Consider the following 66,813-nt stretch of genomic DNA (forward strand, 5'->3'; position numbering starts at 1 on the left):
GAAAGGGACAGAGAGAGTGGTAAGGAAGAATAGAGTGACAATCAAGTAAGATGTTCGGACATCGTCAGAAAGAGAAAGATGAAATAGAAGGGAAGAATCTTCCTCTTCCCTTCTATTTCATCTTAAGGACTACATACACAATGGTGTCACCGCAAATCTTTCTCCCTCATTTACTTCACCATGCAAACCTTCAAACAACACATAATTTATGTTGGTGAAACATCAAGGATCCAAGATGGAGATGATAAGCCATATTTATTTCAATTAATTGTTTCATTTTTTTAACACATATGTTTGAAATGTGTGAACAGAAGTTCGGATTAAAAACAGGTAGAGAAGCCCTCTTTTGTATCTTGAAAATCCTATCAATGCATAACATTCGTAGCTGACCCCAAGCAAGCAGCTCATAGTTAAAATATAACATTATCAATGTATTATAAAGCATAATGGTACTGTATGGGATTAAAGACATAGAGTTCGTGAATAATAAATTGTACCAGGATTCCTAGATAATAACTTTGCTACGATATCTGTGTGTGTCTTCCGGTACAAATTCTTATCAATAGGCCCTAATACTTACTCCAAGAACTTTGGAAGAATCAACCATGGTTATTTCGATAACATCAATATTTACAAAAGGTAAATTGGTGCCGCATTGACCATGTTGACTGAAAAAAAAAACAATTCTGCATAATAACACATAGAAATATTTTGTGGCATTTTTTTTTTTAGCTTATGCACATTCCAAACACATTGTATATGTCAGTTCAGAATGCAAAGTATTTAGAAGTGCACAACAATTCTGGTAACAAGTAAATACTTTGTCTATAGCACCATCAGCAAGAACAATAGAGGAATAAGGAGTGATCCCTGTGGTGCACCACATAATTGTGAAAGGCTTTATGTAAGATTCGTGGCCGTTCTAGTATTGGTTGAGGTGAGGATTCAGCTTTAAACTTTTTGTGAAATACTTAGAAACCATTTTGTGAAATGTTAAAAAGCACACAATTCTAGAGGAATTCAAAGTTTATTTGATGAGAATCGGTTTTGAAATGGCTGAAATATCCAAAAACAAAGTTAAACAAAGAGATCCTAATGTGACCCATAGTGAGAAGTGTACTCACAATATCAGGACGCTACAGTCTGTACACTACTTCCAGACGTAGGCCGATCATGCTGATAGCTAGCTGTGCAGGGGGTACAACCACAATAGAAACCTGTCCCGTGATCCGGAAACCAATTGTGCTTTAAAGGACCAACAGTAGCCTGCAATGTTGCAAGTACATTGTATGTGCCTCTCATTCCTGCACCTTCACCAACATACTGTAGTACATGAATATAATGGCGTCCGGCAGGACCCGGGAGTTCCAATCTATAGTGTTCGTATACTGGCAGTCTTGCTCGTTTGTTGGAGGAAAGGCGACAGCACCAGGCATGTATCATGTATCATTCCATGTCGGGTGTCCGGTCTGACATATGCCAGTGTCATGTACTGCTACAAATTCTCTGAAAATTTATCGCTACGCAGTATAGGCGTGTAAGTTAACTAACTAACACACACATACACACACACACACACACACACACACACACACACACACACACACACACACACACACACACACACACACACATATATATATATATATATATATATATATATATATATATATATAGATATAGATATATAAGATATAGATATAGATATATAAGATATAGATATATATAATACTACATATCTCTGTACAGTATGTCCAAAAAAAAAAAATACAACGGGGCCCTCCGCAATGATATCTTAAAAAAATATTGCATCAATCTAAATACAAATTCAGGGTATGAAACTGTAACTCATTGCCCACATCTTACAGAAAACCCCATTCGATTTGCTTCAGTGGTCAAAGAGAAATACGGAATTTTGTAGAGGATGTCGAGATTGTCGAGAATCTCTTCCCTCCAAGTTCTGTCGATTATTCACACGCAAGATCATCGAAGTGCTAAACTTGGAAGAATAAAATATTATATTTTGAAACCCTGAAAAATCATTTTGATTTGCCACACTGGCATAATGCGACGGTTTCGTCATCTTCTCGAGTTGTCAAAAGTTTCCATTTCGATATTATAAGGCTTAATTTGATGGAACTCAATGCAATACTTCTACTCACCATACAATGCACATACAATGGTATGAAACATATAAAATATAGATATATCATTTACGATATTAGAAGCATATTATACAAAATAAGATGTAGTGACAACAGACAAGGGCTCCAGTAAACATTTCTTATATGTGTAGAGATTTATTGTGGGCGATTACTTAGTATAGGAAACTATACACCACTCCAGACACACATTCAAGTCAATACACAAAAACTATCGTAGATAATATGAATAATAATATGTACAGACGCGGGAGTGTTGAGAAAGTATGGGAAGAGGATGGGGAAGAAACAAATAGCAGGAAGGGAAAATGCAGTTAGGATTCAAAGAGATTAGACGTTTAAGAAACAATAAATAGGACTCAATTACAGGAGTGAAAATATAGACATCATTACATTAAATCACATTCTTAATGATACATACCACTTTGGATTTCCGGGACGTCACATATTTTCACAAAACAGTTATAAAGCAGTCGCAGTTAATTATCTTGTTACTAGAAACTTTAGCATGCGATGATCATCATGATATCCCCTCTCATGTTTTTCCTTTGATGTTTATTTTAATCCCCCTCGGATCGTCCCAATTTTCATACATGAAATCAGTAATAGTTGGTCGTGTCAGTCGCGTAAGGCCATACTGTATATAGTCTTGTATTAGCATCGTAACCATGTTATTTAGGGCTTTAGGGATTATAGTTGTAATCATGTATTAAACATAACTTTTGTGATTTTTTTTTGTCGGTGGGTTTAGAATTGTAAGTTAATGACATCTCTCCTAATTAGCATGTGGTTTGATATGGACGATATTACCATTTGGGGAAATCATGTGAAATTTTCTTACATCAGGTCCGATAATGATGGAACTTACATTCTACAATATTATCCAATTTACAGTATTTATTGTAGTTAACCTTAACATGACGGTGAGCTATAGTACTCAAATACTGTCTACAAATGTGCAATGCCCTTGTATTGACAAGTTAGGAGAAGAAGAAGCGAGGGTGTCGAAATCTATGGCGATTCCACTGTGGTCCATACCCTGGACGAATACAACAGCACGAAAAGTCTTGCTTACCTCCGTACCACTAATGCTATGACGTCAGAGATGGTTGATAATATTTTGCCGTTGAGAAAATAATATATTTTTACCTTTAATCATTTCATTTTGTAGATACATTGGGAAATACGGATTATCGCCTATAGAATATTTAACGCAATCAAACGCATTGCCGTTAGTCCTGCATGGCATCATCAACGCATCACCAATGCGTATATACGATATATCGTGTTGAAGGAAGGCCATACCATTCTAATTCGTGCTATATAGACGTCTGGTTAGATCAATGGATTTGACAGCGTAATTCACCCAGAAATTCCAGGGAGCTGACCACCAAGTACAGAGGTACCAACGGCGAGGTTCGTTGGGATCAGTTTGGGCGCTTGATCTGTTGCCACGGGCAACGTGCCACGCCCAACTTGCGAGAGAAACCTGGATCCCGCGACAAAACATTGTGAACATCCCGCTACGAGCTATGAACTCCAGCAAAAACGCTGCTATCACAGGAGCTGTGACATCTTGCACCCTATTAAGTGAAACAGCAAGACGCTCCATACTTTGTATAGTTACTGATGATTAGAATGCGCCTCCAACTGTTGTTGTTGTTGTTGGTGGTGGTGGTGCTGCTGTCCTTATTGACGAAGCAGTGGTGGTAGTGGTAGCAGTTGGCGTAATTTCAAGTGTCGATATTGATCGGTGTCTTTGTCCACTTTCTGCAAATTAGGCTGAAATGTAAAAGGATGTGACACATAGTCCTGTTTATGAATAGGGGAGATGGGTATTGCTAGCTCATGCGACTAAATGGAGGTCTAGTGAGTCATACGCTTAAGTGTTTTTCAACATTCGTCGTCTTTCTTTTTCTTTTTGTTGCATTTCTTATCAAGGTAGGCCTGACAACATTTTATGGGAAAGGTCAAGTTGGTAATATCACTCACCAGCATAATTGTGCGCAGTGCCTTCAGAATCGACATCTTGTTCTTTAAGGTTGCATAAAAAGAGATCTGTATACAGTACATGTACTTAAAACAAAAAGAAGTTTCAGTGAAAGTGCAACGAAGCATTATACCTATGGATATTTATCTTATCGTGAAATTCTAACCTCCAAAATGCACTACATCATGTATACCATTACCGTATAATTGTAGAAGAGAGATTTTTTTTTTCATCGACAAAAAGGATGTGTAGGCCTATATCTTGAGGTCTTTCACAGTGGTGCCATGTTCCGCCAGCGTTTATGAGCAAGATTAATCAGGAAAGATATCGACCGAACGTGAGATGAGAAAAATAAGGATTCTGTTTAGGGGGAACAGAAACATTTCTTTGGAAAGAAACTGTAAATGAAAATCAGATGAAAATTACTACTTTTGATTGAGGTTCCACAAATCGCTAAACAAAATGGAACACAATGGAACACAATGGAACACAATGGAACACCATTACCTGAGTGAGGAATGCAGCGCCCCCGTGCAGGAACCGTTCTTCTATATATTTGTTTATTTGATGGCTTCTTTGTTCCGCTGTTTTGTATTTCAACAGAGTTGCATATGAGAACACCTGACACATTGTACACCGGATTGCACACAGGCTAAGAAGTCATAGAGGAGGAAGATACAGGTGTTGAGTATGTACGTAGAAATAATACTACAATCTACCGTAATCTGCTATCTACATGTTCTTTCATGTTATTTAAGAAAAAAAAACCGATACTAACAGACATGTTCTAGCATGTTACTTGTCTCGGCTTTCAATGTACCCTAATGTTCATGTTATCTTACTTGGTCAAATTCCGATCTCAAGTTTCTCAGCAGATTTAAAGAGGAATTAATGTCTGTCTACACGCTGGTAGAAGATGTGATGACGGCCGGGTCAGATAGGGAGGAACCCTACCTATTAGATAACTCTAGAATTTGACTCAATGGACAATGCACTCGCGATCTCCGACAGCTTCTTATGGTTCCGTTAAGATGTCTATGATCATTACCTTTGCGTCTTTGTCCCCATAGACTGTTGCACTATTGGAGATTTTAATAATCACCATCATCAGTTTTTATTTCCCTTATTTCTTTTTTTTACTGATCCAAGTTGTAAGAAAAAAAAATCAAAGGTCAGTTTTCACCTCAAACTTTTTAACAAGATTTGACATGAGCTAGAAGGCTTTATTCCAATCGATAGACATTGCAGCGAAGAGCTGTTTGCGATTCTTACAGAATACACTTGAATATCGACAATCGATATACATGGATATTGATTTAACAGTATAACATACATGCATAAATACTCACAAACAGACTCAGACCCTTTTTGAAAATTCAATACTACGCGTTGTGGAACAATGATTATGCTCATAGTATGCATTCGAAGTAATACATGATATATCAGAAAGGGTATGTACATTGATGATTGTCACGATATTTGAAAGACAAAACGCTTCTTGCAATGTACTTGACACTTGGACACTGTGCACTTTGTTCCCACATCAATTTACTTAGTGTGGCAAAGTTCTGATAATGCATATCTACTATATCAAAAATAACCTACTAATGAATAAAAGGGTTTCAAGGAAATTTACCCTGGGCAGGAATTGATTTAGTGCCATTGTATCAAAGTCTAGCGTTATTACAGATCAGACGATATGCATCAGTATTATATGATCGTCTATACTTTGCATTGCCATAAACAGAATGAGTCCAGTGTTGACGTTCTTTATCTAAAATTGATAAAACCAAACAAAATAAAAACATATACGTGCCTAGTGCGTATGTTTCGTATTTCAATACTATTTTATACACTGTTATACAGTCATTCCCAGTATTTCAAAATGTTCTCTTCCCTTTGAGCCGTTTTCTGGTCTTACACCATTTATTTTGGATGCGGAAAAATATCTAAATTGCTTAATCTATGAATAATTCTTCAAATCAGCTACACATTCTAAACGATAGAAGCCATAGCTGCGCTGATCCCTAACCTCTATCTGGGTAAAGATTTATGTTCTTGCTGAAAATTTGCAAATACATTATATCAAATCAATAAATTTGACCAGTTCTATCTAAACATTCTCCAATATGAAGGACATGGAGTGAAATTCAGAGGTGCCAAAACGACAACAAAAGTCTGATTTCTGCAGCAAATAATGCAGCAACTTCCCCTGCACTTGTTAGCTTCCCTCAAAGGAAACGTACATGTCGAAATACATTGTATGCAGTAATGTTTCCCCTGCCATGCACGTAACCACCAAAAAAATATATATATTCTATAGGCATGGGTTAAATAAATTTGACAAAACTTCAGAGAAAACGATGCTGACAAACTTTTGCAGCTCTAATTCTATCACTTACTCCTCCATATCATCCCCTTCTCTTCCTCTCATCATTTGTAGCAGTGGCGGATCCAGAGGGGGCGCAACCGGCGCACGCCCCCCCCCTTATTTTTCCTTAAAAAGAAAAGAAATAAAAAGAAAAAAATGAAATGAAACCCGGAAGTGCATGGCACCAGAAATTATAGTTGCACCCCCCCCCCTTTACAGAATTCCTGGATCCGCCCCTGTTTGTAGTAATCGTATGTGCATATTCTATATGAATATATTCATAAATATGTTTACATACATATACCACGCATAAAATTATGTATATTATATAAAGTTGTCTGCAATATTATCTCTACTCCTGATAATTTTTTTTATTCAATATGCCAATTTCTATTGAATGATTGATTTGCGGTGGCACGCAGACATGGGTTTGATACCCATGTCATATAAATTAATTATTAAATTTCCAGTTTTATCTCATTAGAATCATTATTAAAAGATATACATGTACAACGATATCTATTTTCAAGGCTTTCTAGACTTTATATGAACTCGGACATCAGTCATCAATATTAATTACAAGCCATTTGTTTGTAATGACAGCATTCAGTGCACTGGATTTCTTCTGATGTTCCCAGCGAGAATTCTAACCACCAACAAAATAATCAAATAATTAAGGACAGCCCAAAATCAAAAAATCTCACTGTTTCTATTGTTATGCCAAATCAATGAAGTCAAAACCATTCCACTTTAATATGTAGATGTCAACTAAATACATCAAAGTCACACCAAAGTATACCATCATTTTAAGTTCAAGTTCAAGTTTGTAAAACATTTATTTTCCATCTTTTTCATGTTGTAAGTCACATACATAAGGTAATTGTACAAGGCAGAGCCTCAAAAAAAGTAGAGCTTGTGGTGAGCTGCCTAAAATATTCCATCATTCACTTATCAGAATATCATTAAAATGTTCAATGGTTCAACATTTTCCATATTGCATACATACGACATGCCTAAAGCCTATAATAAAATACAGTCTCGAATAACAAGTTCCGTATAATAGTTTAAAACAATGACAGTACATATTATTTCCACATGCATATGTATATCAGACAAAACAAATCAGCAGAAGCAAGCAATTTATGGTGAATTTCAGTATAAGTGTCCCACCTTTCTGCATATGAATTATACATATTTTGTTTGTGTTTGTGTGTGTTCGTGTCGTCCCTCAAAAACGTCATTTAAGACGTCCTCCATAACAGAGAAACCAATATTCATCACTTCTAAACGATATTTCACTTTTCATCAGAACATAGATTAACAAGGAATGTAACTGAGATGATAATAGTGAAATCAATGGGCAATAATTATTCTTTTTCAAACATGTATAATAAAACCAATATATTTGCCATTACAATGAACTGGAAATTCAAGACATGTTCATTAAAAGCAGGGAAAAAAAGAGAGACGAAGAGTTGACAATTTCTTGAAAAAAAGGAGGGAAAATATATTTCTACAGCACACCAAGCCCATGACTTCAGTTTATGGGTAGAGAAAGTATTCAAGCTCATTGGAATTATTATCATAAATTTCCGTATCTAACTACCTCGTGTTTAACTTTAATAAAACATTCCAATTCTGTTGATTGAATTTCATCTGAAAGGCCATTTCAATACGGTATAGGATTACATAATGTTCATTCTCCCACTTTATGGGCTTTCTATACGCAAATTATCTTTCCATGAAAGAATCAGCTTGCTTGCTCCCATGTTCTTTGCCAGAGCAAGTTTGACAAACAATGCATTTTATTTCATTCTCCTTGTAGGCACCTCTATAAAATGTCTCAACTTCAGAATAAAAAGTAATAAACATTAATGAGAGTCGTTGAAGTCTTATAAAATCTTTCTATAAAATCAAAAAGTCATGGAATTATAAAGATTTACGTTGTTTTATCAAACAACCATACTGGTCGTAACCATAAAGCATAAGCCGAGGTAATGATTGCACTACTTGAAACTCTACACTGCTTTCAAAATATACTTTATATAAAATTTATGACTTATAGGTCAATAATTTGAAAATTACAACCATTCCTACCCTGCCCTCCTAAACGAGTCATAATTGCTTTAAGCTATGACAAATCAACAAAACATAATCGACACACCCTATATTTGTCTTTGATTTCATGTCAGAAAGGGATATGATTATTAATAGAGTGAAGTAGACTTGTGACTCTATAATGATCCTACAGCGTCATCTCATCTAATAACTTGCATAAAACCAGCACTACATTGTTCTATGCCATGACTTTCTTGCCTTATATCAATATAAAAAATATCTACTATCGTATTCATTTCACAGTTCAATGAACTCTTATCATAGCCAACTTGAACATAGAGTGAAATTGTACCTTAAACTCGATTACAAGTTGATAAAGTATGGTGACATTACCCCAAAATGGTTTCTAGCAGAAAGATCCTGTAATTCTGAGATATTACAAACAAATTAATGATGCACACATTGGGTGACAAAAAAAAATTAAAAACTTCAGCGTCCTTCTTGTAGCGTAATTCTTTTTAGGGAATAGACAGTGCCAGAGAAATGACAGAAGGTCAATCTATTTGGTTTTCTAGCTTCGTAAATTATTCCTGAATTATAACTGAATTACAAATATTTTATTTACGGCCTCACAAAATAATGGCAATATTTCATAAATTACCTTAAATAATATCTTAACACAATTACACACACACACACACACACTCACACAAATTACCTCTTCATGTACTAGATTGAAACATGATAACTTAAGTTTACATTTTGTTTTGGCCCCCAAAGGCTGTACCCTACGGCCCCATGGGAAAATCACATATATTCATTTTGAATACCTTTTATACATTTATCATTTCCAAGAATGATTCCTGCCAAATCTTATCAGAATACATTTTTTTTTTACATTTTGTTTTGGCCCCCAAAGGCTGTACCCTACGGCCCCATGGGAAAATCACATATTCATTTTGAATACCTTTAATGCATTTATCATTTCCAAGAATGATTCCTGCCAAATCTTATCAGAATACATTTTGAAGAAAATGATGATGAAGTTCTCTTTGTAATGTGCCCTGCTCCAAAAGTGTGATCTCAGTCTTAGGTTAAATCACAAATGAGAGAAGTAAAACAGAGAAAAAACCGTCAGCCCTTGGTATAAATGAGATAAAAGCAAACAGACAAAAACACCACAGACTGCACATTGAAAATGTGCTAGAAGAAAATATCTCTACACACTCTCAGTTCCATATAAATGCCACACACAGAAAACCCTTAGTACTAGTAGTCTATCACCTACATCTCCGTGAATGCATGACTGTTCCTCGAGTTTTTTCCCCCGATGTTTAAATTGCTATACGTATTGTCTGACTCCAGTTGGGTCAAATTATATATACAAATATATTATATATTTATATATCTATATATATAAATGATAACAATAAATTTATTATGGCATGCTTCCCAACTCAATATCAAAAGGTGTCTTGCCTAACATAGAAACTTCCTCCTAGCATGTAGCTCTTTACAATAAGGATGATCCATACTCACTTTCATATTCTTGAAAAAGAAAAGTAAAGGGTATAACCTCTTATTAGTAGAACTTACAGGTACATATGTAAATCAAGAGCAATTATGTGTACAGTTTGCAATGTAATGACAGCAGAGTAGCACGCGCAACATCAATATTTTCACGACAAAAACAGAAAAAGTATTTTATCAATGATCGCTTTTCTTCTTGCTCTGAAAGCCATCTTATCAAACGGATCGGTTTTGGGCTATTTTGGTATTAACAGTAAACACAATACTTTAGGCACAACCCCATATTCTATTCTACAAAGCTGCCCAGCACATCGAGGTACTAACACACTGAAATAAAGCAGGCAAAACTCAGCATTAATACAAGCAAGTTGTTGGCACAACTAATTCCAAATTATTAGGAAGAGCTGACACAGGCACGACAGGTAATTCACAGGAAAATGGCTATTTTACTGTATGATCTATGGTGATGCTCATTATCTCACAAAAAGAGACTCTCTTAATCCATTCCATACTGAATTCTGAAATACCCATAGACTTAATACACAGGCCACCAGCTTCCCATGTGGAACAGGTTAACACAATTCTATCTAGAAAACTTGAAGAAAACAGAGCAACGTATCACCGGAATCGCATTAAGGATTAATCTTTACTGATTTGATGATCTGAAATGCTTTCTGTTATGAAAATATATGCAGCATACCGCAAAAAAAGGAACAGATCAGTTAAGATGATTTTTAAAGTCACATCTGAGGAATACACAATAATTATCATATCATTGCAACCTTTAAAGTATCCGTTTTGATTATGAGGCCAAATGTTAACATTTTGTGAGTTGCTATTTGATCTGATCACTGCCATAAATTATGTTATTATTCTGAACGCATTCGTAAGAAGTTTGTATTCTTAAGATATCCTTTGTCTTGGCGAAATTTTCCTACTTCGCTGATAAGGACCCTTCCAATATCACAGCTTGTAAATATACTGACAAAAGCTGCTTGAAATTTTTGCATTTTTCACTTAAGGGAGGTACGAATCCATTGTAACTTTATAAAAGTAATTATACATGTATATTACATAGACGTAGAACCACATTTAACGAAGTGTGTTTTTGTTTGCCCATTCATTGTTAAGGGTTTCTTTAGCCCACAAGAAAACCCCAAAACACTGCCTTTCTGCAGCAATACTAATTTGTTCAGTCATCAATTCAATCGTCATTCAACAGTTCAACAGACTGCTTCACTATTCAAGAGTGGCGACATTCCATTATCATTAAGAAGGTTGTGAAATCACTGCTGACTATAATCAAGAGACATGAGCAGCTCCTATAATCATTGTCCCTCTGCTGCTCACGCCTATCCCCATACCACCAATGCTGCAGGTAGTTACAGATAACGATTATAGAATGCCGAGAGAAACTGAACGGAGCTTTCCAAAATGGCACTATGTACCAAGGCCCTGGGCTGCCGTCAGCACTCTTGCCGATCAAAACTTTTGCCTTAGCTCTGTGACCTCGAATCTCATGCCAAATCCATCCCACCCAGGACAGAAGAGCTACAGGTATGACAAGGTAAGACAATGTAATACAAATGACCTTCATGCCATTCCTAGTCAAAAGAACCACTGTAGTAAGGCAGGTAGAGCCGGCAACTCTAACAAGATACCACGATCGCTGAAAGGACGTTTGCTTATAATGCCGGAAGAAACTGTATGGAGCTTTCCAGAATGGCACAGTATACCAAGGACCTGGGCTGTCTTCTGCTTTTGTGCTGAGCATAGCTATTGCATGAGCTCTGTCACCTCGGTACTCATGCAAGATCCATCTTACCCAGGACAGACACGACAGAAGAGCCACAGGTATAAGAAGGAGAGATGTACCACAAGTGGAAATGGCCCTCAACAGCAAATTCATGGTGCTGATGCCAAACCTAGCCAAAACGCCCACCAAGCTGATGCAGAAAGAGACAGGTGCTGCGAGAAGATACGATGGCTGCAAGAAAGAGGTTTGCTTCAATGGGGTCACGTTGGTAACAAACAACACCAAGCTCTCCCAGTCCTCAGGATCCATCTCCCAGTTTGCATCAAGTCTTCCACACACCATGGCCAGAGATGAGCAATCAAAGGCCGTAGGCTGCTAGATCTCAAAAGCTGCCATTTGGTTCCTCTTCTTCTGACTGTGGCTGATACCTGACTGAGCATCCTCCTTGGAGAGAGGCCAAGAGAAGTCGTGCCCAATCACTGCCACGTTTTGTTTGCCTTCACAGGTATAGGAAAAAGAGAAAAATGAAACAATTCTGATATTAGCTTAAAGAGTGAAATTACATATAGGAGAGGGAAAACATTATCAATAGTGATGAAGCGCCTACCATCTTCCTAAAACATAGATTGTTTCTATTAACCAGAAACTTGCTTTTGTTTGGAACAATTTGTGCATTCAAACTGGATTCTGGTCGATGAATGCTATGGTTTCTAAAAAAAAAAAAAAAAAAAAAAAAGGTGAAATGAACAGTGGTAGGTTAAATATGTCATTAGGGAAAATCTACATACGTGAATAACTGATTTCTCATATCTGATAGGTCTAATAAGCAATGATGAACAGTGATAATCAATAATTATTACTCAGTAATGCTTCCTATTAGTCCAAAATAATTAAAACATTCAAAAAGGCAAAGAAGCACCTTTTCTCTATAAGTTTGAATCATGTCAATACAGCATAAAACCATCTTAAAATTTTCTTAGGTTTGCCGTTGTTTTGCCAGTTTTATTCTTCAGTACTTGACATGGAGTAAGGAAAACATATAGGTCAACTTTTGAGAGTAATTAGCTTGAAATCAGCTCTGTACGATGCCATTCTGTTAGATAGCCTATATAGATGTTAAAAATGTACGTGGCAGCAGCTGTTGTTTTGTTTTACTTTGTGCTCTGTATACAATATAAAAGAAATATACCGCAATCATTGCACAAATAAGATTCACTCCCATTTCAAATCACTTTTTAATGGGCATATTTCAATGTTTACAGTAGCATTGCCATGAACTTTCGAAGTGAGAAAAAGACCTCTGAACTATAATCACCCTTCTTTGCACTATCCATAACATTTCCCTGTAGTTTGCTGAATTTTGAATTGAAAGCTTGAGTAATTTTCTGATGACTGCAATACATATCAATAAAATATTGTCTCTTTCAAAGTGGTGGGACAATCAATATCACAGAGGTATAATTTAACTATTATTGAATTATTATTATCTGCATTATTCCCTTCATGTGTAGGCATTGATATGATTACCAAAGTCTACACATTCTAAAATAGAAAACAAACAAAAAGAAAGATCTTATTCCAGCTAATCTCACACTTTTATTTCACTGCTGGTTGTTTTTTTTTTTTTTGAAGCTATGGTCAAAAGAAGCACAAATTTCCTTATTATTCTCTTAATTTTTCTTGACCTTTAATCGCAAATATCTCCATTTGGCAAATATGGACTTATCGGTTTTTGCGAACAAACTCTTCATATATATATATATATATATATATATATATATATATTATATTATATATATATATAACACTGTGAATTCATGTACCAATTCAAAATCCTGGATTGAGAGAGATCTAGGCATGGTGGGTAAAAACATCTCGTCCAATGGCGTATAAGCATTGGACTGGATCAGGAGTCTCATCCACTATGCTTCAGTGCAAATTGAGATTCTATCACTTTGTGAATGATATGGAAACAAAGACTGCGCTAACATGAACCGTGTTTTACTGTGGATGGAAATTGTAATAATCAATGCAAGGACTAACCAAGGGTATGTTTGGCATGTCGCAGGAACTTGTTGTAGAGAGCATCTGTGACATCTGTTATTGCGAAACGACGATTGTGGATGGAGTGACAGAGGATGATTCCATGCAGGCGCCCTTTTGGCAGTCGGAACCCGTCCAGGTCATTGTAAGGCAGCTCAACAAATTGAGCTTCTACATTAGGAATTCTGTTCAGCCTTGAGAGCAACCCACTGACATTATCCTGCCTGGCAGATGAGCACACTCCAATTATTGTTGACATCCTTTAGACGGTGACTGGAGCTTCTGTAGAAGATGAGTATCACTTCATGTGAAATATATAGACATAGACGAATCTATGCTGATTCAACGCCCAAGTCACAATATCAACTCACGTTTATTCTATTATTCAGTGAGCCATCATTCATTCATGGTGCTACATCAAATATAATCAATGTTTTGTATTTCGATGACTGCACTTTTTTTTTTTCTGTAGCAAGTGTTAGAATTTGGCCTTTAGTTGTTTGTGATCTAAAATCATAATGCGAAGTGGGAAAAAAACCGAGAGTAGTTTTAGGTTTTGATTTTTTGGAGAGAGGTAATGCGGAAGGTTTTTTTTTTTCAATTTGATATCTCATTTAATTTCTAGGCTGAAGTAGCCGCATATAATATGAGAATGGGCAAATGCATGCCAGCTTAAGACGCGCTATATAGTATAGTTTCGCACCAACTCCTTATATCAACTCGCAGCATTTATACACTTGCATCTGTGTCTCCGTATGTGCAATCATTAAGTTAGATCTTGGCACAATCTCACAAGTTATATCACTCATTACCGTAATATTGAGATAGATCGATTATTCTATTTACATGATGAATTCCATGACAAGGCTTCTAAACATTTCCCGAGTTGTAAAGAAAAAAATGTTCTATTATGCATGTTAATTGTCGAAGTATTAAGGTATTTTGATGATATGAATGTTCATCTTATTGCAAAGTTCGAAACACTATATTTCTCTTTCTTTCTTTCTTTTTTCTTGTCCTGGGAGTCACAGAATCTTGGCTGAAGAATGACACTCGCACGTGTTATACAATGTATTCAGTGTTACAATTTTGCGAATATAGAAATGGTAAAAGAGGTGTTAGTGTAATAGATGTTTTTGTATTGGGTCAAGTAAAATATACATATAGAATATTTGAAGGAAAATAATGAATTTTGTGAAAGATGTGTTATTGAGATAGAAAATGTTTCGAATAAGAATGCATAATAGTGTTCGTTGTTACAGGTTATACCTAATAAATCTTTGCACTCTTTTGATATATACAGGTTCTTCTTCTCTTTTTGAATATTTATAAATAGGGGGAAAATACACTCAGCAAAAAAGGAAAGTAAACAATTTTTACAGTTTATATTTCTCATAGAATATTTGGCTAAAAGTTAATGTATTATACACCATATTGAAGGTAATTTAATTGGTTATCAGTCTAGTAGGTCAATATAAAGGGAAACTTTACGCATGAGTGAACACCTGTTTTTCTCTTCCACGGCACAAAAGCAAAAATTGCAAAATGAACAAGTTGTCATTCATCTGCAAGTGCTCTTCCATATTTCAAAAATAACAAGACAAATTTAACACGATACATTAATTAAGTTGCAAAAATAAACCTTTGATCTTTATGATACCTTTGAAGCCCAAAATATCAACAAAGGCCAAAACTAAAGGAAAAAAACGAAGAATCTTTGGTCAAACCTAAATTCAAATGAAATAAGAGAAGCAATATTAACAAAAATGATAGAAATTTCAATTTGTTTTCAAACGAGGAAAATTGTAAATAATATTTGGTTCTTAAATTTATCTAATGAACCTTAAATTACTATATAACAAGAGTAAAGTAAAGAAATTTTGTTTATTTAATCACCTTTATGCCATTACTCCTTATGTCGTTTGAAGTTCAAGCTGACAGAAAATTCTGACTTTCCCCCTTTAGTTTCCCATTTTGTTTTTGTTTGATGTTATACAGAGATAAAGAGAACAAAATTTTCTTTTTGCTATTTCATTCATGTCTCTCATTGTGCTAAACTGGCTTTTGTTGTCATTATTATCTTGAAGGACAAATGAAAGACAACTTGTCAAATTTTGCAATTTTTACTTTTGTGCCTTGGCGGGCAAGAATGAATTGTGTTCACTCATACGTAAATTTCCCTTTTAAATTAACCTACTAACATGATAGCCGATTAAATTACCTTTGATATGGTATATAATACATTGATTTTCATCAAAATCTTCTATGAAAAATATGACCTTGAAAAGTGCTTACTTTCTTTTTTTGCTGAGTGTATTTTATTTCTTATGATTGGTGATTATTTTGTTGATGTAGTGAAAAGAGTGATTTATGTAATTTGTTCTTCTTTTTGTTTAATTCATGTATTTCTGATGGTGTATTCCCGGATCAGTTCAACATTGCGAAAGTAAATCCTGGGTTTTTTTTTAAAGTGATAATATTTCTTATTTGACCATCCAATTTACCGTCAAGTAGATGTATTATATAGTTATGCACTTTTTTCCCCAAAATATTTGAGAAATATTTTTACAGTCTACTTTTCACTTATTCTATTTTATTAATACTCAGGATGGATTTTGTTCAGAACACTTCGGAACACAGGCATTGAGGTAAAACAGCAGTTTATTAAAACAGTATGTTTAACATTGATCTGTTTTGATATTCTCGATCCATTCAATTTTGTAGAATTAGAAAACTTGTTCACAAATGCCTAAGCGCTTTCAGTTTGTAATGATGGGCAATTAGGACTATGTCTCTTTGTATACGTATTCGGCGTGGAGTGGTCAAAGGATTCGTTTTTGGACCATTGGGGTTTTTTTCTGATTATACACACAACTGAAAAAGTACCCCATCCCCCCCCCCCCTTATCCAAATAGCGTAACTTTTGAACGAACATCATGCGTCGAGCAAATTAATTTTGCAGGGGTATTCCTGCACTAACTGTATAACGTCTGTGTGAAAACGAGAATGATCTGTTCAGTCAAGCATAAGTGAGCAAACACTAGAGAGAAAGTGCATGGTTGCTTTTCAAAAGTCGCGAATCCTTTTTTTTTGGGGGGGGGGGGAGGTCTGTAAAACTTTTTGTTCCTGGTTCTGCACTTACATGCCGTTGTTGTGTTATCATCCATGGAAAACTAGAAAATAGTAAACACACACACACACACACACACACAAGGAAACACAATGTGGCGCCAAAACGACGCGCGCAAGAATTTTTTTTTTCATCTATTTTGTCAGTCATCCAACAACACAGATTACACAAATACATTGTACTGGTATACCTCTTGTGACTGAAAGCAAAATGACTCACATTAAAAACATTTTTAGGAAAAAATGTAGTATTTATTAATAATAATGATAATAATAATGATAATAATAATAATAATAATAATAATAATAATAATAATAATAATAATTCGCGTAGAATTAGACGGCTTACTTCATTTTCCTACTGCACTGGCAACCAACGTCGCGAATCTCGTGAAGAGCAGCATTGAGAGACGATATATCCGATTTGGTTCGTATCTACGTGAGTGCTTGGAAATACTGATTTTGGTGCCAGAATATGATATATATATATATATATATATATATATATATATATATATATATATATTATACATAGGCCTACTGATAGTCTAAAGTAATTAGCGCCGGCCACTTCTTCTCCCTGGTGTGGTACGAGTGACCGCACACACCTAGCTGATTTATATTGTCATTATTTGCCAGCGACACTTCGCTCTATCTACAGTCTCAGCACTGAGACTTTAAACTGCGTTTAAAATTGTCTAGCAACGAGGAAATGGGCTTACCAGCAATGTCGTATATAATGTGTATATAATATATGCAGAGTAAAAAGAAGATGGCGAAGTGCAGACTCTTTGGTCTCCGTCGTTCACAAGCACCAGCTACCGGCACAAAATCTACATTTCACAAGATGGCCATGGGGGAAAGCGAGTAGATACACTTTACTGTAAAATTTGTTCAGCGTGCATAGCCAGCTGCAGTTCCCCAGCGCGGGTCACCGGTACCCGCGCACTCATAGTACTGTTCACCGACGTACGCGGCTAGGCAGGTACACGCTCGGAGGAATCGGGGAATCCCCGCATTGTTGGTGGTGGCGTTGTTGCTGTTGTTGTTGTGTTGAATTGTTGCGTTACTCAGTTGTAAATATTTACGCCTAGTAAAAACTCTCTTTAAAAAAATCAGTAGAAAAATATTTATACGGAAAAAATACATGTATCGTTGCTACATCATTACTGCAATTTTTTACTAATTTTGGCCAGCCCGAAGCATATTTTGCTTTAATTTTGATGAAGTATCGGGCAAAGGAGAACAAAATATTACAGTATAAATCAAAGCATGAAACTCGTAAGGAAGATGTCAGTATTAAGCTCCCTCGAGAGGAATATTTGCGACAGTCAAGGAAGCTTCTTCCTGGGCCAGTTTTACCAATCACGTCCCAGAAACCATTTTTTTTTTTTGTGTGATTTCTTTTATCTTCTCATCATACAGTATTATTATTCATTAGACCATTTATATTTGGTATTACAGTTAAATAACGCAGAACGAAAAAAGAACTATTTCATAAAGTTTTATTTGAATCCTTTGATGTTTATATACATATAGTAATTGCTGCAGATTTTGCCAGAGCCTCTTCACTCATAAATGTACAATTAATCATAAAACTGACAACACACTTTAAGTTACAGATCTTATTTCTCTCTCAAACTGGCATCATACAGTTCCATCCAGACTTTCTCCAATAGACGATGCACACTGAAATTAAGAGTTCAATTTAATTTAAGATTTATTTTGACTTTTCAACGGAACACAAATTAACAGGGCATCCGAGTAAGATGACTAGCTAGAGAAATCAACTGGCAAGTACTAGTTTTATTCTTCAATACAGACATGCCTGACATAACAATGAAAAGTAAGTTCATGTTTTCACTGAACAGGACTATTGATCGCTGAATTTAAAAAAATGTAAGCCTCTTTTTCATGCAAAAGTGAAATTTTTGTAGGGAATATACTTCAAGAGAAATGGCAAAATGTCGAACGTTAGTCGTTTTATCGGCTTCTTAAGTAATTATTGATAACTTCTTCTCTTTATATTCTCTTTATTTTAATCCCTCACAAGTCAAATCTTATCTAAGACAAAAACTATTTGTTCAGTCCAAATACATACGAATTAGGCAAGGTTGACTGTAATTTCTTTGGTTCACAACACAGTAGTGTCTCACTTCTGTCATTTGAGTGGCATATCTTTGGATGTAACTTTTCTATGGTTCTCCTAAATGGTATTTCATTTACTGAATTGTAAATACTTTATTGCGGGCATAACAAAGTAATGAAAATGACTGTATCATAATCTACCTACAATGGCATCTAAACACACACACACACACACAGGAAAAAATATATCCTCATGTAGATAGGAACACGATGACTGACTGAACTTTACAGCTCCCTTGCATACTCTGCCCCCCCCCCCCGATAATTACTCATTCATTTTGAATATCTACAGTCACCAGCACTACCAAGGATGATTTCTACCTAATCTATTCAGAATACATCTTGAAGACAAGGCAAGTGCCATAATGTGTCTCGCCCATTCGCGTACAAGAAATTGTACGCGAATGGGATATGGGATATAACAGATAATAAAAGAGATATAACAGATAAAAAGAGATATTAAAGAGAAAAAATATAGGCAAAAAAGAAACGTGCCATGAAAACTTAAAGGACAAGTTCACCTTCATAGACATGTGGATTGAGTGAATGCAGCAATATTAGTAGAACACATCAGTGAAAATTTGGGGAAAATCGGACAATCCGTTCAAATGTTATGAATTTTTAAAGTATCTGCGTAGTCACTGCTGGATGAGAAGACTACTACAGTGCATGATGTCATATGCGTACAACCATATAAAGAAAATAAAAAGAGAATTTCACAAAATTTGACTTTTTGAATAAAGTGCACATTTCTTCGACTTGTTACTGACATATATTAAGGGTAATATTATTCCCCCTGCCTTCTGAAAGAGAGAAGTCAAGTGTTCTTTTGTTATGCGAGAAAAGTGAAAATATGTTGAATTTTCTTTATTCTTTCTTTGTACCGTTGTACTCATGTGACATCACAAGCTATAGTAGTCTTCTCATCCAGCCTCGAGTAAGCAGAAACTTCAAAAATTCATAACTTTTGAACCGATTGTCCGATTTTCCTCAAACTCTCAATGATGTGCTCTACTAATATTGCTGCATTCACTCAACCCATATGTCTATGAAGGTGAACTTGTCCTTTAACATTGAGCCCTTAAAGTTCGTTGACCCCTGCCTGTGACCTTTGACCTTGTGGTGACCATCCACTCCCCAAGACACATCTACCATCCAAGTTTGGTCACAAACGGACCTATGAATCAATAGTTATGACCCATAATAGAAACGCGCCATAAAAAACTTAACATTGGGCTCTAAAAGTTCGTTGACCCATGCTTGTGACCATTGACCTTGTGGTGACCATCCACTCCCCAAGGGACATCTACCATCCAAGTTTAGTCACAAATGGAGTTATGGATCAAAAGTTTTGACCCACAATAGAAACGTGCCATAAAAATTTAACATTGGGCTCTAAAAGTTTGTTGACCCCTGCCTGTGACCTTTGACTTTCTGGTGATCATCCACTCCCCAAGGGACATCTACCATCCAAGTTTGGTAACAAACGGACCTATGGATCAAAAGTTATGACCCATAATAGAAACGCGCCATAAAAACTTAACATTGGGTTCTAAAAGTTCGTTGACCCATGCTTGTGACCTTTGATGTTGTGGTGACCATCCACTCCCAAAGGGACATCTACCATCCAAGCTTGGTCACAAATGGAGTTATGACCCATAATAGAAACACGCCATAAAAACTTAACATTGGGCTCTATAAGTTTGTTGACCCATGCTTGTGACCTTTGACCTTGTGGTGACCATCCACTCCCCAAGGGACATCTACCATCCAAGTTTAGTCACAAAATGGAGTTATGGATCAAAAGTTATGACCCACAATAGAAACGTGCCATAAAAACTTAACATTGGGCTCTAAAAGTTTGTTGACCCCTGCCTGTGACCTTTGACTTTCTGGTGATCATCCACTCCCCAAGGGACATCTACCATCCAAGTTTGGTAACAAACGGACCTATGGATCAAAAGTTATGACCCATAGTAGAAACGCACCATAAAAACTTTACATTGGGTTCTAACTGTTCGTTGACCCATGCTTGTGACCTTTGATGTTGTGGTGACCATCCAATCCCAAAGGGACATCTACCATCCAAGTTTGGTCACAAATGGAGTTATGACCCATAATAGAAACGCGCCATAAAAACTTAAAATTGGGCTCTAAAAGTTCGTTGACACATGCTTGTGACCTTTGACCTTGTGGTGACCATCCACTCCCAAAGGGACATCTACCATCCAAGTTTGGTAACAAACGGATCTATGGATCAAAAGTTATGACCCATAATAGAAACGCGCCATAAAAACTTAACATTGGGCCCTAAAGTTCATTGACCCCTGCCTGTGAGCTCTGACCTTGAGGTGACCTTCATATATGGTAAAATGTGAAACTTTGTATGACCCCTCTTCCCTCGAAGTTTGATTGCAATTGAAGCCCAGAGTATAGAGTTATTGAAGTTTTTGTAGCGTTACGGACAGACGAAGGACGGACGGACGACGGACGGACAGACGCTGCAGGCGATCCCTTAGTCTCCCCGCACCTCCGGTGGGCTCGACAAAAATGATGAAAGTGCTTGTTTGTGCTTGGTTCAGCACTGGGTCTATCTCTGCAGCTCTCATGAAAATTGTTGTCTCCACCCTGAATCTTCACAAAATAATACCCGAGTATCTTATACTTGATATGGAGATGTCATTATGTACTTTGGATCTTTGGGGGCATTGCATGAATTAATAAATAAATAAATAAAAATGAAAATAAAAACAGAAAATAAATAATGTAAACGGTCTGCCTCCTTCCAAACTGGTTATCCACTTAGAAGCCCAATTGGCTTTGATGTTGATATTTGGGTCTCTTCAGCCCTACTTGGGAGCCACTGAAAACAATCATAAAATGTTATTTCCTTGTCCCAAAGAATGATTCCAGCCAAGTGTGGCAAAAATCTATTGTGTATTTGAATGGGGAAAATGACAATGTCAGTGGTAATACTTTTGCCCCGCTCCATATTGTACCTTCCTCCCCTTAGGTAATATCACAAAAGCAAAAAGGAAGAACAACTCCACTTGGCTAAAAAAAAAAACAACAAACAAACACACAAAACAAAACAAAACAAAAACAACACAGAGAGAGTATACATGTATTTGGGAGATGTGTTTGCAGAAAATATTTCTATGCACAAAACTTGATAAAAGCACTGTCGGTTTCACAGATCTTACACATGGAAAGAGCCTTGTTCTAACTTTGCCACCTCACGTCGAAAGAAGATGAATACAAGAGTGTTCTTTCGGCTTTAATTCTGATGCTTGCTGTAAGTATCCTCTGTCTACAGCAAAGGGCAGCTCAAAAACAATCTTTCATGCCATGCTTTACAGCTATGTATTAAACAAAGTGTCTTGCATGCTTAGCATGGAAAACTTTCTTTGAGCTTACAGCTGGCTACAATTCATGATACAGATCCACTCTGATACTCTTGATAGAAAAGTAAAGGCCTTAATCTTGTACAGGTGTATTAGCATGATTTCTGTACACCAGTGCTATGACTTGTATAGTTTGCAATGTACTGAACGCAGAACAGCACAAGTATCGTCAATGTATTTACAACACAGTCCAAATGTTTCTTCAATAAGTGTTTTTCTTCATGCCCTGAGAGCCATTTTCCCAGATGAAGCAACTTTGAGCAATTTGGATCATGACAGTATACATAACACTTTGGGGACAGTCCTATTCCATTCATAGCATTTGCATGAATACATTGATGTAACAATGAATTAAAATATAACAGGTTGAAATATATGTACAATATTAATGGAAATTGTTAGAATTCAATTCCCCAATTGTGAGGATGAGATAAAACAGGTGTTTTGCATGACTCAGAGTATACAAGTTATTCAACTTTATGATTTATGGTTAATTTTCACTGCATAACATAATGTCATGAAGCTATCATGAAATCAATAACATCATATATCTCAAACTATGTGGACAACTGAATTGTACAATATTGTACTTGCAAAGAGTATCAAATGCTCACTTCTCTTCAGTCAAAGGTAATATTTAAAAGGATTAATCTTTACTGTTTTAATGATCTGAAACACTTTTTGTTAATATGAAAAGATATGCAGCATATAGCATAAAAAAGGGACCCTCCTAAGATAATTTTTAAAGGCAAATTTGAGGAAAACAAACATATCACAGCAACCTTTAAAGTAGCCAATTTGATTAACAGGCCAGATTTCAACATTTTGTGAGGTTTTGTTTTTTTTGTTTTTGTTTTTGTTTTTGTTTTGTTTTTTCTCTGGTTCTGCAATAAATTATGTTATTGTTCTCGTCATATATGTTTGTCATCGCGGGATATTATTTACCTTGGTGAAATTTTCCTACTTTGCTGATTGGAAGGACACTTCATATATCATAGTTTGTAAATTTGCAGGCAAAAGCTGCTTGAAATCTTTCACTTGAGAGAGAATACTAATAATACTCAAAGGGGGTTGTGAAATCACCATGGACATGTGCGGTCTCTTCAATCATTTTGGCCACGCCCATACCCCTACCACCAACGCTGCAGGCAATATCGGTAGAAACTGTACGGGGCTTTCCAAAATGGCACAATATACCAAGGACTTGGGCTGCCTTCCACCTTTGTGCTGAGCATAGCTATTGCTCGAGCTCTGTCACCTCGGTACTCATGTAAGATCCATCTTACCCAGGGCAGAAGAGCCACAGATGGGAGAGATGTGCCACAAATGAAAATAACCCTCAACATCAAATGCATGGTGCTGCTGCAAGATCTAGTCAAACCGCCTACCAAGCTGATGCAGAAAAAGACAGAGATGCTGCAAAAAGATACCATGGCTGCAAGAAAGAGGTTTGCTTCAATGTGGTCACGTTGGTCACAAACCACACCAAGCTCTCCCAGTCCTCAGGATCCATCTCCCAGTTTGCATCAAGTCTTCCACACACCATGGCCAGAGACGAGCAAGCAAAGGTCGTAGGCTGCTGGTTCCTAAAGGTTGTCATCTGGCTCCTCTTCTTCTGACTGTGGCTGATACCTGACTGAACATCCTCCTTGGAGAGAGGCCAAGAGAAGTCATGTCCAATCACTGCCACGTTTTGTTTGCCTTCACAAGGATTAGAAGGGAAAGAAAATTTAAAGGTCCTGTTTACCTTTGGGAACAGTGATTGGAAAAATGTTCAAGATATAACTTTTTATGCATATGTGTTGGCCAGCTGTATGACAAAACATCTTACCATATAAATTGTTTGCAATAAAGTTTGAAATATAAGGAGATATCACTATTTTTGTCATAAACCATAACTGTAGATGGTTTAATCTGGAAACTTTATATATTCAACAATACTTAACATGAATATACTGGGTCAAATTTTTGCAGTGGTTGTTTCTATTCCTAACTCACATGTTAGAACTATTTTGAAGCACTAATGCTGGGTTTTGTTTCATCTGCAAATGGTAAATTATACCTTTAAGCAAATTTGTAAGAGGAAAATAAAAGAAAGGATAGGGAAAGAAATCTAGTAAAAATGATCAAGCTTCTGGCATTTCCCTACAAGACAGATTTTTTCTATCAACCTAAAACCTTTGAGACGTGTCTGACATAAAATCACTGAAATATTTCATATTTTTTAGAAAATTTTAAAGTGATGAAGGGTAGGTTACAATATCATTATTGGAAATCTACGCAAATTGAAACACTGCTGTAAAGTTATTAGAAAATAGAGCAAGCAATATGTTCTGACCTGGATAGTTAGAATCCTTTATCTGATACATCTACTAGGCAATGATAAACTGGTACAGTCAATAAATGATATTCAGTAATTCAATGCTTTGCTACTGCATACAGTACTTGAGTAATTCAGAAAATAAAAGTGGCACATTTCCCTGGTACATTTGCTAAATTTTGATACATCACAACATAGGTTTATTTTTGGTTTGCCAGTCTTTATTCCTCAGTACATTAGGTGTCCTTCGATGTGATTATGGAGAAAGAAAAACATGGATCAAATTTATAAAGTAAATAGCTCGACTCCAGCTCTGTATGATTTGCTGAGTCACTGTATGAATTTGGGGCTTCGACAATTTGGTGGACAAGCTGTCGTAAGCACCTTGAAATACATCGATCTAGGTTGGTTTGTCATGCCAAACTCTCTAACTACATCAATCAAGCAGTCCCTACACACCAGTGCAAATACATGTGCAAGAATGTAGGACCAACTAAGTTCTATCCCTTCTGTTTCTAGTTAATGCACATCACACGCCAGATACGGGACAATAAATGATCACTATAGCTCACTTCAGTCTTTGGCTTAAAGCACTGTGTGCAGATTGTGTTAACATGACCTTGTTTCACTACAATGTCTGGGCACAAATTTTTATTTGAAATGCTACGACCACTTAGGGCAGTGGCTATGACTTACCGAGGGTATGTTTGGCATATGGCAGGAACTTGTTGTAGAGGGCGTCTCTGACATCTGTAATCGCGAAACAACGATTGTGGATGGAGTGACAGAGGATGATTGCGTGCAGGCGCCCTCTTGGCAGTCGGAACCTGTCCAGGTCATTGTACGGCAGCTTGACAAATTCAGCTCCTACGTTAGGAATTCTGTTCAGCCTTGATAGCAGCCCACTGACATTGTCCCGCCTGGCAGATGAGCAGACCCCAATTATTGTTGACATCCTGCAGATGATGACTGGAGCTTCTGTGGAAGATGAGTATCATTCTGTCACTTTACGCAAGAAATATTTGATACAAACAGTCTGCAAGACATAGACTAATTAATTTAAGCCATTTCACAGTCTAAATCACAATATTGCCTCATATCTTTGACTGGTATTCAGTGAGCCTTTTGCATTTTGGTAAGGCATTCCTGTAGCATATTCATTCATGATGCTTCTTCAAGTATAACAGTTTGTGTTTCGATGTCTGCACTTTTTTTATTAATATATGTCAGAATTTTGTCTGCAGTCATTGTCTAGAGTTACAATGACTAATTTTGTCAAGACATCTAGCGACAAAACGACTATTTCAAACATAAGGCACTGTTACTGCCCTTGTGACTTTATTTCCAAACAAAGTGATTATTTACTTCTGATCCATATTTTGTAAAGTTAATTAGCTACTCTGCAGACATGTAACCAAAATGGATATTAGAGTTAATCTTTTAAGCAGCATCATGCAAGATGAATTGAACTTCAAAATTGAACTAGTCTATCAATATGCAGTGATATTGTTCATTCCCTATAAACATGTAATTTCCAGTTCACGCACTAAAAACTGTCTTGATTACAATTGGACCACTAAATAGACTGAGCAGAGTTAGCGTGTACATGTGCAGCAAAACACTCATGATATTACAGTCATCCACATCTAACCTGGTTGCGTATGTTGAACTGCATCACAAAACTTTTAAAAAAAATATTATGGATTGTTGAATAGATAAGTTAATTTCAGGATATTTAGTGTTTTCTAATTAGTATCAAGTGGAAACAGGTTACTCTGTTGAAAGCTACAGTGGAACGTTGAAGTTTGGAAGCGGCAAATAAGCGGCAAGCGGTTTGGAAGCGGCAAATATCCTTTAAGAATAAATTAAAATCATTTTTATTGAAATTTTACAACATCCAACAGAGTTAGTTTCCCTTTATCATCTCAGTCAAGTCATCATTCTTTTTTACATAAGTCCTCCTATTAAACTATGTCCCTCTCTGTGTTCTAAATATAATGATGTGTTTTTTTTTCTCCTGCATTCTTACCAACATAACTACGTATAATAAATGTTTTGTATTACATTCAATCCAGCTTGTATTTTATCACTTATTTTACATTATGAAATCCAGATTGCTTGCGTCCACGATGGCACATGCTGTAGTTCCCTCTTTTTTCTCCCTTTTTTTCCTCTCTTTTTTTCCTCTTCTTTTTCCTTTCCTTTTCTCTCTTTTTCCTCTTCCCAATCATTTTGATGTCAGTTGACATCGGTTCGTTTATTGTGTTTTATATTGATGTTTTGTGTATTTTTCTGAGGGTCCCATATCGTACAAGCTTTGCTTCTTAGTGGGACCCTCCACTTCCATCCTCATCCTTAGTTGACTTGTATTATACGCTTTATGTATTTAACAAAGATGTAATCACATCTACTTTTCATTTTCATAATTTTCTTATGTACCTTTTCAAGTTTTGTTCTGTATCACAAATATCCCGTGTATAAGCAATGTACATAAATTTCTTTGTTCATTTTGATGGAGGTGAAAATAAAGTTGAAAGTTGAAGTTGAAATAAAGTATAAGTCACACACTTTCACATTTGTGGGTTTTTTTTAGACCCACATTTTGTTCCATCTGAAATGTAGATTTTCTCAATTTCCACCCATGGATGACACTTGTGACAGTGTGCATGAAAAAAACTTAATAAGCTGTAAGAACAGTCAGCAGTTTATGAGTTGCTATGCTTCTTTGACATAAGAATGTTCTTTCATTTATAAATGTGAACAGTTTTAAACACACAACACTACTGAACAGTGGTTGTCATCTCTCCAGGTGGCTCAGTTCTCTGAAGAGATTCTTGTCATAACTCAAATCACCTTTTCTGCCTCTTATCTCAAGAGTAGCATTCCTAGTAAATCCTAACATCACATGTTTATTTTTCCATCACTTATCATCATTAATTTTCTCCATCATAAATTGAAGGCCATAAGTTACCCTTTTCAGAAGATGGCCTTACAGGGACTGTACAGTACTGGTTGAGGTAAGGGATTCATGTTTTGAACATTTCTCAGTGAGATACTGAGAAACCTCTCATGAATTATGAAAATGTAATTTTAAGAAGGATTCAATGTTTATTTGATGAAAATTGGTTTTAAAATGGCTGAGATATCCAAAAAAGTGATAATAATAAAAGGCGACATGCCACAACTTTATTAGGATCTCTTTGTTTCACCTTATTTTTGGATATCTCAGTCATTTCAAAACCGATTTTCATCAAATAAACTTTTGATACCTTTTAAAATTGCATGCTCTTTGACACTTCATAGAGTGGTTTCTGACTATCTCCCTTTAATGTATGAAAAAGAGGAAGAAAATAGTGACTGAAAAATAATCTTTGACGTCCAACAATCATACAGGATCAACCATGTCATTTTCATTGTATCCAATGCAGAGTCATATGGTGCAAAATTAATGAAGTTTTCGTACTCCTTGCCTTGCATGCGCACAAGTACTCCTAGTATACTAAGTACTGGTACAACTACTAGCCATGGCCCAATTAAAAGCATTGATCAGGATTGAGGGTTTTGTTATAGAAGAAGCCATAATGTCTATAATAATGCCAAGGGTGAAAATGCAGACGGAGAACACACGTCTACGGCGCGCCATTTTTATCGGTCAATAAACTAAGTATTTCGAGAGAAACTCTGCTTATCGAGCGATGAACTAAGTTTATCGATAAACTCTGTTTATCAAGCGAAAAACTACGTTTATGGTGATAAATTCAGTTTTTCTCTCGATAAACAGAGTTTCTCTCGAAAAACTTTGTTTATCGAATGATAAACTGAGTTTTTCGGTGATAAACTAAGTTTATCGGTTGAAAAACTAAGTTTATCGGAATTACTGGGCAAATGGCGCGCCATACACGCCGCCGGCAGAGTTACATAACAATAGGCCTACGATACCGAGCTCGAGCCGAGTACTAAGTACGTACACTTATGCCCCAGTTACACAGTGCATTACGATGGGTTACGTCAACTGCGGATAGATACGGATGAGTGGACGCAAGCGGACGCAGCATGGACGCAGGCATCCGTAGGGACGTATGTAGGCCCTAGACGTAACTGTCCGTAACTAATCCGTAAAGAAACGCAAAATGACGGCGCCAAGCCTGCAAAATTTTGAAATGTTCAAAATTTTGCAGAGGGACTCCACTGATGCAGACTTACGCAAGTAACCGTAACTGAACGTGACTATCCGCCACTGAACGTAACTATCCGTAGCTTGGACGCAGACCATCCGCAAAAAGTTTTACCTCCCGTCCATTTGCGTCTACCGTATGGATCCGAAATTAACCACAAGTATCATAACACTAATGCCCCAGTCACACAGTGCTTTACGATGGGTTACGTCCGCCGCGGATAGATACGGATGAGTGAACGCAGGGGGACGCAGCGTGGACGCACGCATCCGCAGGGACGTATGTAGACGTAACTGTCCGTAACTCATCCGTAAAGAAACGCAAAATGATGGCGCCAAGCCTGCGAAATTTTGAAATGTTCAAAATTTTGCAGAGGGACTCTACGGATGCAGACTTACGCAAGTAACCGTAACAAAGCGTAATTATTCGTAACTGAACGTAACTATCGCTATCTATCCGCAGCCTAGACGCAGATCATCCGCAAAAAACATTACCTCTCTTCCGTTTGCGTTCGTAAGTATCCGAAAGTAACCGCAAGTTGAGTGGAAAACGGAAAACGTTGAAGGACGTAATCGTTTGCAGCATCCGTAACTGTCCGCAAATATCCGTAAGCGGACGGAAATATTCGCATCTGGTCGTATCTGTCCGGATCGCCCGCATTTTTTTTTTCGTATGTTTTGTAAAAATTTCTAGTGACGGCAAGGGATCCGCGGGAGTCCGCAGAAAAAAAAAAGACTTTTGGACGTAACGCCGGACGCAGAGCATAATGTGACTGGGGCCTAATGCCCCAGTCACACTTTGCTTTACGATGGGTTACGCCCGCCGCGGATAGATACGGATGAGTAGACGAAGGGAGACGCAGCGTGAACACACGCATCCGCAGGGACGTATGTAGACGTAACTGTCCGTAACTCATCCGTAAAGAAGCGCAAAATGACGGCGCCAAGCTTGCGAAATTTTGAAATGTTCAAAATTTCGCAGAGGGACTCCGTGGATGCAGACTTACGCAAGTAACCGTAATCAAACGTAATTATCCGTAACTGAACGTAACTATCCGTAGCTTGGACGCAGACAATCCGCAAAAGAATTCACCTCCCGTCCGTTTGCGTTCGTTTACGTCCACCGTAAGTATCCGAAAGTAACCGCAAGTTAACGTATCACAACATTTTCGTCCGCTTACGGATATTTGCGGACAGTTATGGATGCTGCGGACGATTACGTCCTTCGACGTTTTCCGTTTTCCACTCGCATGGGAACACAGAGACTCGTGGGAAGCCACACAACTCGTGTTGCCAAGCTGCAGCGCCTTTACCTGAAGGAATGCTACAACACAGTCGGAGCAGTGGAGAGGCAGAACCGCATGGTCAAGTTTTGAAATATCTCCCACAAATGGTCATTTTATGTGGCACCCATGTACACATGACATCGGTTGACCCTTGGTGATGAACTTTTTATGCCTCCGCCACGAAGTGGTGCCGGAGGCATTATGTTTTCGGGTTGTCCGTCCGTCCGTACGTACGTCCGTACGTCCGTACGTCTGTACGTACGTCCGTCCGCTTTCGTTTACGCGATAACTTGAGTATTATTTACTGGAATTTTACCAACCTTGGTCCAAGTATGAAGTATGATGGGGCAATTATTTGATTAGATTTTGGGTGAAATCGGATAAAGGTCAAAGGTCAAAGGTCAAGGTCAACTCATGAAATTGTATCCGTTTACGCGATAACTCAAGAATGGATGGAGCAAATTTCACCAAACTTTGTTGGAGGATGATGTATGATGGGACAACTACTTAGTACTTGATTAGTTTTTCTGTGAAATCGGACAGAGGTCAAATCCTAAAATTTATCTGTTTACGTGATAACTCAAAACTGGATGAAGCAGCTTTCACCAAACTTGGTCCAAGGATGATGTATGATGGAACAATTAGTTGAGTAGATTTTAGTGACATTGGCAAGAGGTCAAAGGTCAAAAGGTCAAGGTCAAATGCTACAAATGTTGCAATTTCCCCCATATCTATGCAATGCCCGAAGGTATTTTCTTGAAACTTGGTGTGGACATGTACTACTGCGCAAAGATTCTCCAGAGAGAGTTTCATGTCATAAGGTCAAAGGTCAAAAGGTCAAAGGTAAGGTGAAAATGTTGCAATATCACTTTTCTCGCAAATGGTTCAATGTATTTTCATGGAACTTGGTGCATACGCATGTACTGACTGGCAGGGATTATATAGGGAACTTAGGGGTCATGGGTCAATAGTCAGGGGTCAAAGGTCAAGGTCAACTCCTCAAAATTTTACTATTTCCCCCATACGATGCAATGCTTGCATTATTAGTTTCAAAACTTAATACATGCATTACCTAATGGAGATTCTCTGGGAAATTTCCAACCAGAAGGTCAAAGGTCAAAGGTTAAGGGTCAAAGGCCAGGTTTCAATGCCCCCCCCCCCCAAAAAAAAAAAACACAATCTATTTTGTACCGTCATCACACTCTTTCTTCATACCTTGGAAATTACTCAATGCATAAACTTCCCCAAAATTCCCCAAATATGTGTTCCTGCACTCTTAGAAAATTATAGCAAACCCAGTTCACAACCATTTCAATATTTTGCCAGTTATGTGAAACTGTCATGGATCACACATTGTGAAGACATTGTACTATACGCCTATTGGGAGAATCATGCATTATGGCGGAGGCATCAGTCGCCATAGCGACATTTCTAGTTTTTTCTTGTACTCTTTGAATGTTTATATTTCGAAAAAGGCTATATTTTTGGTAGGAGATGGGGTGTTGAACAGCGATAAACTATATAAAATGAGAACAAATTTAATATGTCTCTATAGTCTTACCCACTTTACGCTCCATGGAATGTGTATTACATCTTTTTTTTAATATATTGCATTTGGGTGTGGGATGGGTGTTCAACAGTCCTAATGTCTTTTTTCTGGAAATTTAATAAGCATTGCTTTATCATAACAATCTCCTTAAAATAATCCAGTAAGTCATGAATATCACTGCACAATAAGAGCGTAATCCATAGTTTGTCTATTCCATGACTATAAGTAATATTTTCTTACTCTAATGTTTAACTTATCGATCTACATTGTATTTTATTTGTGGTATATTTATGTTATGTATTCTTTACATTTATGATGTTTATTCATAAATTAAGTTGCACAAATAAAATGTAAACTTCAAGTTCAAAATTTCATCTTTTATTATTGTAAAGCAAAATAAAGGAATACCAAATTTTTTCACAACTTATACGTAATTCAATTTCAGTTTTCCCCAGTGTACATTATAAGACAGTCCAATATGTGATAAACTTGCTGTCATAATACACTGACTTGGCAGGGATCGTCAGAGAAAACCATATTGTACATAATCGTTTATAACAATATGTAACTATCCGTAACTATCCGAAAATATCCGCAACTCTCCATAAATATTCGCAACTCTCCGCAAGTGTTCAGAACTATTCGGAAGTTAACGCAAGTTGAAATAACACATTACGTGCCAATTCGTAAGAATATCCCCAAGTGGACGTAAGTATTCGCATTTGGTCGTATCTGTCCGTATCGCCCGCATTTTTTCTCGTATGTTTACACTTTACACTCCATGGAATGTGTGTAACATGTTTGTATATATATATATATATATATATATATATATACATATTGCATTTGGATGGGGGACGGGGGTGTTGTAAAGTCTTTTCTAATCTTGAAATAAGCATAACTTTATCATGACAGTATCCTTAACACACAACCCAGTATGTCATGAATATCGATACACAATTACAGCGTAACCAAAGTTTGTCTATTTCATGACTGTAGATTATATTTTCTTACTACATTGTTTAACTTATCGATCCATATTGTCTTTATTTGTTGTATGATTGAAATGTTATGTGTTCTGTACATCTATAATGCATATTCATATTTGAGTTCCACGAACAAAATTCAAATTTCAGGTGCTAAATTTCAATTGTCTTTTTTTTTTGTGCTTTAAAACAAATTAAAGGAATACGAAAAATCTTCACAACTTTCACGTACACCTGTAATATAATTTCTGTTTTCCCAAGAGTACAATATAAGACGGTACAATATTGCTGTCATAAATACACTGACTGAGCAGGGATCGTCAGAGCGATGAAACCACATTGTCCACAATTATTCATACCAATCTGTAACTCTCCGTAACTATCCAAAAATATCCGCAGCTCTCCGTAAATATTCGCAAATTTCCGCAAGTGTTCAGAGCTATTCGGAAGTTCACGCAGGTCGGAACATCAAATTGCGTGTCAGTTCTTAAGATTATCCTCAAGTATCCGCATCTGGCCGTATCTGTTCGTATCACCCGCATTTTTTATTCGTATACGTTTTGTAAAATTTTCAAGTGACGACAAGGGATCGCGGGAGTACTCAGAAAATATGACTTTTTTGGACGTAACGCCAGACGCAGAGTATTATGTGACTGGGGCCTGTAATGACGTATTCTTCTGTTTCTCCCTGGCGAGTGACCGCAATACCGTCAGCTGGTATCATGTCACGATCAATTCAATTGTTGTATAGATGGAGATAAATGGTTTTACTGGAATGACGCAATACTGATGTCAACCACACGCAGTCACGCTTACGGGCAAAAAGGAGCACATCATGCCATGGACAGAAGAACGTGAACAAGCTCTCCTTATTGAACATATTAATGCACACGCTAGCCATGATTGCCACTGATGTGCTATATTTATTGTTTTATTTGTCTCTAAATATATGTCATTCCGAAATACATTGTGATAAGTAACAAACAAATAAACAATAAAAAAAATGGAGATATCAACTGCCACAAAGTTAACTGCATGGGGTACCTCCACTTCTCCCCCGGGCCAATAGGTGTTATAATTACATAGACCTTCAATTTCCAATTTGAAGTTCAGTGATCTCGACCACTCGTATTTATCCACCACAAAGGCAATTATACAATTATTATATTGCTATCCAAAAAACAAATATTATCTTTGAATAACCTGGCGGAACCATAGCAAAGAGAAAATTACTTTCAAGGGATTGTATAGATTTGGTCGAGACCTATAAAAACATATGGTCTCTACCACTTTTTAGTGAGAAAATGATAAGCCTCTCATGAAATATGAAAGATCAGGTAATTCAAAGACGGATTAAACGTTTATTTGATGAAAATTTGGTTTTGAAATGGCTAAAATATCCAAAACAGCAATCCCAATAAAAGACGGGACCCACCTTTTATCAACATTGCTTTGTTTTTGAATTACTTTGTTTTGAATTACTTTGTTTTTGAATTACTCATCCATTCCAAACTGATTGTCATCTCATAAACTTTGAATTCTTTTCGACTAGTATGCTCTATATTATTTAATGAGTGGTTCTTGGTATCTCGCAACTTTAAAACTCAATTTTCATCTCCACCAATATGATATACCATCCGTTTAATTAATTTTGTGACGGTTGATATTGACTCCCCCGCCCCATCAGATGTTGTTCATTTTTATTTTTCTTGACATATCCCTGGACAACTAGATGGAATTATGGCTGGACTATGACATTTCACATAAGATCAAGGAACGGAGACCTCTGATTTTAGGTAGTAAGTATAAATGGCTGACCAAAAATCAATTTACTGCCAGACGGATGAATTGCAGCTTTTTTTTTTTACATTTCCTTTGGGTAATATCAAACATAATCATGTAATCATACTTCGATTGCAGCATGAAACTATGCAATCATTATGAAAAAAAAGATAGAATGACACATAATGAACAAAATAATCAAATAATTTAATAACATATCAAAACAGCTGCTATATACAGGCAAGTTAAGCATATTTCACAATCATGATTTTATATGTAATACATTCACAATGTATATGTTTATGCACAAAAACGTACATAGAAAAAAAGCGTGTCCCAGAAAAAAACGAAACCGGGTTTTCATGCAACTTTTTACTATTGAAAACATACATTTCCTGTATGAGATATACATCAATGGATATTTTGATAAACTTTTCTTCTTTCATTTGATGTACAACTTGATGTTCGTCGTTAATGAGTTAGAACTGAGTTATATAGAACAATGAACATTGGTGCTACCAAATTTTCATTTGCACGCGAAAATGGTGACTTTAAGTGATTTTTTCAGACTTTTAACGTTGCGTATTCGAAAAACAAAGTTCATTACCGAAATATTTATGTTTTCCTCTTTTATATGAGACCTTACGCGTCAAATATGAATAACGCACGCTTGAGAAAAAATTACAGGAAAACATGCTTCATTTCTACCGATTCTACGGATAGTCGAAAAACAAGCATTCAGCTCTCTCGACTTAGCATTAGAAAATGGGATCATCTGCACCATTGAATTCACCCAAAACAACCGCAGTGCTACAGTGAATGTTGTTCGGGGGGTGGGGGGAAAACCCTTTGTTATCATTTATTTTGAATTAGCTATGAGACATAATCAATAATTGAAGACTAACATCGTGAGTATTCTCAGGATGATACAGTGATTTTGTACCTCAAGCTTATTTCACTGTTTTTTCATTCCTTTCTACTTTTCCCTCACGCGTATTTAGTCCTTCCTCACTGACAGGGTTTTTAAGTTTTTGAAGGGGGAGGTGAAGCAGAAAGAGAGGGTACATCACTTTATTCATCACTGAATTTGCGCTTCTAACATTTCAAAATAATGTGCAAGTGCAGGACAGAAAGTCGTCTTTTTTTTGGGGGGGGGGGGGAAGGCTCGGAAGGTTTTTCTCAGTCCGTTACTCCCACCCCACCTTCCCAAACATTCTGCTGATGAACACCTTTTGCTCTGTAGTTATCTGCATGGTCAAGCCAGCTCATGATCATGTGCTAATTTACGACCCTATTCACAACCGAACCGTCTGTAACAATCCCTTTTACCCCTCCCTTCATGCGTGTGTAAATTCATTGAAGCATGAAGGACATTGTTATCAGCCAAGTTGGGCATGTCGGGAAAGCTAACTGGCTCCTTATTTACTATCTACTAGTATCTACCTGGGTAAAATGGAAGCATATTTTCAAATTAAGTTTTCTCGGGCAGGCGTTGATCATGTTTTACGCATGGGATATCATGTGAAAGCAAAAAGAATGAATATTACGGCTATGAATTTATTCTATGCAAAAGATTGAGAAGAGACTTCCACCTCCCTGCTATTGTTGAGAGGATTAACTTTAAGCATGTTGTTCTTGTGTTTAAAGCGCTTAAAGGCAAATCTCCATCTTACATTTCAGAGCTCCTGAGGCCTACCAGCTCGTAGCCTGAAATCATCCAGGCAAGATCAAGACCAAAGGAATTTCTCAACCTCACAGCTCAGGGAGACAGAATCTTTTTCGAACCCAAGCTTTGGAATGCCCTCCGTCGATTGATCAGGAAGGCAGTAGTTAGCATATTTCATGACTTACGTACCTGAACACTTGCTGCTCACCTACGCCTTCCTAACAATCGCATCTAAACGTTGACTTCGGATAACGGCAATTAGATATCCCAACAGGATAACTGACTGAACAGTTGAAGTTCAGACATTCTCGATCAGGCGCCAAGAGCGCCCATCAAAGGTCGAGGATACCGGTGCTACTGGAAGCCATCATCATGCCTTTATGCCCGTACAGGTGGTATAGTGTCACGTGATCACGAGTTGAACATATTCAGTTTAAAAACGGAACTGTTTCACTGACTTGTGTAAAATCATCACTCTTGCAGAGAGGTTTCATAGCAAAACAGCAAAAGTACAGGGGGGTGAGACACCACTTACACTTGTACCAGTGGTCCTCACCTCCTGTCTGCTCTCGGTGACAACTTGCCATAAACTCCTGAAGCAGTTGCAGGTCATCTTCGTCCATATGTACTATTCTGTCCAGCCTGCCGCAAATCAATGCGAGCCTGGAGCACTGGAAAGTAGTCGGCTGTTCCCTTTTAAACCTCTCCATGAACGTTTCTTTCACTGACTCACCATCCCCTAACGGCCATTTGAAATCATGTCCGATGACGGCCACGTTGTCTTTCCCTGTTTAGCAGATTTATGAATAACGAACACACACATATCAAACAGGATTAAATGAGATTAAATGAGCCTTATCATTTTCACACCCACACACACACACACACACACACACACATATATACATATATATATATATATATATATATAATAGTAAACCATTTTTATGGAGTGCAAATTACATTCAAGTCTCTAAGCGCTTTTAGAAATGAGAAAAGGCAGATACTAGTACATTGTGTAAGAATACACAAAAACAAAAACAAAAGAAAATTACATGTATATCAATCTAAAACACATCATTAATCAATTTACAAAACAATGACAGTTACTTTACAAACAAATGAGACTTTAATAAAGACTTGAACTGATATAATGATATATATATATACATATATATACATATATGTGTATGTATATATATATGTATATATGTATATATATATATATATATATATATATATATATACAGTATGCAAAATGTTAAAGTTTGTTAATTAGTAGTGTATAAGTGCAATATTCTATATTCTATATTGGCATATGGAATTAGATTACACTGAAAGAAGGCCCACTATAGTTTTTTAGGACCACGGATATTTTCTTATGGGGAAAGTTAATTAAATTTTTGATTTTGTATAAAACGAAATCGGAAAAAAAAAAGACTTGCAGAACATCGACCGATCATTAGTTCGTCCGGAGTATGAAGGTTCCATAAAATAATGTCCGATATATAAATATATATATATTTATAGAATTGAAATAAATGTTATAATGTTTGTTAGCGTTAAATAAGAAATTATAATTGTTGATACTGGCGCATTAATCTCATGAATGTTATTTGTATTGTATGTTCTTGAAATTGTGATTTGTAATTTTCGATGTATACCTGCAATTATCTAAAGGGATAATTGACCTGGTTATGTATAAACATTTTCTTGAATAAAGAAATGATTCAATCAAAAATCATATTATATTATATTATATTAGTATTAGTTTCTCTGGTGGCAACAATGTCAAGCCCTGCATCATACAAATTATGTATAAAGTGTGTGTGGGGTGCATGCTATGAACCAAAAAAAAAAAAGAAATTTCATCGTTACTTTAGATATGTGCATTGAGAGAAAATGTTCACTGTATAATTATCAGATTATGAAACTACGTGAAATTGAAATGTGGACCTTTTATTTTATCATGTATGTAGTCCCACACTCTTCATGATATTTCAGATGATATCACAATCAAACATAGTTCTTGGATGTTATCTTTCTGTGTCAATTCAAATTATTGTTGGTGATAAGCACAATCAGGGTATGCAATCATGACTTTCTCACTTTAAAAAATTGTAACTTCTAAAAGAATGCACCAACTGACTTAAAAATTCACATGCAGCATGCTAAGACATCAGTAATCACATGTGGTAAGACAATAGCTAATTTCTTCTCATTTACTGTTAATTATTAAAGATTAATTACCAAAAAGTCCCCCAAAACCCACGTAATGCGTCAAAAAAGCGTTTTACAACTTACGTAAAATCAAGATTTGAGGTCCATATTTTAAGTCTACCCCTATGTGTTTGGTATCAAATTAATGGATTTTTTCCTGGCATTGCTTGCATGCAATAAAAAACAGTGGTTCTTTCAGGTGGAGAAAGTTATAAGGTCTGAAGTCCCATCCTTGTAGGAGTGTAATTCTGGCTTATTTTTGTGACATTGTGACCTTTTAACCCATGCTGTACAGCTATACATGGAGAAACAGCTTATTTTTCTGCTTTTCCTAAAAGTACTGAAGACACACTACAATATGGTGCGCAGTTTTGAGTTTTGAGCCATTTTCAAATGCTGAGTAAAATAAGTGCAGCCGTTTTTCAGTATTTTCAGTGAGGTATATCCTAATTTGACTACTTTAAAGAATCTTTTCCCCTTATTGAATATCCTTGTTTTTTAACCATGAATTGTACATATGTAGAATCTATTGTGTGAAAATTTTAGCAAATTGAGCAATAGGAACTTATTTTTTTATATTTTTACAAATTGCTGAGCATAAAAAAAGTGCAATACACGCCCATGTTATACTGCATGAAGGTCATATGATAAGTGTTCAGTGTTCATATTTCAATGCTTGTTCAATTTCTAAAGATATCATAAGCAAAAACATAGTATTTTGGCTTAATGTGTCATTGTTTGAGTGTCACAGCTTGGATATCAACTCAAGTCATCATAAATCTCACATTCATTCTTCTATCTGTGTTTACAAATATGAGAATTGATCCAAACACTGTGCGCACATTCAACTAGGTCAAACTGTACAGATAATTTTTTGATGAAAAATATAATATCTTCCAAAGTACCAGCCCTAATTTCATAAAAAATTGTAATAATGGCCACTGCCCACTATATGTCTGTTACCTATTCCTGAAAGTTTCGCCTCTTCACTCTTTGGCAAAAGTGAAATATGATTAAATATGTAAAAGTGGTTTTATTTGAATTCAAAATAATGCCTACAAAATTGATCATCCATTTCGAGAAGTGAAAATATGAAATTCATTCATATTTTGTGATATGTCATGGCTATGTGCTGGTGGTGAATGAAAGGGATATTTATCAGGAATATCTAACAGCAATATCAGATTTTAAAAAAAAATCTCCTTTTTTTAATGAATTTTTCCAATATATTAGTCATTTCAATATAATTCGACACCCCTAATTTAAATGCTAATTTATGCGCTGTTTAATGCAAAATTTTGACTCTTTCTTTACATGAAATGAAAATTTGAACACTCAGCTACAACAAACAACAAAAAAAGCATTTTCACCAAGTTTTTTTCATTTTTGCCCTGTTACACAATTGCATACCCTGATTGTGCTATTGACCTGTTTCAATTACACTTGTATTCTTGTATAAACATCTTTTCTTCTTGAATATCCTCCCAAGAGAAAATGTTGTGTTGTAATAAAATAGTTCTACTTGTAATCCATTCTTAAAAGCCTTGCAAAGTTCGACGTGGATCCTTCGAGAAAGAAACCTTTATTATCAAACGATAAAATCAAACGATACTGGTTGCATTGTGCTTGCCGTTTTTTATTATTATCATTATTATCATTTTTGCACTCTCAACTTATTTTTTCATTGTTTGACGCTCCTAGAAATTGAATATCAAATGAATGATAAATATATTGACAACAAAAATGCAAACCGTGTTGAAGTATACGTAAGGATTAAACCTTGTTTCCACCCTTGCAGTAGTCCGCTTTGAATGTTTTTTTTTTCTTATAGCATGAAGATATTTGAAGTTCTTCTCGATAAAACAAAATATAACCTAAATGAATAGAAAAATGGCTAAAATGCTCATTTTACTGATTTTTGACAGATTTTGGGTTACTTCAGCTTGTCAGCTGTACTATATCTCTTCGGTATCAAAACCTTGATTCTTTGTCTTACTGAGATTAAGCAAGAAAACCTGAAATAAAATGAACTATCTCTAAACATTTAATTCTAACACAATTTCTGAAGTCCATTCATAGCACTTTAATCGCGTGACGTCTCATAGATTCATGAAAGAAAGAAAATTTGCATCCATTGATTCTACAGCAGTACTGACGTCACGAAGTACCTGGGTTAATCGTTAGCAGTGTAATATCACTGTTTTTCATAATTAGTCACAATCTGACAGCATATTCGACTTGACCCATATCAAATGAAAAGAGTTATAGAAGCAGCATTCAAATATGTCATGTATATTTCGTCGTTTTTGTCAAAATATGCAAATGAAATGAAGGAATGACGTTATTCCTTACAAGCCTTCCGCTGACCTTCATTAATCTTTTTTTTTTCGACATGAAATCAAAAAGAAGCTTCTATCCTTCGCTTTTAATGCATTTCTGCTTTGCAATGAAAATCAGTGGCCACTTTTAGGAGAGAGGTTGGAAGTTAGTAAATTATGGACTAATTGCATAAATTTGACTAAATTTTCGTTCACAAAACAATAAGACCTTTGTTTGTTCATGATCTCCAGCTAATTTTCTCATAGGGTTGTGAAAAAAAAAATAGGTATAAACGTGAGAAACTTTCTTACTTCACTTAAGATTTTGATGTGACTTCAATCTAATATTCTGCTTTTCTGATTTTGATCTTAAAGTCAACCTGACCATGCCATAAAAGTATTGCCCTTTAAAATAAGTATAAATAACAGTTAAAACACATGCACAGACCATTGTCTCTAAAAAGACATGGGTGTGTAAAAAACAAAGTTGTTTTGTATTCCTTTTTTGTAGTTCAATCAGTTTTCTTTTCTAATGAGTGTCAATGTTTCAGAACGTTACCGAAAACTCTCTTCGCATTGGACAGAAATCCATCGTAAAGGGCGTCTGTAACATCGGTGAGGGCAAAACGGCGATTGTGTTTGGAGTGACAGAGAATAATGCCATCCACGTTCATTGAGTCCAGTGGGTAGCTTCCTACATCATTGTACGGTAGTTTGACGAATTTGATATCAGCATTGCTTGTTTCTCTAAGACGCGTTAGGAGAGCTTGGATGTTGGTCTCCATGTCAGACGTGCAAACTCCGATCGTTGGCATGGTGACGGTGTCTGCTCACACGGTCAGTGATTCTGAGGAATAGGAGACATGTACGAATTAGTAAATGAGTATTGAACCGTCACATATCACATGAGTACAATGCGTAGGCCTTCGTAACATTGTGTTCTTAAAACAACAAAAGCAAATAACACTAATCGGACTGAAGGTACGAATGAATGGAGGACCTCTCCACCATTCCATGGTCATGCAAGATTAAAATGGACTTTGCTCCTTTCAGACCAGAAAAGTGCAGCAATAAGTTTCAGCTATTAAAGTATTATTTACCATTAGCAATGGAAAAACAACCCGGCTTTAGTGCTTCAAAATAGTTCTAAAATGTGAGATAGGGATAGAAACAAGACACGTACAAATTTGAAACAATATAATCAATGTTAAGTATTGTTTACTTGTACAGAATGTGAACAATAGTTATAGTGAAAATTTTTCTAGACTAAACCGTCTACAGTTATGTTTGTTTTGTTTTTTGGAAAAACAATGATATCTAGTCATATTCTAGGCTTTATTACGATTCTATTTAATATGGTAGGATGTTTTGTGATACAATTGACCTACTTATGCCCCAAATGTGATATCTCAAACATTTTTAAATCACTGCTCCCAATGGTAAACGGTACCTTTAAAGGTGCTCCCGTAGTGACACTCGTCTGAAAGTTGCAAAGTTGCACCCGAAAACATACTCCCGGTGTGACATTATGGTAAAGATGCAAAGCTGAACCTAGTTTTTTTTTTCTTTTTTAGAGTGCAGAGAAGAATATCTTTAAGGATTCCTATTATTTTTTACGATGAATGATCGCTATAGCTCACTTGAGCCATGACCTATGTGGTCCATGCTTGAGCCCAGTTAGACTGAAAAAGAAAAGCCCGTTATGTTGTAATAGACTGTATATCTTTGTTATTGCTATCATTTGTGGGTTTTTTTTTACGATGTATAAAGAAAGAATATCTGTTATCTACATCCTTTGTTGATTTTTGTGACCTTGCAGAATTTTCAAAGGCTTACGACTGTTGTCAGTTATAACTGACTTTTAACTAATCTGCCACATAAGTTAGGATATTAAAGCTCATGATACTTTTATTTCAGTGGAATTGATTCATTCAACATGTCCCCTCGAATCTCTCTCCAATACAACATATTGGATAGATATTTGAAGATGCTTATTCATGAACAAAGTGATCATTTCAGAAAAATCCCCCTAGAACCTGGGACCTATTTCATAAAGTATGTATGGGAACTCGAACGGCAACTGTCCATATCCACAAGTAACAGCCAATTAGGAAGCTGAGTTCTTGTCGCTACCATGACAATTGGCATTACAGCAGGACTTACTATCATATCAACTTTTTTTTTAATAAAATGGGGCCCTGATTGGATGAAGTTGAGCTCCTTCGCGAAGTGTACATGTAGTGTGCTTTTTTAGACATGCGGTAATTGACGGGAAAGGAGAAGATGCGGAGCTGGAGAAAATGAGGGGGGGGGGGTTATCTCTTACCGGCTGGAGCAACCATTGTAAAATCGATCACTAATTTCACTTAGTCAACCGATCAATCCCCCTCTCTTTCCACATTATGTGGAGATGGGAGTTTCAGCCTCAGGTACTGCGCAAGAACCTCTTCATTTATTAATCGGAATGTGTACCACGTATACTTGCATCGAATAAGTATAAAAACACACACACACACACACACACAAATGAACACTGGAATAAAACGACAACAACATACAACCCAGTGACAGGCTTCGAGGCACGCTATTTAGAAACTGAGCGGGCCTACCAAAACATATTCACTTATAAATACGAATATGTATGGGGAAATTGCGGTACTACCAAAATAAAATCTTTAAATTACAAAAGAAAGTTATACGTACTTGTACTTTATCGCATTTCCTTGCTCATACTGATTCTTCATGAACTTAAAACATTAAAGGTTTCTGACTTGAATATCATTTAAGTAGCAGTAATAATGTCTAAATATATTCATGATCAACTTCCGTCATTTTTCAATAGCATGTTAAGGTTTAATACTTCTGTCCATTTCAAAGAATTTTGAAAAATCTTTTTAAAAAGATGTATGAAAAAAAAAATTATCAATGAACCGAGTGATTGTGTGTACAGGTTTTGAAATGTCTTGGACAGTTTATATGCATCTCTTTCGAAAACCAAACTGAGATTCACATAGGGCCCCTACTGTGTTTTTTTACCAACCTTGAAAAATATAAACACGAGAATGAGCCACCTTTTCAAATAATTTTGAGAATGTTGGGATATGTCATAAGAGGTTTCTCATTATCTCTGAAAGTTATTATCAAAGCAACGTTGGAAACCTGAAGCCCCATCTCAAATGAAATTGTACCATCCCTTTAACCGGTTGAGGACGGGCTGATTTTGCTACAACCCTCATTTCCCATAAACACCTGCCCCTGCTCGAGACTCGTCCTCAATGGGTCAACAACGACAAACTGGCTTCTGTTTTGCAAATTTAACTCTCAAACAAATCTAATGATTGACATCTTGAATTATTCCATATAAAGAATATATCATGGTTAACAGTTTCAAAGAATTTTGAAAAAATCTATTTAAAAAGATGTATGAAAAAAAAATATCAAAAAATATCAATGGACCGAGTGATTGTGTGTACAGGTTTTGAATTTCGAGAATGTTGGGAAAGGAAAGATCGGTCTTTAATTTGTTAATTCTTCAGGGTCGATGTCCCTTTATAACATTAACAATTTTCATCTTGTCAGAAACAACCAGTGCTAAGTGACAGGTTAAATACGTGTACATAAGAAGCTCAGCTATATTTCAGAAACCATATGTTTTGAAAGAAAATTCGTCCCATCATATCCAGGGTTTTTCGGTTAGAAAAATTCAGTTAAGTTATATACCAAGGAGGTATCACATACCTCCTTGGTTTGAAATACAAAGGACCCTATACAGTATTGTGCTTTTAATACCAAAAGACTGTATACTTGTAATCACTGGTAACTTCCATATGCGTTTGGTGTGCCATTAGTGATAAGACGCCGAGCGACCCATGTACTGAGAAGTATACTCATATGAGGAGGTGACACCCTGTACGCTACTTACAGACGAAGGCTGACACGCTGATCATGCTGATAGCTAGCAGCTGTGCAGTGGGCACAACCACAACAGAAACCTGTCCCATGATCCGGAAACCAATTGTGCTTTAAAGGACCAACAGTATCCTGCAATGTTACAAGTACATTGTATGTGCCTCTCATTCGTGCACCTTCACCAATATACGTGTACCGTAGTACATGAACATAATGGCGTCCGTCAGGACCTGGGAATTCCCATCGAATGTTCGTATACTGGTAGTCTTGCTCAATTCTGAACGTAACTTTCGTTTGTTGGAGGACAGGCGACAGCACCAGGCATGTATCATGTATCACTCCATGGCGGGTGTCCGGTCTGACATGCCAGTGTCATGTACTGCTAATTTTCTGAAAATTTATCGCTATATACGCAGTATAGGGGTGTAAGTTAACACACACACACACACACACACACACACACAACACACAACACACACACATATATATTACATATCTCTATACTTATATATTATCATATATGGTCCAAAGGAATAACTGTATCTCTTCTAAACACACATTTTTTTTTTCAGTGTGAAGAATTAAGTTTATCATCATGTATTGTGATTAAATCTAGATACTTGGAAATGCAACAATAAATATTTCGTAGATTATTCTTCACATTTTCTTGAACGATGCTTATTTTTTCCATAAGGTAACCCCGAAGTCAATATTTTTATGAAATATGTAATACACATTTGCATACACATACAAACATACGAATACATAAAAATAATGTTTTGTAAACACACACAGACACGCACTCACACACACACACAATACACACACACACACACACACATATATATATATATATATATATATATATATATATATATATATATATATATATATATATATGTATATACTCTACTTATATAGTACATGTTCTGTCTGGTTGGTTCACATCCAGCAGACACGGAGATGTGTTTACATTATTATATAACTTATAGATTGCATAATAAAATGATTTTATTTGTCATCTGAAAATTGAAGCTTTCTACCTGTCTCTCTCTCTCTCTTTCTCTCTCTCTCTCTCCCTCTCTGTCTGTGATCACGAGCGCCTGATCATTTTCGTTTGCCACACTTTTGTCATCTTCCTGAGTTGTCATTCAAAGTTTCCATTTCGATATTATAAGGCTCAATTTGATTGAATTCAATGCAATACTTCTACTCACCATACAATGCAGACACAATGATATGAAAGATATTAAATATAGATATATCATTTACGATATCAGAAGCATATAAAATAAAATGCAGTGACAACAGACAAGGGCTCCAGTAAACATTTCTCATACAATGTGATGTGTAGAGATTTATTGTGGGCGATTACTTAGTATAGGAAACTATAGACCACTGTAGACACACATCCAAGTCAATACACGAAAGCTGTAGTAGATAATATGAATGATAAAATGTCCAGACACGGGAGTGTTGAGAAAGTATGTGGGAAGAGGATGGGGGAAGAAACATATTACAGGAAGGGAAAATATTGTAGATAGGAGTAAAAGAGATTAGACGTTTAAGAAACAATATATAGGACTCAATTACAGGAGTGACATATAAACATCATTACATTAAATCACATTCTTAATGATACATACCGTTTTGGATTTCGGGGACGTCACATATTTTCACAAAGCAGTGATAAAGCAGTGGCAGTTATATCTTGTTACTGGAAACTTTAGCATATGATTATCATGATATCTCCTCTCGTGTTTTTCCATTGGTGTGTATGTTGATCTCCTTGAATCGTCCCTTTTTTACGTACATGAAATCAGTAATAGGTGGTCGTGTCAGTCTCGTAAGACTACTGTAGTCTTGTATTAGCATGGTAACCATGTCATTTAGGGCTCAAGGGATTATAGTTGCTAATTTATATTAAACATAACTTCTGTCACTTTTTTGCGAGGTTGGCTTAGAATTGTAAGTGAATGACATCTCTTCGAATCATCGTGTGTGGTTTAATACCGTTGATAACACAATTTACTTCTTCACGTCCGATAATGAAGGAACCTCTTACTACATTGTCCAATTTACAGTATTTATTGTAGTTAACCTGATCATGATGGTAAGTTATAGTCCTCAAACATTGCCTAGAAATGGGCAATGCCCTTGTATTGACAAGATTTTACGAGAAGAAGCGAGGGTATCGAAATCTATGCCGATTCCAATGTGATCCATACCCTGGTAGAATACAACAGCACGAAGAGTCTTGCTGACCTCGATACATTGATGCTATGACGTCAGAGATGGGTGGTGATAATTGCCGTTGAGAATATAATACATCTTTAGCTATACTCATTACATTTTGTAGACACATGGGGAATATGGATTACCGTCTAGAAAATTTAACGTAATCAGACGCATTGCCGTTAGTCCTGCATGACATCATCAACGCATCACCAATGCGTACAGACATTTGATAGATATGCCTAGATCATGTTGAAGGAAGATCATACCGTTCTAACTCGCACTGTATAGACGCCTGGTTAGATCAATGGATCTGACAGCATAATTCACCCAGAAATGCCAGGGAGCTGACCACCAAGGACAGAGGTACCAACGGTGAGGTCCGTCGGGATCAGTTTGGGCGCTTGATCTGTTGCCACGGGCAACATGCCACACCCAACTTGCGAGAGAAACCTGGATCCCGCGACAAAGCATTGTGAACATCCAACTACGAGCTATGAACTCCAGCAAAAGCGCTGCTATCACAGGAGCTGTGATATCTAGCACCCTATTAAGTGAAACAGCAAGACGCTTCATACTTTGTATAGTTACTGATGATTAGAATGCGCCTCCAACTGTTGTTGTTGTTGTTGGTGGTGGTGGTGGTGATGTCCTTATTGACGAAGCAGTGGTGGTAGTGGTGGCAGTTGGCGTGAGGTGTCGGCTTTCTGCAAATCAGTCTGCAATGTAAAAGGTGACACACCTGTTTCACGGGGCATATGGTGAGCGGGTATTGCTAGCTAAATCCAGTGATCGAGTCAACTTAATGGCACGAGTACACGTAGTAAGACCAAAGTGGTGACCATGCACCTCCCTATAGTAAGATGCTGACAGAGTTCTCGTAACTGTAAACGCAACAGTGCCAAATCTATTACATTACATGCTATTAGTGTAGGGCTTACAATCAACATTCGTCAAATCCTCTTTCTTCCTTTTCTTTTCTTCATTTTTATTCTTAACAAAGGAAACTGCAAAGAAAGCAAATCAGATGAATAAAACCACTTTTGGTTGAAAATTCAGTAATAACTACCCCATCCCCAAAACAATTTATATCATGACACAATTCATTTGCATGCAGGTTGTCCGGAGACATAGCCGATGATACCACGAATACCATTCTTGTAAGTGATGAGAAACCTTTTTGTTTTTAAATTATCTTTCTTTTTTTTCCTTTTGCATGTCCAGATTTAATGAAAAAGCATTGTGTCATTTATGTTCGGCATTGTACTCTCTAGTCATCTTAATATATGACATTGCATATACTTCATATATTACAGTAAGACTTCCCGCACTGCAACACATATGTTAATGCACTATGTCTTGTTCATTTGCGGTCCCATGAGGAGTAAATTTGATGATTTAACCCAAAAGCAAAGTAGAAAGTTGAATGACATTACCTGAGTGAAGAATGTACCAGGAGAATCTACAGCGTCTCGTTGGAGGAACCGTTCCTCTCTGCTTGTTTGTTTGTTTGATTGTTTGATCGCTTGTTCGTTTTCAGCTGTACAAAAATTGAACATTTTCCGAAGTTGTACTTGAGATCACCGGGCACATTGCACGCTGGATTAGAAGCTATAGAGGAGGAAGGTGGAAGTTTCAAGTCTATACCTAGTAGTCATGATCTATCTACTATCTGATATGTATTGTCATACTCCCTTTAAAAAAATAATATTCACAGACGTGTCCTAGCATGTTTCTTGTCATAGTTTTCAAATGTAATGTAATGTAATGTAATGTTCATGTTATCTTCTTTGGTCAAATTCCAAGCTCGCAGACTCCTTAGTACCTCAGTTAAAGAGGAATGTGATGTCTACCCGCTGGTAGAAGATGGGATGGCGGGTCAGATAGGAAAGAAACTACTCATTAACTAGTTTCATTTCTAATAACAATATTATGCTATGCAATCTCGGGCAGCGTGTTAAAGGGTTCCCCTGAGTTGTCTATGGTCATATCATGTCTTTGTCCCCGTAAACTTTTATCGTATTGAAGAGTTTTAAGATCACCATCCCTATAATATTTGTTTCTTTTTTTTTACTGATCCAAGTAGCAATATATAATATATCAAACTTGTTGATAAGATCTGATACGAGCTGGAAGTCTCTGTTTAAATACTTCGTTATAGACATAGAGTATAATGTTGAGTATCGACAATTGATTTCACAATGTATGAGTGATTACGCAAACATACTTACTTACAAACACACTCGAACCCAGTACCATTCGTTTTGCAATCATAATTATGTCCATAGCATAAATTTTAGAAGTAGGGCCTAATACAGATTTAGAAGGGGTGTATGCATCGTCACAATATACTTAACTCATTCAACCGTCATAACACGTCGTGAAATGTCACGCGTTTGTTGGCGTATTTGACACTTATACACTCTGCACTTTGTTCCCGCATTAATTACTCCGTCATGGCACAGTTCCGATAATGCGTGAACTGCTATATTGAACATGGCTTATCAAGGAATGTCAAGGAAATTCACCCTAGACAGTAATCGATTTATTGACAATATATCAAAGTCTACGCAATATCAAATCAGATTGTACCATGTATGAATGATAGCCCATGGTTTGCCTCACCATAAGCGTTCACGAATATAGACATTGTTAAAAAATATACGATACTGAACAAAAACATTTGCGTAGTGCGCATGTTTTATATTTCTACGATAATTTTCATCAGTCATGTACAATGCACTTCAGAGGGTAGAAAAGACATGCTTTCTTCAGTTAATCAGCCTTTTTCTAGTCTTCCGCAATTCGTGCATTTTGGCTTGGGACTCATCAAAGTTCTCTAACTTGATTCTACAAAATGGCTACACATTTTAAAGGTTCAGTTTACCTTCGATGCATCTTTGATGCATCGGAGTAGGTCTGTTGTACAAAAAAAAAAATCCTACCATAAGAAATTTTCTCAATAAAGCCTAAAATATAAGGAGATATAAGTATTTTTCTTAATGAGTAACTGTAGACGGTTTAGTCTGGAAACATTTGTATTATAGCTATTGCTCACATTTAGTATATTTAACAAGACTGAACATCGATTTACTGATTCAAATTTAACAGTGGTTGTCTCTATCCCAAACTCACATTTGAGAACTATTTCAAAGCGCAAATAATGGGTTTTTGTTTCATCTGCAAATGGTAAATTATGCCTTTGAACGATGAAAGTCAATTTATAGCTACGTTGATATTTACAACTTATCTGGGTAGAGATCTGAATTTTGTGTTCTTGTCCAAAACTGGCAAATATTTATTAAATGAATAAACTTGACCGGTTCATCGAAATAATTCTCCAATACAATGTATTAAGTACATGCAGTAAAATTCAGAGGTGCTAATCTAACGACGACAAAATTATAATTTCTGCAGCAAATAATGTCGCAAAATTCCACCAGGACTAACTTGCTGGGTTCCCTCCCCTGAAACCTACTTGTGGAAATGCATTATATGACGATGTGTCTGTCCATTTAGTCATCCCTCCCTGCCACCTAACCTCCAAAATAAATACATTCTAACAATGGGTTCCGAAATAAATCTGACAAACTTTCAGAGAAGATACTGCCCTACTTTCGCATCTCTCACTTTTCCCTTCTACCCCTCTCTCTCTTTATCTCTCTCTCTCTCTCTCTCTCTCTTGTTATCTGTAGTCCCCTCATAGGCATACATGTATGTTGTATGTATGCATGAGGCATTTGTACATAAATGCATATATACATACACACTTACATACATATATACATTACGCCTGTGTTCTGTAAACTATAGTCTCGGATCACACGTTCCGTTTAATTGCTGAAAACTCTTACACTGCTTGAACATGTTCGAGACTTTAGTGCAGAATGTACACGTACAAAATGTATATCAGACAAACCAGAAAAAAAAATCAATGGTGACTTTGAATACAGTGTACTCCTTTCTGCAGCCTTGCGTGTGTTTGTGTTTGTGTTTTACTTTCAATAATGTCATTCAAAACGTCCACCAAACACACCAATATATCTCACTTTTCATCAGGACACAGATTAACAACGAATGCAAAGGAAATTATAAAGATATGAGTGAAATCATTTGAAAACTAATAATCTTGAGAAATAAAACAAATTTGCTTGCCGTTTCAATGAAAATCAAATTCAAAACATTTTCAGCGAAATAGAAAAAAAATGAGAGGCAAAGAGTTGACAATATTTCTTGAGCAAAAAGATGAAAAAAAAAATAATATACATAATTTCTGCAGCACACTTACCCCATGACTTCAAATTGAAGGGTAAAGAAAGTATTCACATTCACAGACATTGGGACATATTACATTTTTTCTCTGATTTTATGTCGGAAAAGGATATGTAGAGAAGATTTGAAAGTACATATTGTAGGTCTATATACGGAAAACCTGTGTCTCCGTGATAGTCTCACTTCATCTAATTTGCATAAAACAGCACTACTTTGTCATTGTTTGTTCCATATCTTCCACGATTTTTTTTTTATTCGTCTTACGTCCACTACTTTCTGTTGTTTGGTTGGATGGTTGATATCTATTTCCGTAAAAAAAAAAAAATCATGCACATAGAACAATATCATGATACATTTACATATTGTTGAATACAGCTGGATGTTTTATACATGTAGCCTCATTCGTGAGGATGAGCAATGGTACAGCTGTTTTACAGGAGGGTCCAATTTACACCGTAAGTAAATTAATCTCAAACATTTGACATACTCATTTAAAAAAAACCCAGTAAATTCACACACAAATCCAACCATATACCTTACTCCAACAAATCATGTAATGATACATAAGCCCAATTATACATTCGTTTTTCTTTGGTTATCTATCACACTTGTATGGAAATTCCATTATAGTTTATTGCATCCCTAAAATCATCGAAAGTGGATTCCATTTTTGATGGACAAAGGAAGTGAACTTAAAGTCCTCCTGCCCCTATATTTCACCATTCTCTTGCAACAATCACTCCTTGATCTTTGGACGCTTACAGATTATATTAAGGTTGTAATATATGTATATATATTTGAGAGAAACATTCTAATACGATGGTGTCACGCCACTAAAAATGTTATAGACTTATTGAAAAACATAACTGTTATGTAGGGCCTACGTCTAGAAACAATAGTATCCCAGAATGAAGTGTATTTTTTTGGTTTGATCTAATCGAATATGGATTAAAATTCAAAATAACTCACCTTGCTCTAAGTTTTTGATCCTATCTGTTTATTCATTTTTACCAGAGTCACATACTATATCTGAATTATTTTGATGAAACTTATAACACAATTTTCATTTGATAGTACAGTATTCAATTAACTCTTATTGAAGTCAGCTTGAACTTGGTTGTAAAATTGTACTTCAAATCGGATACAAAGTATAATGGTAAGGTAACATTGCCCACAAATGCTTTCTAGTCAGGAAAATCCCAACAATCTGAGAGATTATAATATGAACAACACGATAGACACATTAAATGACAGAAATATACCCAGCATCACTTTTACACTGTTGTAGGGAATAGACAGTGTCCAAGAAATGACAGAAGGTAAAATTATTTGATTTTCTAGCTGAAGTCATTACTAGTTGTTACAAGTATCACGAAAGTGATATTTTCACAGCAGTCTTTAAAAACACATCCTTTCATGGTATCCAAGTAAAGTACAGTCTGTTCTGATTGGCAAAAGATAGGGGCTTAGGTCCATTGTTGTCATTCTACTGACGAGATGAGGAAGACCCATTACATCACCTTTACAATAAAATATGACTTATGAAGGAATAATCGCTGGGAATTTTAGATGATTGTGGTTCAAGAAAACCATGAACAATGATGAAGAAACTTCTACACATATTCTTTGGCTCACAACACAGTAGTATTTTACCATGTACATGATATGTATCTCGACTGAGAGGCATATCTTTTGAAAGTGACTTTCCTTGTGGTGGCCCTCGATGTAACATCAATGTACTGAAATTGGATGCCTCAGAAAATAATGACGCTATTTCATAATTTGCCTAAAATGATGTCTAAGCACATTTACAGACACACATACGCACATACACACACACACACACTCAGAATACCTTCTTCATGTAGTATGTACAAACATGATAACTAAAGTTTATATTTCATATTTGCTCTCAAAGGCCCCGTCCCAAGACACCCCAATGGGGAAATCACATATTCATTCTGAATAACTCTACAATTACCACCACTCAGGATGATTCCTACCAAACCTAATCAGAATACATTTCAAAGAAAATGATGAAAAGACTTGCTTTTTCAAGCACAAAAAACAAGACGAAAAACCATCTTCAAACCTTAGATGAAGTAAGAACAATTTAAAAAAAAAAAGAGCAATAATGAGCACAGTTCGCCATGTAAGGAACCCAGAGCAGCATAAGGTCCATGCATTCACAACTACAAATGTCGCCATGGCAAAGCAATTACTATGCAATATACCTAAAAAAAGAAAGATAATTTTTGAAGGCTATTTTGAGGAATACACCACAGCATATCACTGCAACATTCAAAGTATCCGTTTTGATTAGCAGGTCAGATGTCAACATTTTGTGAGATTTTGGTTGCCCAGGTTGCTGCCATAAATTTTCTTATTGTTCTGCTCAGTTTCATATGTTTGTTTTCTTTAGATATCATTTACCATGGCAAATTTGTCCTACTTTGCTGATTGGAAGGACCTTCCAATATCACAACTAGTAAATATGCTGGCAAAAGGTGCTTAATATGTACACTTGTGTGGGCATTTTTCCCATGAAAGAGGTACAAATTCATAACAACTCTAAAGAAGTAATGATACATTACATAAACACTGAACTACGTTTAGGGAAGTTATGCAATCTAATGTTTAGTCAATCATTTTGGTGTTTGCCCATTCACAGTCATGAATTTCTTCAGCCCATGAGAAAAACCAAAGACACTGAAATTCTGCAGCAGAACTAAATTTGTTGAGTCATCAATTCAATCATCATTCAACAGTGTGACTTGTTTCCCCATTCAAGAGTAATGACTTATGTACCATAACAGGCGGTTGTGAAACCACCACTGACATGTGTGGTCTCTGCAATCAATTGTCAATATACTGGCCACGCCCATACCCCCACCACCAACGCTGCAGGTAATATCGGTAGAAACTGTATGGGGCTTTCCAAAATGGGGCAATATACCAAGGACCTGGGCTGCCTTCCGCCTTCGTGCTGAGCATAGCTTTTGCATGAGCTCTGTCACCTTGGTACTCATGCAAGATCCATGTTACCCAGGGCAGAAGAGCAACAGGTGGGAGATATGTGACACAAATGAAAATGACCCTCAACGGCAAATGTTTGTTGCTGATGCCAAACCTAGTCAAAACGCCCGCCAAGCTGATGCAGGAAAAGACAGCTGCTGCAAGAAGATACAATGGCTGCAAGAAAAAGGTTTGCTTCAACGGCATCACATTGGTAACAAACGACAACAAGCTCTCCCAGTCCTCAGGATCCATCTCCCAGTTTGCATCAAGTCTTCCACACACCATGGCCAGAGACGAGCAATCAAAGGCCGTAGGCTGCTGGATCTCAAAAGCTGCCATTTGGTTCCTCTTCTTCTGACTGTGGCTGATTCCTGACTGAGCATCCTCCTTGGAGAGAGGCCAAGAGAAGTCGTGTCCAATCACTGCCACGTTTTGTTTGCCTGTGAACAGGAGGGTTAGGAGGGAAAGGAAATTTAAGCAAATTTGATATCAGTAAGAAGAGGAAAATAAAAGATGGGAAAGAAATCTAGTAAAAATGATTAAGCTTCTGGCATTTCCCTACAACAAAGATTGTTTCTATCAACCTGAAACTTTTGAGACATGTCTGACATAAAAACTTTTTGCCTAAAACAAAGATTGTTTCTATCAACCTAAACTTTTGAGATATGTCTGACATAAAAACATTTTGCCTACAACAAAGATTGTTTCTATCAACCTGAAACTTTTGAGACATGTCTGACATAAAAACATTTTGCCTACAACAAAGATTGTTTCTATCAACCTGAAACTTTTGAGAAATGTCTGACATAAAAACTTTTTGCCTAAAACAAAGATTGTTTCTATCAACCTAAACTTTTGAGATATGTCTGACATAAAAACTTTTTGCCTACAACAAAGATTGTTTCTATCAACCTGAAACCTTTGAGACATGTCCGACATAAAAACATTTTGCCTACAACAAAGATTGTTTCTATCAACCTGAAACTTTTGAGACATGTCTGACACAAAAACTTTTTGCCTACAACAAAGATTGTTTCTATCAACCTAAAACTTTTTGAGACATTTCTGACATAAAAACATTTTGCCTACAACAAAGATTGTTTCTATCAACCTGAAACTTGTGAGACATATATGACTTAAAAACATTTGGTCTACTACGAAGATTGTTTCTATCAACCTGGAACTTTTGAGACATGTCTGACATAAAAACATTTTGCCTACAATGAAGATTGTTTCTATGAACCTAAAACTTTTTGAGACATGTCTGACTTAAAAACATTTTGCTTACAACGAAGATTGTTTAGATCTATCAACCTAAAACATTTTGAGACATGTCTGATATAAAGATATTTTGCCCATACAAACTGGATTCTACTCACTGGAATGTCATATTTCATAGAAAATTTTGAAGTGATGAGGGGTAGATTACAATGTCATTATAGGAAATCTACACAAATTGAAATACTGCTGTAACGTTATCAGAACATATAGCAATATGTTCTGACCTGGATAGTTAGAAACCTTTATCTGATACATCTACTAGGCAATGATAAACTGGTACAGTCAATAAATGATATTCAATAATTCAGTGCTTTGCAACTGCATACTCAAGTAATTCAGAAAGGAAAAGTAGCACATTTCCCTACTACATTTGATAAATTTTGATACAGCATAACAACATGGGCTTAATTTTGGTTGGCAAGTTTTTACTCCTCAGTACAATAGGTGTCTCTCAATGTGATTATGGAGAAAGAAAAACATGGATCAACTTTATAGAGGAAATAGCTTGACCCCAGCTCTGTATGATCTGCTGAGTCACTGTACGAATTTTGGGCTTCGACAAGCAGACAAGCTGTCATAGGTAAAACCCTCTGACTACATCAATCAAGCAGTTCCCAATGTACACATCAGTACATATACATATGCAGGCATGTAGGACCAACTACACCACGGTAAGCTCTATCCCTTCTGTTTCTAGTTAATGCACAACACACGCCAGATGTGGGACAATACATGATCACTATAGCTCACAAAAGTCTTTGGCTTAAAGCACTGTGACAGTGTGCCTAAAGACTGTGTTAACATGACCATGTTTCACTACAGTATCTGGGCACAAACTTTGATTTGAAATGCTTCAACTAACCAAGGGTATCTTTGGCATGTGGCAGGAACTTGTTGTAGAGGGCATCTGTGACATCTGTTATCGCGAAACGACGATTGTGGATGGAGTGACAGAGGATGATTCCATGCAGGCGCCCTCTTGGCAGTCGGAACTTGTCCAGGTCATTGTACGGCAGCTCGACAAATAGGGCTTCTACTTTAGGAAGTCTGTTCAGTCTTGAGAGCAGCCCACTGACATTATCCTGCCTGGCAGATGAGCAGACTCCAATTATTGTTGACATCCTTTAGACGGTGACTGGAGCTTCTGTAGAAGATGAGTATCACTTCATGTGAAATATATACATAGACGAATCTATGCTGTTTCAAAGCCCAAGTCACAATATCAACTTTATTCTATCATTCAGTGAGCCATCATTCATTCATGGTGCTACATCAAATATAATCAATGTTTTGTATTTCGATGACTGCACTTTTTTTTTCTGTAGCAAGTGTTAGAATTTGGCCTTTAGTTGTTTGTGATCTAAAATCATAATGCGAAGTGGGAAAAAAACCGAGAGTAGTTTTAGGTTTTGATTTTTTGGAGAGAGGTAATGCGGAAGGTTTTTTTTTCAATTTGATATCTCATTTAATTTCTAGGCTGAAGTAGCCGCATATAATATGAGAATGGGCAAATGCATGCCAGCTTAAGACGCGCTATATAGTATAGTTTCGCACCAACTCCTTATATCAACTCACAGCATTTATACACTTGCATCTGTGTCTCCGTATGTGCAATCATTAAGTCAGATCTTGGCACAATCTCACAAGTTATATCACTCATTACCGTAATGACGAAAATATTGAGATCGATCGATTATTCTATTTACATGATGAATTCCATGACAAGGCTTCTAAACATTTCCCGAGCTGTAAAAAAAAAAAAAAAAAATCTATTATACATGTTAAAATTGTCGAAGTATTGAGGTATTTTGATGATATGAATGTTCATCTTATTGCAGAGTTCGAAACACTATACGGTGTATTTCTCTTTCTTTCTTTCTTTCTTTTTTTTTTTCTTGTCCTGGGAGTCACAGAATCTTGGCTGAAGAATGACACTCGCACGTGTTATACAATGTATTCAGTGTTACAATTTTGCGAATATAGAAATGGTAAAAGAGGTGTTGGTGTAATAGATGTTTTTGTATTGGGTCAAGTAAAATATACATATAGAATATTTGAGGGAAAATAATGAATTTTGTGAAAGATGTGTTTTGAGATAGAAAATGTTTCGAATAAGAATGCATAATAGTTTTCGTTGTTACAGGTTATACCTAATAAATCTTTGCACTCTTTTGATATATACAGGTTCTTCTTCTCTTTTTGAATATTCATAAATAGGGGGAAAATACACTCAGCAAAAAAAGAAAGTAAACACTTTTTCAAGTTTATATTTCTCATAGAATATTTGGCTAAAAGTTAATGTATTATACACCATACTGAAGGTAATTTAATTGGCTATCAGTCTAGTAGGTCAATATAAAGGGAAACTTTACGCATGAGTGAACACCTGTTTTTCTCTTCCACGGCACAAAAGCAAAAATTGCAAAAATGAACAAGTTGTCATTCATCTGCAAGTGCTCTTCCATATTTCAAAAATAACAAAAGACAAATTTAACACGATTAGATACATTAAGTTGCAAAAATAAACCTTTGATCTTTATGATATCTTTGAAGCCCAAAATATCAACAAAGGCCAAAACTAAAGGAGAAAAACGAAGAATCTTTGGTCAAACCCAAATTCAAATGAAATAAGAGAAGGAATATTAACAAAAACGATAGAAATTTCAATTTGTTTTCAAACGAGGAAAATTGTAGATAATATTTGATTCTTAAATTTATCTCATGAACCTTAAATCACTATATAACAAGAGTAAAGTAAAGAAACTTTGTTTATTTAATCATCTTTATGCCATTACTCCCTATGTCGTTTGAAGTTCAAGCTGACAGAAAATTCTGACTTTCCCCCTTTAGTTTCCCATTTTGTTTTTGTTTGATGTTATACAGAGATAAAGAGAACAAAATTTTCTTTTTGCTATTTCATTCATGTCTCTCATTGTGCTAAACTGGCTTTTTGTTGTCATTGTTATCTTGAAGGACATTGCCAAATGAAAGACAACTTGTCAAATTTTGCAATTTTTACTTTTGTGCCTTGGCGGGCAAGAATGAAATGTGTTCACTCATGCGTAAAGTTCCCTTTTAAATTAACCTACTATCATGATAGCCGATTAAATTACATTTGATATGGTATATAATACATTGATTTTCATCAAAATCTTCTATGAAAAATATGACCTTGAAAAGTGCTTACTTTCTTTTTTTGCTGAGTGTATTTTGTTTCTTATGATTGGTGATTATTTTGTTGATGTAGTGAAAAGAGTGATTTATGTAATTTGTTCTCCTTTTTGTTTAATTCATGTATTTCTGATGGTGTATTCCCGGATCAGTTCAACATTGCGAAAGTAAATCCTGGTTTGTTTGTTTTTTTAAGTGATAATATTTCTTATTTGACCATCCAATTTACCGTCAAGTAGATGTATTAGTTATGCAGTTTTTTCCCCAAAATATTTGAGAAATAATTTAACAGACTACTTTTCACTTATTCTATTTTATTAATACTCAGGATGGATTTTGTTCAGAACACTTCGGAACACAGGCATTAAGGTAAAACAGCAGTTTATTAAAACAGTATGTTATATTGATCTGTTTTGATATTCTCGATCCATTCAATTTTGTAGAATTAGAAATCTTGTTCACAAATGCCTAAGCGCTTTTAGTTTGTAATGATTGGCAATTAGGACTATGTCTCTTTGTATACGTATTCGGCGTGGAGTGGTCAAAGGATTCGTTTTTGGACCATTTTTTTTTTCTGATTATACACACAACTGAAAAAGTACACCATCCCCCCCCCCCCCCTCTTTATCCAAATAGCGTAACTTTAGTACGAACATCAAATTAATTTTGCAGGGGTATTAATGCACCTAGTGAATAACGTCTGTTTGAAAACGAGAATGATCTGTTCAGTCAAGCATGAGTGAGCATACACTAAAGAGAAAGTGGTTGCTTTTCAAAAGTCGGGAATCATTCTTTTTTTTTTTTTTTTGGAGGGGGGGAGGTCTGTAAAACTTTTTGTCCCTGGTTCTGCATTTACATGCCGTTGTTGTGTTATCATCCATGGAAAAGTAGAAAATAGTAAACACACACACAAACACACGCACACACACACACACACACACAAGGAAACACAATGTGGCGCCAAAACGATGAGCGCAAGAATTTTTTTTTTCATCTATTTTGTCAGTCATTCAACGACAACACAGATTACACAAATACATTGTACTGGTATACCTCTTGTGATTGAAAGCAAAATGACTCACATTAAAAACATTGTTTTGGAAAAACTGTAGTATTTATTAATAATAATAATAATAATAATAATAATAATAATAATAATAATAATAATAATAATGATTCGCGTAGAATTAGACGGCTTACTTCATTTTCCTACTGCACTGGCAACCAACGTCGCGAATCTCGTGAAGAGCAGCATTGAGACACGATATATCCGATTTGGTTCGTATCTACGTGAGTGCTTGGAAATACTGATTTTGGTGGAATAGCTGATTTATATTGTCATTATTTGCCAGCGACACTTCGCTCTATCTATAGTCTCAGCACTGAGACTTTAAACTGCGTTTAAACACAAGTGAATTGTCTAGCAACGAGGAAATGGGCTTACCAGCGATGTCGTATATAATGTGTATATGTAGAGTAAAAAGAAGATGGCGAAGTGCAGACTCTTTGGTCTCCGTCGTTCACAAGCACCAGCTACCGGCACAAAATCTACATTTCACAAGATGGCCATGGGGGAAAGCGAGTAGATACACTTGTACAACATGTACTGTAAAATTTGTTCAGCGTGCATAGCCAGCTGCAGTTCGCTAGCGCGGGTCACCGGTACCCGCGCACTCATAGCACCGTTCACCGACGTACGCGGCTAGGCAGGTACACGCTCGGAGGAATCGGGGAATCCCCGCGTTGTTGGTGGTGGCGTTGTTGCTGTTGTTGTTGTGTTGAATTGTTGCGTTACTCAGTTGTGAATATTTACGCCTAGTAAAAACTCTCTTTAAAAAAATCAGTAGAAAAATATTTATACGGAAAAAAAATACATGTATCATTGCTTCATCACTACTGCAATTTTTTTTACTAATTTTGGCCAGCCCGAAGCATATTTTGCTTTAATTTTGATGAAGTATCGGGCAAAGGAGAACAAAATATTACAGTATAAATTAAGGCATGAAACTCGTCAGGAAGATATCAGTATTAAGCTCCCTCGAGAGGAATATTTGCGACAGTCAAGGAAGCTTCTTCCTGGGCCAGTTTTACCAATCACGTCCCAGAAACTATTTTTTTTTTTTGTGATTTCTTTTATCTTGTCATGATACACTATTATTATTCATTAAACCATTTATATTCAGTATTACAGTTAAATAACGCAGAACGAAACAAAAACTATTTCATAAAGTTTTATTTGAATCCTTTAATGTTTATATACATATAGTAATTGCTGCAGATTTTTCCAGAGCCTCTTCACTCATAAATGTACAATTAATCACAAAACTGACAACACACTTCAAGTTACAGATCTTATTTCTCTCTCAAACTGGCATCATACAGTTCCATCCAGACTTTCTCCAATAGAGGATGCACAATGAAATTAAGAGTTCAATTTAATTTAAGATTTATTTTGACTTTTCAACGGAACACAAATTAACAGGGCGTCCGAGTAAGATGACTAGCTACAGAAATCAACTGGCAAGTACTAGTTTTATTCTTCAATACAAACATGCCTGACATAACAATGAAAAGTAAGTTCATGTTTTCACTGAACAGGACTATTGATCGCTGAATTTAAAAAAATGTAAGCCTCTTTTTCATGCAAAAGTGAAATTTTTGTAGGGAATATACTTCAAGAGAAATGGCAAAATGTCGAACGTTAGTCGTTTTATCGGCTTCTTAAGTAATTACTGATAACTTCTTCTCTTTATATTCTCTTTATTTTAATCCCTCACAAGTCAAATCTTATCTAAGACAAAAACTATTTGTTCAGTCCAAATACATACGAATTAGGCAAGGTTGACTGTAATTTCTTTGGTTCACAACACAGTAGTGTCTCACTTCTGTCATTTGAGTGGCATATCTTTGGATGTAACTTTTCTATGGTTCTCCTAAATGGTATTTCATTTACTGAATAGTAAATACTTTATTGCGGGCATAACAAAGTAATGAAAATGACTGTATCATAATCTACCTACAATGGCATCTAAACACACACACACACACACAGGAAAATATATCTCCTCATGTAGATAGGAACACGATGACTGACTGAAATTTACAGCTCCCTTACATACTCTGCCCCCCCCCCCCCCGATAATTACTCATTCATTTTGAATATCTACAGTCACCAGCACTACCAAGGATGATTTCTACCTAATCTATTCAGAATACATCTTGAAGACAAGGCAAGTGCCATAATGTGTCTCGCCCATTCGCGTACAAGAAATTGTACGCGAATGGGATATGGGATATAACAGATAATAAAAGAGATATAACAGATAAAAAGAGATATTAAAGAGTAAAAATTTATGGCAAAAAAGAAACGTGCCATAAAAACTTAAAGGACAAGTTCACCTTCATAGACATGTGGATTGAGTGAATGCAGCAATATTAGTAGAACACATCAGTGAAAATTTGGGGAAAATCAGACAATCCGTTCAAAAGTTATGAATTTTTAAAGATTCTGCGTAGTCACTGCTGGATGAGAAGACTACTACAGTGCATGATGTCATATGCGTACAACCATATAAAGAAAATAAAAAGAGAATTTCACAAAATTTGACTTTTTGAATGAAGTGCACATTTCTTCGACTTGTTACTGACATATATTAAGGGTAATATTATTCCCCCTGCCTTCTGAAAGAGAGAAGTCAAGTGTTCTTTTGTTATGCGAGAAAGTGAAAATATGTTGAATTTTCTTTATTCTTTCTTTGTACCGTTGTACTCATGTGACATCACAAGCTATAATAGTCTTCTCATCCAGCCTCGAGTGAGCAGAAACTTCAAAAATTAAACGGACCTATGAATCAATAGTTATGACCCATAATAGAAACGCGCCATAAAAACTTAACATTGGGCTCTAAAAGTTCGTTGACCCATGCTTGTGACCTTTGACCTTGTGGTGACCATCCACTCCCCAAGGGACATCTACCATCCAAGTTTAGTCACAAATGGAGTTATGGATCAAAAGTTATGACCCACAATAGAAACGTGCCATAAAAACTTAACATTGGGCTCTAAAAGTTTGTTGACCCCTGCCTGTGACTTTTGACTTTCTGGTGATCATCCACTCCCCAAGGGACATCTACCATCCAAGTTTGGTAACAAACGAACCTATGGATCAAAAGTTATGACCCATAATAGAAACGCGCCATAAAAACTTAACATTGGGTTCTAAAAGTTCGTTGACCCATGCTTGTGACCTTTGACCTTGTGACCATCCACTCCCCAAGGGACATCTACCATCCAAGTTTAGTCACAAATGGAGTTATGGATCAAAAGTTATGACCCACAATAGAAACGTGCCACAAAAACTTAACATTGGGCTCTAAAAGTTTGTTGACCCCTGCCTGTGACCTTTGACTTTCTGGTGATCATCCACTCCCCAAGGGACATCTACCATCCAAGTTTGGTAACAAACGGACCTATGGATCAAAAGTTATGACCCATAATAGAAACGCGCCATAAAAACTTAACATTGGGTTCTAAAAGTTCGTTGACCCATGCTTGTGACCTTTGATGTTGTGGTGACCATCAACTCCCAAAGGGACATCTACCATCCAAGCTTGGTCACAAATGGAGTTATGACCCATAATAGAAATGCGCCATAAAAACTTAACATTGGGCTCTATAAGTTTGTTGACCCATGCTTGTGACCTTTGACCTTGTGGTGACCATCCACTCCCCAAGGGACATCTACCATCCAAGTTTAGTCACAAATGGAGTTATGGATCAAAAGTTATGACCCACAATAGAAACGTGCCATAAAAACTTAACATTGGGCTCTAAAAGTTTGTTGACCCCTGCCTGTGACCTTTGACTTTCTGGTGGTCATCCACTCCCCAAGGGACATCTACCATCCAAGTTTGGTAACAAACGGACCTATGGATCAAAAGTTATGACCCATAATAGAAACGCACCATAAAAACTTAACATTGGGTTCTAACTGTTCGTTGACCCATGCTTGTGACCTTTGATGTTGTGGTGACCATCCACTCCCAAAGGGACATCTACCATCCAAGTTTGGTCACAAATGGAGTTATGACCCATAATAGAAATGCGCCATAAAAACTTAACATTGGGCTCTAAAAGTTCGTTGACCCATGCTTGTGACCTTTGACCTTGTGGTGACCATCCACTCCCAAAGGGACATCTACCATCCAAGTTTGGTAACAAACGGACCTATGGATCAAAAGTTATGACCCATAATAGAAACGCGCCATAAAAACTTAACATTGGGCCCTAAAGTTCATTGACCCCTGCCTGTGAGCTTTGACCTTGAGGTGACCTTCATATATGGTAAAATGTGAGACTTTGTATGACCCCTCTTCCCTCGAAGTTTGATTGCAATTGAAGCCCAGAGTAAAGAGTTATTGAAGTTTTTGTAGCGTTACGGACAGACGACAGACGGACGGACGACGGACGACGGACGGACAGACGCTGCAGGCGATCCCTTAGTCTCCCCGCACCTCCGGTGGGCTCGACAAAAATGATGAAAGTGCTTGTTTGTGCTTGGTTCAGCACTGGATCTATCTCTGCAGCTCTCATGAAAATTGTTGTCTCCACCCTGAATCTTCACAAAATAATACCCGAGTATCTTATACTTGATATGGAGATGTCATTATGTACTTTGGATCTTTGGGGGCATTGCATGAATTCATAAATAAATAAATAAAAATGAAAATAAAAACAAAAAATAAATAATGTAAACGGTCTGCCTCCTTCCAAACTGGTTATCCACTTAGAAGCCCAATTGGCTTTGATGTTGATATTTGGGTCTCTTCAGCCCTACTTGGGAGCCACTGAAAACAATCATAAAATTTTATTTCCTTGTCCCAAAGAATGATTCCAGCCAAGTGTGGTATAAAAATCTATTGTGTAATTGAATGGGGAAAATGACAATGTCAGTGGTAATACTTTTGCCCCGCTCCATATTGTACCTTCCTCCCCTTAGGTAATATCACAAAAGCAAGAAGAAAGAACAACTCCACTTGGCTAAAAAAACAAACAAACAAACACACAAAACAAAACAAAACAAAAACAACACAGAGAGAGTATACATGTATTTGGGAGATGTGTTTGCAGAAAATATTTCTATGCACAAAACTTGATAAAAGCACAGTCAGTTTCACAGATCTTACACATGGAAAGAGCCTTGTACTAACTTTGCCACCTCACGTCGAAAGAAGATGAATACAAGAGTGTTCTTTCGGCTTTAATTCTGATGCTTGCTGTAAGTATCCTCTGTCTACAGCAAAGGGCAGCTCAAAAACAATCTTTCATGCCATGCTTTACAGCTATGTATTAAACAAAGTGTCTTGCATGCTTAGCATGGAAAACTTTCTTTGAGCTTACAGCTGGCTACGATTCATGATACAGATCCACTCTGATACTCTTGATAGAAAAGTAAAGGCCTTAATCTTGTACAGGTGTATTAGCATGATTTCTGTACACCAGTGCTATGACTTGTATAGTTTGCAATGTACTGAACGCAGAACAGCACAAGTATCGTCAATGTATTCACAACAACACAGTCCAAATGTTTCTTCAATAAGTGCTTTTCTTCATGCCCTGAGAGTCATTTTCCCAGATGAAGCAACTTTGAGCAATTTGGTTCATGACAGTATACGTAACACTTTGGGGACAGTCCTATTCCATTCATAGCATTTGCATGAATACATTGATGTAACAATGAATTAAAATATAACAGGTTGAAATATATGTACAATATTAATGGAAATTGTTAGAATTCAATTCCCCAATTGTGACGATGAGATAAAACAGGTGTTTTGCATGACTCACAGTATACAAGTTATTCAACTTTATGATTTATGGTTGATTTTCACTGCATAACATAATGTCATGAAGCTATCATGAAATCAATAACATCATATATCTCAAACTATGTGGACAACTGAATTGTACAATATTGTACTTGCAAAGAGTATCAAATGCTTACTTCTCTTCAGTCAAAGGTAATTTTTAAAAGGATTAATCTTTACTGTCTTAATGATCTGAAACACTTTTTGTTTAATATGAAAAGATATGCAGCATATAGCATAAAAAAAGGGACCCTCCTAAGATAATTTTTAAAGGCAAATTTGAGGAAAACAAACATATCACAGCAACCTTTAAAGTAGCCATTTTGATTAACAGGCCAGATTTCAACATTTTGTGAGGTTTTGTTTTTTGTTTTTGTTTTTGTTTTTGTTTTGTTTTTTCTCTGGTTCTGCAATAAATCATGTTATTGTTCTCGTCATATATGTTTGTCATCGTGGGATATTATTTACCTTAGTAAAATTTTCCTACTTTGCTGATTGGAAGGACACTTCATATATCATAGTTTGTAAATTTGCTGGCAAAAGCTGCTTGAAATCTTTCACTTGAGAGAGAATACTAATAATACTCAAAGAAGGTTGTGAAATCACCATGGACATGTGCGGTCTCTTCAATCATTTTTGGCCAATCCCATACCCCTACCACCAACGCTGCAGGCAATATCGGTAGAAACTGTACGGGGCTTTCCAAAATGGCACAATATACCAAGGACTTGGGCTGCCTTCCACCTTTGTGCTGAGCATAGCTATTGCTCGAGCTCTGTCACCTCGGTACTCATGAAAGATCCATCTTACCCAAGGCAGAAGAGCCATAGGCGGGAGAGATGTGCCACAAATGAAAATAACCCTCAACAGCAAATGCATGGTGCTGCTGCAAGACCTAGTCAAACCGCCTACCAAGCTGATGCAGAAAAAGACAGCTGCTGCAAAAAGATACCATGGCTGCAAGAAAGAGGTTTGCTTCAATGGGGTCACGTTGGTCACAAACGACACCAAGCTCTCCCAGTCCTCAGGATCCATCTCCCAGTTTGCACCAAGTCTTCCACACACCATGGCCAGAGACGAGCAAGCAAAGGTTGTAGGCTGCTGGTTCCTAAAGGTTGTCATCTGGCTCCTCTTCTTCTGACTGCGGCTGATACCTGACTGAGCATCCT

The 66,813-nt window shown here is 36.4% G+C and overlaps 2 protein-coding genes across 3 annotated transcripts; both read right to left on the minus strand.

The window, feature by feature from the left end:
• Positions 1–23,324: 23,324 nt before the first annotated feature.
• Positions 23,325–44,982, minus strand: LOC139728413 (uncharacterized). 2 transcript variants are annotated; one of them, XM_071639357.1, is made up of 5 exons: positions 44,815–44,982; positions 41,452–41,739; positions 36,911–37,141; positions 25,608–25,889; positions 23,325–24,292 (listed from the first exon to the last, which is right to left on the minus strand). In XM_071639357.1, exons 2-5 carry the CDS (start codon positions 41,705–41,707, stop codon positions 23,976–23,978), a joined length of 1,086 nt encoding a protein of 361 aa, XP_071495458.1. In that variant the 5' UTR covers positions 41,708–41,739; positions 44,815–44,982; the 3' UTR covers positions 23,325–23,975. The 2 variants fall into 2 exon arrangements, with proteins under 2 accessions (XP_071495458.1, XP_071495459.1); XM_071639358.1 differs by lacking the exon at positions 44,815–44,982 and having other exon boundaries at positions 41,452–41,932.
• Positions 44,983–53,625: 8,643 nt separating this feature from the next.
• Positions 53,626–60,433, minus strand: LOC139728411 (uncharacterized). Its single transcript, XM_071639356.1, has 3 exons — positions 60,223–60,433; positions 56,470–56,751; positions 53,626–54,766 (listed from the first exon to the last, which is right to left on the minus strand). Exons 2-3 carry the CDS (start codon positions 56,726–56,728, stop codon positions 54,165–54,167), a joined length of 861 nt encoding a protein of 286 aa, XP_071495457.1. The 5' UTR covers positions 56,729–56,751; positions 60,223–60,433; the 3' UTR covers positions 53,626–54,164.
• Between the last annotated feature and the right edge of the window lie 6,380 nt (positions 60,434–66,813).

This window comes from Diadema antillarum, unplaced genomic scaffold, assembly GCF_040938485.1.
Source record: "Diadema antillarum isolate AM-2024a unplaced genomic scaffold, OU_Dant_1.0 seq00000178_RagTag, whole genome shotgun sequence".
Classification (NCBI taxonomy): domain Eukaryota; kingdom Metazoa; phylum Echinodermata; class Echinoidea; order Diadematoida; family Diadematidae; genus Diadema; species Diadema antillarum.

Bases quoted from the DNA above. Each gene is read 5' to 3' on its own strand.
- LOC139728413 (XM_071639357.1), bottom strand. From the start codon at position 41,707: ATGCCAACGATCGGAGTTTGCACGTCTGACATGGAGACCAACATCCAA. The intron at 25,890-36,910 runs GTGAGGACCACT...CATCTTCCACAG, and splicing joins TCACCGAGAGCAGACAGGAG to AAGCTCCAGTCATCATCTGC. The intron at 24,293-25,607 runs GTAAGTCATAGC...ATCCTTGTGAAG, and splicing joins ATATGCCAAACATACCCTCG to GCAAACAAAACGTGGCAGTG.
- LOC139728411 (XM_071639356.1), bottom strand. From the start codon at position 56,728: ATGTCAACAATAATTGGAGTCTGCTCATCTGCCAGGCAGGATAATGTC. The intron at 54,767-56,469 runs GTTAGTTGAAGC...TCCTGTTCACAG, and splicing joins ACATGCCAAAGATACCCTTG to GCAAACAAAACGTGGCAGTG.